Source organism: Cherax quadricarinatus, chromosome 44 (assembly GCF_038502225.1).
Source record: "Cherax quadricarinatus isolate ZL_2023a chromosome 44, ASM3850222v1, whole genome shotgun sequence".
NCBI lineage: Eukaryota > Metazoa > Arthropoda > Malacostraca > Decapoda > Parastacidae > Cherax > Cherax quadricarinatus.
Window position 1 is genome coordinate 18,161,382 of NC_091335.1, and position 72,089 is coordinate 18,233,470.

General features: G+C 39.2%; 2 protein-coding genes across 6 annotated transcripts in view; both read right to left on the minus strand.

The window, feature by feature from the left end:
• Positions 1 to 7,442: 7,442 nt before the first annotated feature.
• RpS21 (ribosomal protein S21) lies at positions 7,443 to 45,901 on the minus strand. Of its 2 annotated transcripts, none has more exons than XM_053789076.1 (5): positions 45,775 to 45,901; positions 30,165 to 30,302; positions 16,855 to 16,926; positions 10,668 to 10,723; positions 7,443 to 7,469 (listed from the first exon to the last, which is right to left on the minus strand). In XM_053789076.1, the coding sequence occupies exons 2-5, from the start codon at positions 30,276 to 30,278 to the stop codon at positions 7,460 to 7,462; spliced, it is 252 nt and encodes an 83-aa protein (XP_053645051.1). In that variant the 5' UTR covers positions 30,279 to 30,302; positions 45,775 to 45,901; the 3' UTR covers positions 7,443 to 7,459. The 2 variants fall into 2 exon arrangements, with proteins under 2 accessions (XP_053645051.1, XP_069950256.1); XM_070094155.1 differs by lacking the exon at positions 45,775 to 45,901 and adding an exon at positions 45,501 to 45,519.
• A 21,442-nt stretch (positions 45,902 to 67,343) lies between these two features.
• The window catches only part of Hem (Nck associated protein 1 Hem), a 111,951-nt gene continuing 107,205 nt past the window's right edge, over positions 67,344 to 72,089 (minus strand). For 3 of the 4 annotated variants that reach the window (XM_053789073.2, XM_053789074.2, XM_053789072.2), the window contains 3 exons: positions 68,817 to 68,954; positions 67,989 to 68,078; positions 67,622 to 67,873 (listed from right to left, as the gene is read on the minus strand). In XM_053789073.2, the coding sequence (XP_053645048.1) occupies positions 67,769 to 67,873; positions 67,989 to 68,078; positions 68,817 to 68,954 (333 nt within the window). In that variant the 3' untranslated portion in view covers positions 67,622 to 67,768. Of the gene's footprint in view, positions 67,874 to 67,988; positions 68,079 to 68,816; positions 68,955 to 72,089 lie in introns of all 4 variants that reach the window. The other variant, XM_053789075.2, reaches the window with a different exon arrangement.

Below are 72,089 nucleotides of genomic sequence, written 5' to 3' on the forward strand. Positions count from 1 at the left end.
AGCGATGGCATGAGAATGAGAGTGGAAGTGATAAAGAAAAAGAGAGCGGGAAGCCACCGTAGGCAGTTGGGCTTTCGAGCAAGGGAGTGAGAAAGAACAGACCCGAACAGCTGGAACTTCCCAGGGGGTAGGGAAAAGTGAGATGCTACATGAACATATAAAGGTGGTAACTGAAGGGAAGACAAGAGCGAATGTAGGCGAAGAGAAAAGGGACGGAGCAAACAGGGACGGTGAACAAATAAAGAATGTCTACTAATATCGGTGACCATTCTATAAATGGAAGGATTGTGGAGATCATGAGAGCATACATAGTAGCGAAGGCAATGGGCATCACCGTGATCAGACAAGGATGGAACATTCGCTTCTGTATAGAGGCTCTCAACAGGGGAAGAGCAAAAAGCACCAAGGCATAAATGTAATCCGTGGTGATGTATGGAGTTAAGGCTAGAGAGAGTAGCAGGAGAGGCAGCTGAATAAATCTGGTCACCATAATCGAGTTTCGATAAAACGAGGGCTGAATGTAGGCGAAGCAGAGTTCGACGATCAGCTCCCCAGGAAAGATGAGAAAGAGTTTTAAGAAGGTTTAGCCGGCTGTGACAAGTTGCCTTCAGAGAGGTAATGTGAGGTTTCCAGGATAACCGACGGTCAAAGAGAAGGCCTAGAAACCTGACTGTATCACGTTTGGGGATACGGGAGCCATAGAGATACAAAGGATGATTGGAGATGACAGAGCGTCTAGTGAAAGTAATCTGGTGAATTTTGGTACTGGAAAATTTAAACCCATGCGTGGTGGCCCAAGTGGAAACACAGTCGACCACATGCTGGAGAGAAACAGCAATGACAGTCAGCGCCTGCACAAGCAATAGGGAAGTCATCAACATAGAGTGATGACCAAATATTGGGTGGAAGAACAGAGGCCAAATCATTTTTAGCAAGGAGAAAAAGTATTGTGCTTAGAACACATCCCTGAGGGACACCTTCAGCTTGGACGAAGTCCGGGGAAAGAACATTATTGACTCGAACACAGAAATGTCTGTCAGTTAAAAAGTTCTTAAGGAAGGATGGTAGATTGCCTCGGAGGCCTAAGGAATGGGCCTGGGCCAAAATATTATACCTCCAAGTTGTGTCATATGCCTTCTCAAGGTCAAAAAATATGGCAATAACTGAGTGATTATTCGCAAAGGCATTACGAACATACGTATCCAAGGGTAGTAAGGGGTTTATGGTAGAACAACCCTTACGAAAGCCATACTGACTAGCAGAGAGACTGTTGTGTGTCTCTAAATACCACATTAAACGTCGATTTACGAGACGTTCCATCACTTTGCAAACTGCACTAGTAAGAGCGATGGGGCAATAGTGGGAGGCATCATGTCCTGTAGTACCCGGTTTGCTCAAAGGGAGAACAATGGCAGATTTCCACAGCTGGGGAAGAAGAACTTGTGCCCAAATAAGATTGAAGAGGTGTAAGAGGACTACAAGGGCTGACCGATGTAAATGTTGTAACATAGGAATATGAATGTCGTCAGGCCCAGCTGCCGATGATCGGCAAGCTGAGAGCGTTGCCTCCAGTTCTTGAAGTGTAAAAGGCACATTATACTGTTCTTCTCTGAGAGAAGAAAAGTCCAATTGTACTAACTCTCTGGCAGACTTTGAGGAAAGAAACGAGGGGCATAGATGGAGCCCCCGGGAAATACGGACAAGATGTGTGCCAAGTTCAATGGCAATGTCCAGAGGGTTTGCTACATCAACACCAGCGACCCGTAGAACAGGAGCCGGGTCAGGAGAGTATTTACCACTCAATTTCCTCACTTTTTTCCAGACTGCACTCATAGAAGAAGCAGAGGTGGTGGTGGAAACATAGTCTCGCCAGCAAGCGCGTTTAGCTTCACGGATGACATGGCGAGCGATCGCACGCTTCTGCTTAAAATCAAGAAGTCTCTCAGCGGTTCTATTGTACCGGTACCTGCTCCATGCAGCGCGTTTCAAACGTACTGCACGAGCACAAGCAGACCACTAAGGCACGCACTTCTGAGAATGCCTGCCTCAGGTTTGGGGTACAGAATGAGAAGCTGGGGTATAGACGTCGAGAAGAGGTGTAGGAGCTCATCAATGGAGGATGAAGAAGGAACCTCACTAAAAGCAGTGAGTTGTGAGTAAAGATCCCAATTTGCCCAATCAAATTGCTAGCGAGGGCTACGGAAAGGTGGTGAATAGGAAGAAGTAAGAATGATTGGAAAATGATCACTGTCATGTAAGTCCGGTAGAACAGACCAGGTGAAGTCTAGTGCAGTGGAGGAAGAGCAGACTGATAGATTGATGCAAGAGAGAGTATGAGTACGAGGATCAAAATGGGTGGGAGTACCCGTATTTAAAACATGGAGGGGGTGAGAGGCGAGAAAAGCCTCCAACTGGATGCCTCTTGAGTCACAATGAGACCCCCCCCAGAGGAAATGGTGGGCATTAAAATCACCAAGTAACAGAAGTGGTGGTGGTAAGGATGAAACTAGAAAGGCAAAATCTGGGATAGAAAATGCTCGAGAAGGAGAGAGATATAAAGAACATATTGTAAACCACTTATTCAAGTGGATACGGGCTGCAGTGTAATGCAGCGAGGTATGGACAAATAGCTAACAGTACGGAATATCATTGCGTAGAAGAAGGGCACTTTCATTAAAGGTCCCATCTGAGAAAGGATCCGAAGAATACAATAAATTATAGCCTGAGATAGGTTAGAAAACATCTGAGTGTAATTTTGGTTCTTGTAAGCAAGCACCAACAGGGGAAAACCTGGAAAGCAACATCTGAAGCTCACCCCGATTACTCGAGGCCGCGGATATTCCACTGTAAATAGGCCATGATTGGCAATGAAGAAAATACCAGGAATCCGTAGGGAAGGGCACCTACGGACTAGAGGGGTTAGAAAAGTCAACGTGTGGTGGCATTGGAAGACGTTCAAGTAGCGATGGAATGGAGCATTGCGAAGAATGGAGTTGTGGAGATGGAGGAGAGGGAGTAGGAGGTGGATCAGTGTCCATTGAAGGTTTAGTCTCTGCAATATATTCTGAAATGGCTTCAAGTGTTTCTGAATTCAAAGATGTATGGGAGACAATATTGGAGGTAGAAGGAGGAGGGTGAGTAAAGACTGGGACAGTAATGGACTGTACCAAAGTAGAGGGGGACGAAAGAGTGTAGGGAACTGAAGAAGAAGTGTGGGAGGGGACAGAAGAGGCAGAAACCTGGGAGGTGGCAGAAGAGGGGGAAACTTGGGAGGGGACGGGGGTGGAAGGTACAGTACGAGGAGGAGGGTGAACCTCCACACGTGTAATAGAGCCAGAGAGAGGGGAAGAACTAGACACAGACCGGAAAGGTAAAGTGCGGAGGTGGAAGAAGGGAAGGAAGGGACAAGGAAGATTTGAGCAACGTGGATTTTTTGGACTTCTGAGAAGTAGAGGGGCGATTGGTATAAGGTGTCGTACGAGGTCTTGTCGATACTGGAGCTTGTGAGGAAGGACGTGAAGATGTGAGAACAGACTGAGTTGTAGTCGGGACGTCAGAGCCAAGGACAGCAAAAGGATTAGATGCCAGAGTGGCTATGGGAGGGGTAACAACAGAGGAGGCTGCAGAAGATGGGACCCCAGAAGTGGGGGGATGTTTTGAAACACGAGAATAAGAAACATGGGGTAGTCTCCCTTGGAGGTGGAGATGAGTAACTGCCATAGCATAAGGGAGACCTTCTGCCTCTTTGAGGCAACGGATTTCACGTTCATTTAAGTAGACCTGGCAACGGCGGGAGTACGAAGGGTGAGCTTCATTACAATTAAGGCAAGATGGAGGTTGACTGCAAGATGTATTAGAATGGTCGTCGGCACCACAGACTGGGCATTCAGCTATAGATCTGCAATATTTCGCTGGGTGACCAAAACGCCAGCAATTTCTACACTGTTGCGGTGTAGGTATCACCTTTCGAACTTGTAACCAATGTCCCACGACATATACAGAGGACGGGAGTTCTCGGCTGTCAAAAGTTAAACGAGCCACATTGCAAGGGTAACGTCTCCGCCCACGGGCAAGAAGGACATAAGTGTCTACTTTGAGGATTGGGAGATCCTGGAGTTCCAGCTGTTCAAGAATGTCATTGCCACATGACTGGAAATTCTGTTGGACTATGGTATGGGGCAGAATGACAGTACCACTACAAGAATTGAAAGACGTTTTTCAATAGTGATAGTAGTAGTATCGATATTCAAAAGGAGAAAGATCATGAGCTTGGGTAGCATTCTGGACAGTGACGATGCACGTACCGCTCTTGAGAGCATGAAATGAAATATCTCTACCATATCTTTGCCAATGCCATGGTCAGAAAGATAGGGAATAGAAGAAGTTGGTCTTAAAGAATTTAGTCCATCGTGTGGTCTGAAACTGAGCGTGGAGAGGGAGTGCATGACGTGTCGGTCTTTTCCGAGTAGAATGGGAAGGTAACGAAGGAGCATCATCGGGAGATTGACATTGGCATTTAGGAGTAGGACCGGAGTTGGTCCGGCCTGAAATGGGCTGGCGATTCGAAAATTCCCGTACCGTAGAGGGAGAGGCCGGAAGCATAGTCAAAGGAGAGCGGAGGTCAGACAAATCGAAGGAGTCAGTCGACGCCCCGGTACCTGAAGCGGGTGAGGAAACAGCACCAGCAAGATGTACAGGGGCATCAGGAGTGTCCGAAGAGTGGTCTAAAAACAAGGCAGGGTCAGAATGGGGTGCGGTATCAAGAAGGGGCCCGGGGATAGTGGGTTCATGGATTGGGTTCTCCATGGTTAGGTTACTCCTTTGCTTTTTGTTTTTAAGAAAAAAAAAAAAGAAAATAAAAATAAAAAAAAAAGAATAAAAAAAGGGCGGAGCAGGGAGGAATAGTTCCCAGGAGGAATGAAAGGGCCGGAAATCTCCCTCCGCGCCCAAGAGGACCTCAGCACCGCTAGTAGCGCAGATGCAGCATGGAACCCGTGCCATACCCTACCCTTCATGCCAGTAAACCAGCAATCCGGGATAGCAACCTCACATCTGCCGAGCTACCTCGGTGGACAAAAGAGAGGGTGGCCGGATATCCGCCACAAAGCATACCTCCTTTGGCCACCACCCCCGGAATCCGAAAGGTGGCTTCCAGAGATACACCCGTTGCCCGAAAGACACCCAAAGCTACTCCGGGATACCGGAGAGGGATCGGGACATCCCCAGGCGATCCAGATTCCACGGCAAACTACGCCACCGCCAAGAACCTCAACGGAATGGGATGGACCCCGGTATCCTTTCCCCTACCTAGGAACTAGCGCGCCTGTGGGAGAAATCCCAAAGGCCAAAAAGAGGAAAGTCAAAAGGGAGGGGTGGGGAGGAGGAGGAGGAAAGGAAAAAGGGGAGGATGGGATAGGGAGGGGGGGATTGGGAGGTAATTAGGTTCGGTCTGAGGAAGGAGACCGACAGGTCTGTTTCCTCAGACCAAGAGCCTCTTCACCACAACAAGGAGCCCCCCCTTGAAGAGGCCTTATAGGTAAGGCTTGGCAAGGAGTGACTTCCAGGATTTTGAATTCTGCTTGGAGAAAACTGTGGCCAGAATGTGTCCTCGACAAGGATTTTGAAGGGTTTGAGGCTGACCCTGACGACCCTAATCCTGTATTTGTATTGTCTTTGGGGAAGTCCCTGGGTTTGGAGGTGAGTGGCAAAGATGTGGAAGAGTTGGTGGAGGACCAAAGTGAAAAGCTAACCAATGAAGAGCTGCAAGACCTTCAAATAGAACAGCAAAAGACTGCAGCTGAGGAAATTGCTTCTGAGGTAGAGAGAGGGGAAAAGGTGCCTTCTTGTGATTAAGGACATTTGTGCAAAGTGGAATGAGGCACAGACTTTTGTTGAAAAATATCACCCTGACAAAGCTGATACAAGCCGTATCTGGAGTATGTTCAGTGACAATACCTTGTCTCATTTTAGGCAAATCTTTGAGATGCCAGAAACAGCTCTCTTAACAGATTTATAGTGCAACAGGGGTCCAGTGCCAGTAAAAGACAAATAAGGGAAGTAATCACAGAGAGGCTTTGATACCTTCAGTCCTTATGGAGGGGGATTCCCCTTCCAAACGACCTCAACTTTCTCTCCCCTCATCGCTTTCTTCAATACCCCAAAAGTGTCTTCAATAATGGTATGTAATGTTCATTTATCATTAAAATTAGTGTTTTATTTTTATTTCTCATTGTTTTCTGCATGTAAAACTATAGCTATTCTTTAAAAAATGAATTCTTTGTGAATATTTTTGGGTGTCTGGAATGGATTAATTGGATTTACATTATTTCTTATGGGAAATATTACTTTGGTTTTCGTACGTTTCGTACGATTAAGTACAAAATCCAGGGTTCCACTGTATAATCAAAGGTTGGCTAACCGCAGCCTGAAGTCATTCATATTAGAAGTGTCTCGTGCTGCCGGTGCTTCATAACAAGAATGTGCAAGGAACATAAAACTATCTCCAATGTCTTCTCCAAACACTTTGTGTGCTTCAAGCGTGGAAAGCAGTGTAAGCATTATATGATTAATAGAAATGCCTAATCCTGTGCACTGTTGTGTTGGCAAGCCTGATTACAGTACAAGGAATACACACCCATTACCACACTGGCCATTTCATGGAAACAAGCTGACATGCAAATACTGCAGCAGGAAAAGGAATGTTGTCAGAACAAACACTGCTAAATGTGGTAGGTGTATCAATGCATGAATAGCAGCAGGAATTACTTCATCGACTGCCACACCAATCCAAATGGATAAATTTCTTTTAACTTCACAGACATCACCCAACAAAGCAGGGTGACCTAATAATCACAATAATAATAATTATAATACCGTGAAATTTGTTGGTTATTCATTGCCTATGTTTATATGGTGTTTGCACGAAGTATAACTAAAATGTTATTTATTTATTTTGGGTAAAACGCAATATCAAAGACTGTAAAAAGTTCCTGTTGTTTATTTTTTATTGTAAATTTAAAATAAAATATATTTGTGTATTATTTAACCTTTTAAATTATTAATTTTACAGAAATGTTACCACCACTGCTGGGCAGGACACACTTTAGTAGCCCTTTACTTTTTGGATTTTGTGGACAAGTTATTGAAAAAAGTAATTAATTAGTCCTTAAAAAATGTTGCAGTACAATAAAACTTTATAAAATCAAAATTTCAACATCTTACCAATTCTGATGATTGCCTGATATTAAGATGCAATGTAGTTGCAATATAGGTATAATTTCTGCTGAAATGAACCCAAATCAGGTTCAAAGGTACTATAATACTAGAGATTAATGTTTCCAATTGCATGTTCATGCAATATTAGGAATAAACCCTAGTAGCCAAAATCAAAATTTTACAATATCTAAAGTATAAAATATTTAAAACAAGGGAAGTGAAAAACATTTTCTATTTATTTTCTTTAATAGTTCCTGTGGAAAAAAAAAAAGTGTTTAGTTTACATTATATTACATTTCTTGAGCATTACCAATAAAAAATTACTTCCCAAGTTAAATCTTACTACAGGTTGACCATCACTAATCCGGTATCATCACGACCTGTAGGGTGACACATTACAGTGGTTAGAATTTACTTAACCCAAAGGCGATATTTACACATCGGCGATTTCACCCACTTTACTCCCTATTTTTAGCCCATTCCATTGTTCCAGTCTACCAAACTCATAGCTATTCTGCCAACTGAGTATGTACAAGAAACCACCTATTTACCTATTTCAACTCAATAAAGTGGTCAGAAATCATTAAGTTGGCCAATTTCACACAAATTTCAAGAGATGCCAATTTCAAAATAGGAGCCAGAATAAATAATCAATTTTCCTCATTGAAATTAATTGAAATGCCATTAATCTGTTCCAGTCCCCAAAAAACAACCTCAGGGGCAGGAGAAAATACTTCAATGTAATGCTAATATCAACTCTAAGGCTTATTTATCTATCAGAATTGACCTAATATGACACAATAAACACTATAAACAACATAGAAACATGACATATACTCTAGAATGAATAAAATAAACCATAATATGGCCAGTGTCCAGGACTAATCCAAGCATATAAAATTATTACTGCTCCTTCCTATAATGTGTTCTTTGGTCCTGGGTAAGAGAAAATGGAGTTTTTGAGAGGCTAACTGCACTAGATCACTAGTGCAGTGATATATGAATATCTCAGAAGTTGACTTACTTCATGAAGTCCACCATTTATTATTGAAGTAAATACAATAATATTGACAGGAATCATAAAAAAATGAGTGTTCTACAATTGGCTTGTGGAATATTGGAAATATTCCAAATATTTTGGGATCTGTGCAGGAGTAAAGGGCAAGATATTTTGCAAATGTCAAAAACTTAGCAACTTTATTTTTTGTAGAATAATTAAAGATAATTACACGATTACCTCCAGTGAGAACATTGCACTAGCATTGTTTTATTAGTACTAAGTCCCAAAACCACCCCTAGTTGTGCCATTTAGGCCGGTGTTCTTGCCAAATGTCATTTTCAGTAAATATTTTTTTTTTCGCTTGTAACTCGAATTTTGTCTCGCAACTCAAAGCAAAAAATTGACTGAGCGACAGCTTGTAACTCAGAAAACTTGTAAGTTGGGGCACTCGAAAGTCAAGGTACCACTGTAACTGTATAAATAACGTCAACCCATTCATGGCTGCACATAAGACCGGCCAGTTGGACACGTATTGGACGGTGACATTTGTTTACCCTTGAACATCAGCAAAAGTCGAGCATTTCCGCTACTATGAGCTCAATTTCAAGGTACGTATGTACTTTCCATCGAGAAACCAATCAAAATCATATCTATTTCTGCATTTCTTCCATTTTATCAAACGAGACCAAAAAAAGCGAGAATACAACCATAAAAAACCACATGAAAATACACTGCAAAGTCACTGTTTTACATCAAAAACATGGTTGCTGTTTTTTCTCATCATGCACTGTGTGCCGCATGATTTTTTTGTATAGTGCACACTTACCATGCAGACCTATTCTCTCACATGTAGGCCCAAATCTACCAGTCACAGTTTATCTGAGTGAGCTGAGCTCATAGCAACTGACAATGGCTTCAAAGCCACCTTATCTTTTATGGACAATGTATGGTGTATGTGCTTTACACAACGAGAAGCATTTCTTTTTATTCATTGGAACCATGGCTAGGGCTAAAGTGAGCAGGTTATAACAATAAATGGAGAAAAAGATATTGGAATGACTTATGCACTAAATAGTGCCACCAAACAGGAGCGGCAGGTTGGTGTGTTGACCCCTGAAATTTGAAATTATGCTAGGCGAAATTAGTGCCAGATTACTGATGGAACCGGATTAGTGATGGCTGACCTGTACTACATACAAATACGTACTGTACACTATCTCTTATCTACAGCTTCCATGAAAATCACAAAACCACCCCTAGTTGTGCCATTTAGGCCGGTGTTCTTGCCAAATGTCATTTTCAGTAAATATTTTTTTTTTCGCTTGTAACTCGAATTTTGTCTCGCAACTCAAAGCAAAAAAATGACTGAGCGACAGCTTGTAACTCAGAAAACTTGTAAGTTGGGGCACTCGAAAGTCAAAGTACCACTGTAACTGTATAAATAACGTCAACCCATTCATGGCTGCACATAAGACCGGCCAGTTGGACACGTATTGGACGGTGACATTTGTTTACCCTTGAACATCAGCAAAAGTCGAGCATTTCCGCTACTATGAGCTCAATTTCAAGGTACGTATGTACTTTCCGTCGAGAAACCAATCAAAATCATATCTATTTCTGCATTTCTTCCATTTTATCAAATGAGACCAAAAAAAGCGAGAATACAACCATAAAAAACCACATGAAAATACACTGCAAAGTCACTGTTTTACATCAAAAACATGGTTGCTGTTTTTTCTCATCATGCACTGCGTGCCGCAGGATTTTTTTTGTATAGTGCACACTTACCATGCAGACCTATTCTCTCAAAAGTAGGCCCAAATCTACCAGTCACAGTTTATCTGAGTGAGCTGAGCTCATAGCAACTGACAATGGCTTCAAAGCCACCTTATCTTTTATGGACAATGTATGGTGTATGTGCTTTACACAACGAGAAGCATTTCTTTTTATTCATTGGAACCATGGCTAGGGCTAAAGTGAGCAGGTTATAACAATAAATGGAGAAAAAGATATTGGAATGACTTATGCACTAAATAGTGCCACCAAACAGGAGCGGCAGGTTGGTGTGTTGACCCCTGAAATTTGAAATTATGCTAGGCGAAATTAGTGCCAGATTACTGATGGAACCGGATTAGTGATGGCTGACCTGTACTACATACAAATACGTACTGTACACTATCTCTTATCTACAGCTTCCATGAAAATCACAAAAAAGTATGAGTGGGCTCACAATTGGGATGACAAAAATACAAAATAATTATAGTGATTGTTAATCACAGTAACAATATTTGTAGGTATAAAAAATTATGTCACTGCTATGGAAATAGTATCATTTGGTAATCGTATCCATTTTGCATAAACAATAGTAGAGAGAGCTCTTGTTAGATACTTTCACCAATATGTTTACATTTGTGACTTACACCTACTGGGCCAAACATGTACGTGTACTCACTTGGGAAGAATACCATCCTTCTTCGCTAGGCGAGCTAGACAATCATCAGACTCACCCTATTTAATAAAATTTTGGAATGTGAGTACTCTATAGAAATGTTTACAGTTTTAAGAATAGCTTATCAGATTAGTAAAACTGGATATAAAAGTTAGCTTAATTTAAAGAAATAGCCAGATTGCTTAAAATCTTATGTCAAGATTCAGAACCCTAAAAATATTCAGTATAAAGGAATCTATCACCATCACCCAGGCACTTAAGTATGGGTTGATAAGACCTACACAGTTGCTGTAACATTAGAATAAGCCTAAGCCCCCCCCTTTTTTTTTTTCAACAAGTCGGCCATCTCCCACAGAGGCAGGGTGACCCAAAAAAGAAAGAAAATCCTCAAAAAGAAAATACTTTCATCATCATTCAACACTTTCACCTCACTCGCACATAATCACTGTTTTTGCAGAGATGCTCAGAACACAACAGTTTAGAAGCATATACGTATAAAGATACACAACATATCCCTCCAAACTGCTAATATCCCGAACCCCCTCCTTTAGAGTGCAGGCATTGTAAGCCCCTGTATAGGATGTGAAATATTATCTATTACTCTGTTAATTCTGGGGACTGGTGTCTCCACAACCTTGTCTCCTAAATTTAGAAAGAAACTTTCAAGGACTAATAACAACAAACATCTTATGCTGCCCATGTCAAAAGCATTAACAAAGAAAGATGAAATAATGAAGGAAACTTCTATTGTGTATAAGCATTCACATGCATGTTGTGCATACTGAATTTTAGCAATGTATCGCTGCAAATGGGATTCATGCTGATACTGTGGAAAATGGCTAATTTGAACCTTATCCACAATGAATTATCCTTATCCTTCAATGAATTTCTGACCAATTCACCTTATCTCAATGTTCAGTAAGCAAACTTATAATCAATAATAGTGGATACATTTAAAAAACCACCTTTGATGAAAAATGGTACATATTTAGTAATACCAACAAGTTGATGAGTAAGATGCATGTGTAACAGTTGGGTATCTTATTGTCTGAAACATTTCACCTACACAGTAGGTTTCTTCATTCAAATACTGGAGGCAGTAATGGCAAGGTAAAAATGATGTTGTCAGTAAATCAACCTCAGAAATACTTTTTGAGGTGGTCAGTCCCTAAGCATGGAGAATAATTCAATTCCGTAATCTGGAACAATGTGAAGTTGAAGCATGAGAATGGAAGGTCTTGAAGATGTTGTAGGAGGAGAGGTCCACTAGTAAAAGCAAAGCGGCAAGAATTGAGGAGCATTACAGTAAGCCTACCGGCCCATGCTAAGCAAATTCCTCTTGAATCAACCATTCTCACTCATAACTAGTGGCTAAACAGTGAAGTTGCAGATGTCCCCTGTACCAAGATAACATTATGTTGCTGTGTCAGACATGAATGATGAAAAGTGGTATATAATACAGCCAAGTTGATGAGTAAGAAATGGGCAACAGTTGGTATTATATACCATTTTTCATCATACACATCTGGCACAGAAACACAACGGTATCTTGGTACAGAGGACAACATCTACAACTTCAATGTTTAACTACTAGTTATGAGTGAAGAGGGTTGATTCAAGAGGGACCTGCTTACTATAGACCAATAAGCTTGTTGTAATACTCCTCAATTCTTGCCTTTTGGCTTCTACAAGTGTACCCCTCCTCTTGCAACGTCTTTGAAACCTTCCATGATTCGTCCTCGATAGTATAAGACCTGATCCTCATGTCTCAGCTTCACACTGTTCCAGACTATGGAGCTGAACTCTTATCCAGGCTGAGGGACTGACCACCTCAAGAACTATTTCTAACCAAGGCTGATGGACTGATTACATCTTTACCTTGCCATTACTCCTGCTGCCTCCAGTTTATTCTATGTATCTGAATGAAAAAGCCTACCATGTAGGTGAAATGTTTCAGTCAACAATAAAGATAGCCATGGGGAAGTGGAATAAGAATCTTTCCTCCGTAAGCCTTGCGTGTTGTAAAAGTCAACTAAAATGCCGGGAACAATGGGCTAGTAACCCCTTTTCCTGTAAAGATTACTAAAAAGAATAAGAAGAAGAAAATTGTCAAAGTGGGAAGTCTGAATGTGCGTGGATGTTGTGCAAATGATAAGAAAGAGATGATTGTGGATGTTATGAATAAGAAGAAACTGGATGTCCTGGCTTTAAGTGAAACAAAGCTGAAGGGGGTGGGAGAGTTTCAATGGAGAGGAATAAATGGGATTAGGTCAGGGGTTTCAAATAGAGTTAGAGCTAAAGAAGGAGTAGCAATAATGTTGAAGGATAAGCTATGGCAGGAAAAGATGGACTACAAATGTATAAATTCAAGGATTATGTAGAGTAAAATAAAGATTGGATGTGAAAAGTGGGTTATAGTAAGCATGTATGCACCTGGAGAAGAGAAAAGTGTAGAGGAGAGAGAGAGATTCTGGGAAATGTTGAGTGAATGCGTGGGGAGTTTTGAATCAAGTGTGAGAGTAATGGTGGTTGGGGATTTCAATGCTAAAGTGGGTAAAAATGTTATGGAGGGAGTAGTAGGTAAATTTGGGGTGCCAGGGGTAAATGTAAATGGGGAGCCTTTAATTGAGCTATGTGTAGAAAGAAATTTGGTAATAAGTAATACATATTTTATGAAAAAGAGGATAAATAAATATACAAGGTATGATGTAGCACGTAATGGAAGTAGTTTGTTAGATTATGTATTGGTGGATAAAAGGTAAGAGTAAGAGGTAGATGGGAAAAGAGGAAGGCGGCAACAACAAGTAAGAGGGAGGTGAAAGTGTACAAACTAAGGGAGGAGGAAGTTCGGGAGAGATACAAGCGACTATTGGCAGAAAGGTAGGCTAGTGCAAAGATGAGTAGTGGGGGGGTTGAAGAGGGTTGGAATAGTTTTAAAAATGCAGTATTAGAATGTGGGGCAGAAGTTTGTGGTTATAGGAGGGTGGGGGCAGGAGGAAAGAGGAGTGATTGGTGGAATGATGAAGTAAAGGGTGTGATAAAAGAGAAAAAGGTAGCTTATGAGAGTTTTTACAAAGCAGAAGTGTTACAAGAAGAGCAGAGTATATGGACAGTAAAAGAAAGGTGAAGAGAGTGGTGAGAGAGTGCAAAAGGAGAGCAGATGATAGAGTGGGAGAGGCACTGTCAAGAAATTTTAATGAAAATAAGAAAAAATTTTGGAGTGAGTTAAACAAGTTAAGAAAGCCTAGGGAAAGTATGGATTTGTCAATTAAAAACAGAGTAGGGAAGTTAGTAGATGGGGAGAGGGAGGTATTAGGTAGATGGCGAGAATATTTTGAGGAACTTTTAAATGTTGAGGAAGAAAGGGAGGCGGTAATTTCATGCACTGGCCAGAGAGGTATACCATCTTTTAGGAGTGAAGAAGAGCAGAATGTAAGTGTGGGGGAGGTACGTGAGGCATTACGTAGAATGAAAGGGGGTAAAGCAGCTGGAACTGTTGGGATCATGACAGAAATGTTAAAAGCAGGGGGGGATATAGTGTTGGAGTGGCTGGTACTTTTATTTAATAAATGTATGAAAGAGGGGAAGGTACCTAGGGATTGGCGGAGAGCATGTATAGTCCCTTTATATAAAGGGAAAGGGGACAAAAGAGAATGTAAAAATTATAGAGGAATAAGTTTACTGAGTATACCAGGAAAATTATACGGTAGGGTTATAATTGAAAAAATTAGAGGTAAGACAGAATGTAGGATTGCGGATGAGCAGGGAGGCTTCAGAGTGGGTAGGGGATGTGTAGATCAAGTGTTTACATTGAAGCATATATGTGAACAGTATTTAGATAAAGGTAGGGAAGTTTTTATTGCATTTATGGATTTAGAAAAGGCATATGATAGAGTGGATAGAGGAGCAATGTGGCAGATGTTGCAAGTATATGGAATAGGTGGTAAGTTACTAAATGCTGTAAAGAGCTTTTATGAGGATAGTGAGGCTCAGGTTAGGGTGTGTAGAAGAGAGGGAGAATACTTCCCGGTAAAAGTAGGTCTTAGACAGGGATGTGTAATGTCACCATGGTTGTTTAACATATTTATAGATGGAGTTGTAAAAGAAGTAAATGCTAGGGTGTTCGGGAGAGGGGTGGGATTAAATTATGAGGAATCAAATTCAAAATGGGAATTGACACAGTTACTTTTTGCTGATGATACTGTGCTTATGGGAGATTCTAAAGAAAAATTACAAAGGCTAGTGGATGAGTTTGAGAATGTGTGTAAAGGTAGAAAGTTGAAAGTGAACATAGAAAAGAGTAAGGTGATGAGGGTATCAAATGATTTAGATAAAGAAAAATTGGATATCAAATTGGGGAGGAGGAGTATGGAAGAAGTGAATGTTTTCAGATACTTGGGAATTGATGTGTCGGCGGATGGATTTATGAAGGATGAGGTTAATCATAGAATTGATGAGGGAAAAAAGGTGAGTGGTGCGTTGAGGTATATGTGGAGTCAAAAAACGTTATCTATGGAGGCAAAGAAGGGAATGTATGAAAGTATAGTAGTACCAACACTCTTATATGGATGTGAAGCTTGGGTGGTAAATGCAGCAGCGAGGAGACGGTTGGAGGCAGTGGAGATGTCCTGTCTAAGGGCAATGTGTGGTGTAAATATTATGCAGAAAATTCGGAGTGTGGAAATTAGGAGAAGGTGTGAAGTTAATAAAAGCATTAGTCAGAGGGCAGAAGAGGGGTTGTTGAGGTGGTTTGGTCATTTAGAGAGAATGGATCGAAGTAGAATGACATGGAAAGCATATAAATCTATAGGGGAAGGAAGGAGGGGTAGGGGTCATCCTCGAAAGGGTTGGAAAGAGGGGGTAAAGGAGGTTTTGTGGGCGAGGGGCTTGGATTTCCAGCAAGCATGCATGAGCGTGTTAGATAGGAGTGAATGGAGACGAATGATACTTGGGACCTGACGATCTGTTGGAGTGTGAGCAGGGTAATATTTAGTGAAGAGATTCAGGGAAACCGGTTATTTTCATATAGTCGGACTTGAGTCCTGGAAATGGGAAGTACAATGCCTGCACTTTAAAGTGTTGAATGATGATGAATGTATTTTCTTTCTTTTTTGGGTCACCCTGCCTCGGTGGGAGACGGCCGACTTGTGGGGGGGGGGGGGGGGACTGATGTATGTGTCTTATGGGTCTTTCTTTGCTAATAAACTGGCTTACTTGTGGTAATGGACCATGATATTGAGTACAATGTTGTTTCCTTGGATTTCAGTAATATTTCTGATAAAAACATGCTTCGTATTAGTTAGCCCATTTTTACTGCAACAAACCAATTTTACTTAAGTCCATTTTCAGGAGTGTAACCTGTGTGTTATGAGAAGCTGTACATAAATGGCATATAATACTGAGAAGATGAAGAATCAGACATGTGAAACATCTGGGTATCTCTGTTTGTAGACATTTCACCAGTAGCTTTGTCAACTGATAAAGCCACTGGATGGCAAAACATCTACAAATAAAGATACCCAGATATGACATGTGTCTAATTCTTTGTTGAGAAGGCTTACTGTACTAGTTTTAAATCTAATATATGTATGTTAAAGTAACATTTTATAATATCCTTTTGTCTGATAAACAGGTATCTCTCCTTAGGGCTTTATGCGATAGATGGCTTCCTGGCCAATGGCGCACAAGGCAAAGTCGCATATAGCCAACCCATTTTTACATGTACAGTGGTCAAATATGAAGTGGTGCTATACCCGAGTGATTGCATAAGAGTGAAAATGCACAGCTACCACCATCTCCAATTGCATAGAATGAATTTTTACCCCAAATAGTAAATTCCTGGTAGAGATAGGGTCACTGCATACAAGCAAAATTACACATAGCAAAAATGCACAAAGCAAGAATAAAACTTGTATACTGCAACTAACTGTACTACAACTAACCTAAAATAATAATAGAAAAAATATGAATAATACTGTCTGTAAAAGGGGGTCATGAAGATCAGAATGCACCTACTCATTACATAAAAGTTCTTTATTGACAAATTTACCCATAGCAAGCTTCTTGTAGAATGCATTCTTTGCAAATGTGGAGGGAGTACAGTACTTTAGAAAACAAACAAAACTTATATTAAATTACTGTGCAATACTGCACAGTAATTTAATGTGTAACAAAATAAAATTCCACAAACCATTTTTCTGATCTCTCCACAAATTGCATAGGTTTTGTACTGGCCAGTCATACGGCCAGTGCTCTCATCAACCTGAAAACAAAGAAAACTAAATTAAAAAAGTCAAGACATTCGATGTATTAAATACATAAAACTGTTTAGTTTTTAAAGCCTTAGAATATGACAGATTAATCTTTTCTGAACTGAAAGATGTCACCCAAGAATAGATGAAAATTTTGCCATTTTATAGCTTTTCCAAACACGTATTTCAGAACACCAGTACATAGGCAGATCTGATGATTCATGGAATGCCTGTGTTCAACACCAAAATTCACACAACCATCTAAACAACTACAAAAATGCAAGATTTATTGCCAGAGAAGACAACACTCGATACCGAAGAATTCTGGAATCATCACTTACAGATAACCCTTGGTTATCGACCATTCTGGATATCAGCCAATTTGGTTTCTGCCCACTTTTTTTGGGCTGAAATTCTATCCCGGTTATTGGCTGTATTGGACGCGTCCACCCGCCACTCTGCTGCGTTCATGAGTTAGTCTGGCTGTGTCTCTGGGTGAGTGAGGAAGCCTCTGCGCATTCATCCAAACATTTCGCTATAATCCATTGTTTTTTGTGGTTACTGATCGAGTGCAACTGTGAAATAAGCAACCATAGGCCCAAAGAAAGTTCCTAGTAAAGTTCCTTTGGTAAAGAAAGTGAGAAACACGATAGAATTCAAGGAACGCAGGTATAGAGGCAAGGAGTGTAGCAGGCATGCAGTGTGTGTAGCAGAAAGGCAGGGAGTGTATTATTATAATCAAAAAGAAGTGCTAAACCACAAGGGCTAGGCAGGGAGTGTAGCAGGCATGCAGGGAGTGTAGCAGGAAGGCAGGGAGTGCAGCAGGAAGGCAGGGAGTGGACAGTTTTTTTTTGCGAGACAGGGGTGCAGTGACTCTCAAGCTGGTCCTAGTGGCAGTAAAAGACAAAGTAGGGAAGTAACCCCTCCTTGCCTTCTTCCATATGCCAACAAGAGTCTTCAATACAGGTATGCAATGTTCATTTATTAGTAAAATTAGTGCTTTATATTTCTTTCTCATTGTTCTGTGTATGTAAAACTATAGTTATCTTTAAAAAATGTTTGGAACAGATTAATTGTATTTACATTAATTCTTATGGGAAATATTTCGATTTTCAGCCATTTCGGTTTTAGGCCGACCTTCTGGAACAGATTACGACCAATAACCGAGGGTTCACTGTATCTGTATATCCAACAACTTCAACCAAAACAACAGCTTCTATAACATAGCTGAATCCCTTGCCAAGAAACTTCTTCATCGCTATCCCACATAAGAACATAAGAATGGAGGAACACTGCAGAAGGTCTACTCATATACTTGTCCAATCTCTTTTTAAAGCTACCCAAGGTCCTAGCCTCTATCACCCTACTCGGAAGATTGTCACATGCAGCATTCTCCATCCTATAAATACTCATGTACCTTTCACCCAGGTAGATCTGTTTGTGACTTGATAAAGCCCAATGTGTTGGGCAAAATTTTGTCAATAAAGGATCACATTATACTGCTTATGTGTTTATTTTTCCATGGGAGGGTAATGAAAAACTTGGAACCTTCATTCATATTATCTCCATCTACGTAGCCTCTTGCTTTTGTAGAAAGTAATTTCAGTCTGTAGATTTTAAACCAATTCCGAGTGTTTTCCAGTTATAGAATGATACACGTATATGGTAACTTACTTTCTTACTTTCCAGCTACCTGCCTGGTACCTCATTAGCCGGTAAAGCATTTCAATCATGTCCATGAGACACCTTCCTTCCTTACCTAAATATTTCCCAAAACTTTAATTACTTACATATTGTTTAAATCTTTCACTATCCCTTACGCAGAACTACGTTACAGATGCCAGGGTCACTTACGCAGATCTATATTTTGAGCTCAGTTAACTCAGATAAGTTGCAAGTAGTAAATTTTGGCCTTGATATGTATGCAGTGAGTGCAAACAGCATAAAAGAAAATCATGCCCCACATGGTGCATGATGAGAAAAGCAAAACTCTAACCTTGTGTTTGATTAAAAATAGCAATTTTGAGGTGTTATCTAAGATGGTTTTCTTTTATGGTTTTATTGGCTATTTCTTAATATGTATTATTTTATAGAATGGTAGACAAATGTACTACTGAAATAGATATACAGTGGACCCTAGGTTTTCGTCGATCTTAGTTATTGCCGATTTTGGTTTTGGTCGACTTTTTTCGCAGATTTTTGGCTTTAGTTTTTGTCTATCATACGGAACCTGTCCAGAGCCCAGAACACCGACAAAGCCGCCTCCCACATGCATTGTCAGCCAGTGTAGCTTTGTTTCTCGGTGAGTGAACATATCCTGCCAGGTCATATGAAACATTTCATAATAATCCATTGTTTTTGCCACTTGTTTATTGTGTGTGACTACTAAATAAGCCACCATGTGCCCAAAGAAAGCTTCTAGTGCCAGCCCTTTGGTAAAGAATGTGAGAAACACGATATAACTCAAGAAAAAGTTTGTAGGAAAAAATACGAAAGTGGTGGTGGTAGAGGGTAACAGTAGCTGTGATGGTGGTAGTGGTTGTGATGGTGGTAGAGGGTGCCTTCTTCAGTGATTCAACAATTTTACTAACTCCTCCAATGTTGTTGGAGTTATATAGGGCTACAGAAAACACTGCCACCTCAGCTGCAGCCTTCACCACCATTATGGACAGCTTATGCTCTCAGTGGCCCTTATACACCCAACACCACCAGTTGTGACATACAAAATGACTTTTATTCATTCTATATTCTATGTTATTAATACATTCCCAAACTCATCCACTAACCTTTGCAATTTTTCTTTAGAATCTCCCATAAGCACAGTATCATCAGCAAAAAGTAACTGTGTCAATTCCCATTTTGAATTTGATTCCCCATAATTTAATCCCACCCCTCTCCCAAACACCCTAGCATTTACTTCCTTTACAACCCCATCTATAAATATATTAAACAACCATGGTGACATTACACATCCCTGTCTAAGACCTACTTTTACCGGGAAGTAGTCTCCCTCTCTTCTACACACCCTAACCTGAGCCTCACTATCCTCATAAAAACTCTTTACAGCATTTAATAACTTACCACCTATTCCATATACTTGCAACATCTGCCACATTGCTCCTCTATCCACTCTATCATATGCCTTTTCTAAATCCATAAATGCAATAAAAACTTCCCTATCTTTATCTAAATACTGTTCACATATATGCTTCAATGTAAACACCTGATCTACACATCCCCTACCCACTCTAAAACCTCCTTGCTCATCCGCAATCCTACATTCTGTCTTACCTCTAATTCTTTCAATTATAACCCTACCGTACACTTTTCCTGGTATACTCAGTAAGCTTATTCCTCTATAATTTTTACAGTCTCTTTTGTCCCCTTTCCCTTTATATAAAGGGACTATACATGCTCTCTGCCAATCCCTAGGTACCTTCCCCTCTTTCATACATTTATTAAACAAAAGTACCAACCACTCCAACACTATATCCCCCCCTGCTTTTAACATTTCTGTCATGATCCCATCAGTTCCAGCTGCTTTACCCCCTTTCATTTTACGTAATGCCTCACGTACCTCCCCCACACTTACATTCTGCTCTTCTTCACTCCTAAAAGATGGTATACCTCCCTGACCAGTGCATGAAATTACTGCCTCTGTTTCTTCCTTAACATTTAAAAGTTCCTCAAAATATTCTCGCCATCTACCCAATACCTCCATCTCCCCATCTACTAACTCCCCTACTCTGTTTTTAACTGACAAATCCATATTTTCCCTAGGCTTTCTTAACTTGTTTAACTCACTCCAAAATTTTTTCTTATTTTCATTAAAATTTCTTGACAGTGCCTCTCCCACTCTATCATCTGCTCTCCTTTTGCACTCTCTCACCACTCTCTTTACCTTTCTTTTACTCTCCATATACTCTGCTCTTCTTATAACACTTCTGCTTTGTAAAAACCTCTCATAAGCTACCTTTTTCTCTTTTATCACACCCTTTACTTCATCATTCCACCAATCACTCCTCTTTCCTCCTGCCCCCACCCTCCTATAACCACAAACTTCTGCCCCACATTCTAATACTGCATTTTTAAAACTATTCCAACCCTCTTCAACCCCCCCACTACTCATCTTTGCACTAGCCCACCTTTCTGCCAATAGTCGCTTATATCTCACCCGAACTTCCTCCTGCCTTAGTTTATACACTTTCACCTCCCTCTTACTTGTTGTTGCCACCTTCCTCTTTTCCCATCTACCTCTTAATATTGTTTATTATGTCATATTAGTTGAATTGTGATAGATAAATAAGCCGTAGATTTGATATTAGTGTCGTATTCTCCAATAAACTCTTCTCCCTCTCCCCTCTGCCTGGTCTGCCATGCACCAACAAGTCTTTTCAATAAAAGTAAGTGTGATGTTAAATGTTCATTTATACATTTTATTAGTGCTTTATATTTATCTGTCATTCTTTTCTGCATGTAAATCTATATTTAAGCTAGGGAAGTGACCCCTTATAAAGACTTGGTACCTAGAGCCCTTATGGAGGGGGATTCCCCTACCAAACAATAACCTCTCTTCCGTCTCCCTTTCTTCCATCCATCAACAGCCTTCAGTCATGTCTAATGTTCATTCTTCTGTGCATGTAAATCTACCTTTAAGGTAGAAAATTTTTTTTTGTTGATACTTTTGGGTGTCTGGAATGGATTAATTCCATTTACATTATTTCTTATGGAGAAAATGGTTTCGGTTTTGGCCGATAGCTCTGGAACAGATTAAACACGAAAACTGAGGGTCCAATGTACAGTGGAACCTCGGTACTCGAACTTAATTCGCTCCAGAAGGCTGTTCGAGTGCTGATCCATTCAAGTATCTAACGAATTCTTCCAAACCAATTTTCTTTTTGGATGGCTGTTATCACTAATCTCTGTAGGCCCCATGGTGACTTATTTATACAAATAACAAACATCAAAAAATGCAAAGAAACACAAAATATGCAGTTTGCAGTGAAGTTCTGGCAGGTCACGTTTGTGAGGTCGAGTGCCGAGCTTTGTTCGGGTAGGGAGCTGTTTGAGTACTGAGGTTCCACTGTAATTTTGTTTCGTTCCAGGACTGGAAGTAGCTTGAAATCAGCTTCATAGTGGAAATATTCAATTTTTTTTTTTCCAGTTTTCCGGAAGGTGGATAAGGCCCCTTTCCCCCTGGTTTGACCAATAATTATAATTCCTGGTTATATTTTATCTGATAAAAATGGTAAATTCTTGAATTCTTGTATGAATTCAAAGTACTGTACAAGCCAAGCATACTACAGGAGAGGTCTGGAGAGGGATGTAATTAGTGAACAGAAAAAATGTTTTAGTGCCTGGAATATCTAGTGTTTATTTTGGACTGTTTTTAAACTGGAATCTTTTTAATTTTGTGTAAAATTGGGCAAATTATGAAATTCTGTGAAGTTAATAGGGTCTTTCTGGATGTCATTCCAGGGGTCAAATGCTCCTGTGACCCAGTACCCGACCAGGCATCCCAGTGATAAGTGCCTGGTTGCACGCAGTGCAACATACGAGCCACAGCCCAGCTAACTGGGCACTGATTTTAGGTATCCGTCTAGTTCCCTCTTGAAGACAGCCATGGGTTTATTGATAATTTCCCTTATGCATGACAGGAAGCTGAAGAACAGTCTTGACCCCCAGACACTTACTGTTTTTTCTCTTAGCATTGTCTTCCGTGTTTTGTTTTTATGGGGAGTGATTTGTGTGTGCAGATTTGGAGGTAGTTTTGACAGTTGAATGAGCATTTTCTTGTGCTTAATTGAAAGGACATAAGACTTACTAGATAAACAGCTAAAAACGTGGTCAAACTGAGCAATGGAACTGGCTTAAAATAGGACTCAAATGGGGCAAAATTGCCGATGAGTAAACTGCACCCTAACCATAAACTTTGCTCCTGCACAATTCCCTAAGTTCTCCATCAAATTTCATGCCATTCACATCGAGATGTTTACTCTGGCTGTAATTCTATAGCTGTTGTACATGCTGGTGGCTGATAGAGAAAAAGCATGAGTAAAGATCTTGGCAGCAGTGTCACTGCTGAGGCACCAGTTAGCTGACTGCCATTACACATTCTTGTAAAGAACAGTCGAAGTGCTTGTACTCTAAAAAAGGCAAGGACCTCGAAGTTCACAGGGTCATCTGGACTGTGAAGTGAGCACATTTCTGGCAAGACGGTGATAGGGTAGGGTAGGAAAGCCTAGGATGACATAGGATAGGGTAGGGTAAGATAGCCTAGGATTGTGGGATAGGCTAGGATAGGGTAGGATAGCCTAGGATAGTAAATGGATTTCCTCCTTTTTTCCCCAGCTTACTTCAGTAGGAGACAGCTGGTGTTAAAAAAAAAAAAAACGAACCACCCAGCAACTTACAGTTTAAGAAAAGATTTCATTTGGACTTTTAACCCCAGAGGGTTAGCCACCCAGGATAACCCAAGAAAGGCAGTGCATCATTGAGGACTGTTTGTATTATTTCCAGTGGGGTCCTCAATCTTGTCCCCCAGGATGTGGCCCACGCCAGTTGACCAACACCCAGGTGAAGCGAGAGCTTTGCCAGCCAGGCCACGGTTATGGTCATGTCTGTATGAGAGGAACGCTACCAATGGTGATATATTATTAAAGCATATACAGTACCTACCTTCACATTACTCCTCCCTCCTTTTCCTTATATTAGCTAAAAATTTTTGAATACAGAAATTAAGAAGTGGACCCTCAGTTATTGGCCGTTCCTGTTATCGGCCAACTTGGTGATCAACCGTTTCAGACGCGTCCATCCACCAGCTGGGACCGCTTGCTCGTCAATTTGGCTGTGCCTCTCAGTGCATGAGGAAGCTTCTGCTCATACATCCAAACATTTTGCTTGTTTTCCATTGTTTTTTGTGGATTTTTTGCAGTGCAACTGCAAAATAAGTAACCATGGCTCCAAAGAAAGTTCCTAGTGAAGTTCCTGTGGTAAAGAAAGTGAGAAACACCATGGAATTTAAGCGTGAAATGAAGCAGGCATGTAGAGAGTGTAGCAGGCATGCTGGGAGTGTAGCAGGCATGCAGGGAGTGTAGCAGGCATGCAGGAAGTGTTGCAGGTATGCAGGAAGTGATGCAGGAAGTGTTGCAGGCATGCAGGGAGTGTAACAGGCATGCAGGGAGTGTAACTGGCATGCAGGGAGTGTAACAGGCATGCAGGGAGTGTAACAGGCATGCAGGGAGTGTAACAGGCATGCAGGGAGTGTAACAGGCATGCAGGGAGTGTAACAGGCATGCAGGGAGTGTAACAGGCATGCAGGGAGTGTAACAGGCATGCAGAGAGTGTAACAGGCATGCAGGGAGTGTAACAGGCATGCAGGGAGTGTAGCAAGCATGCAGAAAGTCTAACAGGCATTCCAGAAGCCAGCATTAGTCTTCAATAAAGGTATGTAATACTGATTTGTTAAAAAAAAAAAAATTTTGGAATATTTTTGTCTGGAATGGATTAATTGTATTTACATTAATTCTTATGGGAAATATTATTTCGGCTTTAGGCCAATTTTCTGGAACGAATTATGGCCGATACCCAAAGGTCCACTGTATTTTACAGTACTTTAGCAGAATTTTGTGAAAAATCTTAACAGAATCTTCTATCCTACAGCAGTTGTATATTTTTAGGCTGAAGGTTTGAGACATCTCAGAGAGTTGTGATTAATGTTGGGATGAAAGAGTGCGTTGGCTCAGGAAGTTGTGGTCTAGGGGACATTACAACCTTTTAACCCAACAATAACAAAAATGCAAAGTGATGTATCCTGACCACCTCCCTCAATATTTTTTTTATTATTTTTTTCAAGTGTGTATGTTATGTACTCAAAACTGGAGATATAACACCACTGTTTCTCTATTAAACAATGGACCCATCTCTGGCGAGTATAACTTTTTATTTAATTACATCAAAAAATTATTACAGGACTAATTACGTATGGATTATTATACCAATTTTCATCTCAAATAAAAGAAAGGGGGATCTATGGGAAAATGCAATTGTTTTCCTGCCTTTTCCTTTAACTAGCTTTATCAAATGTATTTATCTTTATTTTATGTTCACGGCATAAGTGATGAGTACCAATTTCTTTGGTGCAACTCAGTCAAGAAATGTGAATTTTAATACAGTATGTATTACGACTGTGTTTACACGTAATGAGGGCCTATGAAATTCATACCTTGGTAAACATACTACACTTCTCAAAGGCATAGCATAGCTGTCCTGGGTCATTATTAATCTAGCCTTTATCTTTCATCTGATGTCAACTAGAGCATTGTACATCTTCCCAATTTAGTAGAAAGTGGAAAGTCCTAGGACCCATAAAATTGTGCAAAAATAATTTTTTTCTAACTTGAAGGCTAACAGTCAAAACAAACACAGCCTATACGTTTTTTTTAAGCTGCTTAATCCACTGTCACAATCCCATTGAAATCTGATAAAAGGCACTGTTAGTGTACAGCAATATTCTAGCCCAGAGAGGACAATTGACTTAAAAGGACCATCATTGGCTTGGTATATCATTTGTGTAATTTTGAAAGTTTCGTTATCCATCCTATCATTTTTATCACGGTTCCCTACCACTCTTGTGATTCTTGAAAGATACAGTGGACCCTCAACTAATGGCAGCATCGTCTAACACCAAAATAGACTAACGGCTCTCTCTGGCATCAAAATATTGGCTCTACCAACGCCGAAAAACTCGTCTAAAGGCTTTCATCCTGAGCAGGCCCAGCCACTCCAAAACTCTGTGTATAGCCAGTGTCCCATTGTTTACAAGCCGTTGTGGTCGATTCCATGCGTACATGTGATATATATTGTATTATTCCATTTTTTTTGTGCTTGTAACTGCTAAATAAGCCATCATAGGCCCAAGGAAAGTTTCTAGTGCCAGCCCTGTGATAAAGAAGGAAAGAAACACATAAAATTCAAGAAAAAACTCGTAGCAAAGTACCTAAGTGGAGAAGGAAGAGAGAGGGGAGAATGTGCCTTCTGCAGTGATTCAGCGATATGTACGATACTAGAGCAGCAGGTATCGATAAAGGCTATAGTGCCAGCCAGCGATAGTGTAGAATTAACAGTGTAGCAAGTAAGTTAAGCGTGTAAGCGATAGAAAAACGACATGAAAGTAACTAACTCTCCAATGTTCTTGGATGTTTACCTGGAGTTTACCTGGAGAGAGTTCCTGGGGTCAACGCCCCCGCGGCCCGGTCTGTGACCAGGCCTCCTGGTGGATCAGAGCCTGATCAACCAGGCTCTTGCTGCTGGCTGCACGCAAACCAACGTACGAGCCACAGCCCGGCTGGTCAGGAACCGACTTTAGGTGCTTGTCCAGTGCCAGCTTGAAGACTGCCAGGGGTCTGTTGGTAATCCCCCTTATGTATGCTGGGAGGCAGTTGAACAGTCTCGGGCCCCTGACACTTATTGTATGGTCTCTTAACGCGGATGTGTGTACATCCGCTGAACATACGGCAGCCTGCTATCTTCCACTACCCTAAACCTATGTCATCATCTCCTCCATCAGACTAACTAATTAAACTAACATCTCCTCCAAGGTAAGTGTAAATATAAAAGTGTAAGCATAAAAATAAATATATTAAGTGTAAATATAAAAGGACCCCAATAGAGATATATAAGTCACTCTGACTCTTTTGGGTTATCCTAGGTACTTTACACATATGCTGCTATGTATGATAATCTATGTAACTGTATTTGTGTATACTTGAATCAACTTACTTATTTATAAATTACATACAATGTTTAAGTGTGATGGTGGTGCTGGCAAAATCCTCCACTGCCACCAACACAGCTTGTCTCAGTGGCAGCCCTTAAACCCAACAATAACACTTAAACCATTTACTCCTCTCATACATTATGACATTTTATTCATTCTAGAGTATATATCATGTTTCTATGTTATTAATATTGTTTATAATGTCATATTAGATGAATTGTGATAAATAAATAAGCCGAAGAGACGATATTAGCTTCATATTGAAGCATAATAAATTTGCCTCCTACGTGTCTATCATACACCAACAAGTCAAGTGAAGTCAATAAAGGTAAGTGTGATGTTAACCCTTTCAGGGTCCAAGGCCAAAATCTGAAGTGGTGCCCCAGTGTCCAAGAATTTAAAAAAAAAAAAATTGTTATTTTTTCTTATGAAATGGTAGAGAATCTTTTTGTGAATGTAATAAAACAAAAAGTACGAAATTTGATGGAAAACTGACGAAATTATGCTCTCGTGAATTTTGATGTGTCAGCAATATTTACGAATCGGCGATTTGGCCGACTTTGACTCCCATTTTAGGCCAATTACATTATTCCAGTCGACCAAATTCTTAGCTATTTCACTAGTATTACTTCTATTCTATCGATTGAGCACAAGAAATCGCCAAGTCAACTGTTTCAACTACAAAATAAAGTGACCGGAAATTGGTAATTTGGCCAATTTAACACGAAGTTCAAAATATTCCAATTTCAAAATAGGGTCCAGAATAAACAATGTAGGTATTCCTGGCACTAAACTAACATTAACTCTGTTCATTAGTTACGTTTTGAGGCTTTACAAATAAATTCCGTTTTGATTTTTTATTCACATAATTAATTTTTATTCACACCAAAAAATAGAAGATTTACTGTTATGCAATATTGTAATAATTGTATAAATATCATCACCACATTTGTGAATGTATATTAGACCCACCAGCTGGCGTGTATTAGACGTGTGAGGTCGTTTGTTTACTCTTGAACATCAGCAAAAATTTAACATTTCCGCCACTTTGAGCTCAGTTTCAAGCCATTTCCAGTGCTAACACCAATCAAAATTATCTCTATTTCTGTAATATGTCTTCCATTCTATCAAATGAAACCAAGAAATCACAAATACAACTATAAAAAACATACGAAAAAACACTGCAAGTCGCTGTTTTAATCGAAAATAATGGTCTCAGTTTTTTTTTCTCATTATACACAGTGTGCTGCAGGATTTGTTTTATGTGGTGCACACATACCACATAGATGTATTCTCTCATATCTAGGCCCAAATTTACCACTCACAGTTTATCTGAGTGAGCTGAGCTCATGACGTAGATCTACGGTTTGGACCCTGAACGTAAAGCCGTGGATCTACGGGACGGACCCTGAAAGGGTTAAATGTTCATTTATTCATTTTATTAGTGCTTTATATTTATTTGTCCTTGTTTTCTGTATGTATATTCATTTTTTTTTTTTTTAACAAGTCGGCTGTCTCCCACCGAGGCAGGGTGACCCAAAAAAAAAAAAAGAAAATCCCCCAAAAGAAAATACTTTCACCATCATTCAACTCTTTCACCACACTCACACATAATCACTGTTTTTGCAGAGGTGCTCAGAACACAACAGTTTAGAAGCATATACGTATAAAGATACACAACATATCCCTCCAAACTGCCAATATTGCAAACCCCTCCTTTAAAGTGCAGGCATTGTACATACAGTACTTCCCATTTCAAGGACTCAAGTTCGGCTATATAAAAATAACCAGTTCCCCTGAATCCCTTCACTAAATATTACCCTGCTCAAACTCCAACAGATCATCAGGTCCCAAATACCATTTGTCTCCATTCACTCCTATCGAACACGCTCACGCACACCTGCTGGAAGTCCAAGCCCCTCACCCACAAAACCTCCCTTACCCCTTCCTTCCAACCTTTTCGAGGAAGACCCCTGCCCTGCCTTCCTTCCCCTATAGATTTAAATGCTCTCCATGTCATTCTACTTTGATCCATTCTCTCTAAATGACCAAACCACCTCAACAACCCCTCTTCTGCCCTCTGACTAATACTTTTATAAACTCCACACCTTCTCCTAATTTCCACACTCCAAATTTTTTGCATATTTACACCACACATTGCCCTTAGACAGGACATCTCCACTGCCTCCAACCGCCTCCTCGCTGCTGCATTCACAACCCAAGCTTCACACCCATATAAGTGTTGGTACTGCTATACTTTCATACATTCCCTTCTTTGCCTCCATAGATAATGTTTTTTTGTCTCCACATATACCTCAACGCACCACTCACCTTTTTTCCCTCATCAATTCTATGATTAACCTCATCCTTCATATATTCATCCGCCGACACGTCAACTCCCAAGTATCTGAAAACATTCACTTCTTCCATACTCCTCCTCCCCAATTTGATATCCAATTTTTCTTTATCTAAGTCATTTGATACCCTAATCACCTTACTCTTTTCTATGTTCACTTTCAACTTTCTACCTTTACACACCCTCCTAAACTCGTCCACTAACCTTAGCAACTTTTCTTTAGAATCTCCCATAAGCACAGTATCATCAGCAAAAAGCAACTGTGTCAATTCCCATTTTGTATTTGATTCCCCATAATTTAATCCCACCCCTCTCCCAAACACCCCAGCATTTACTTCTTTTACAACCCCATCTATAAATATATTAAACTTTAAAAAAAAATATTTTTTGTTAATACTTTTGGCTGTCTGAAATGGATTAATTGGATTTCCATTATTTCTTATGGGGAATATTAATTCCACTGAAGGCTAGCTCTCTGGAACGGATTAAAGCTGTTGGTTGAGGGTCCACTGTACTTTGACATTATTCTTAGGTCCTTATTGCTAGTTTTAGTTCTACCGAGTGTTTCAAGCTAGTTTTATACTTTATTCTCGTTTTTATTTCCTCATTTTTTCGAAAACAGAGACAGCAAAATTTGTACTCAATGATCATCACATAGTTTTCAGTGGCCCACTGGATGACTTAGTTTATGCCTTCCTGAAGATTTGTAGTGTCCTCAATTTATGCCACTTCCACACAAATTCTAATATCGTGTGCAAAGGATGATATAGTGCTATGATTAATAACTATGTTGGACATGAGGATGAGGAAAAGGATGCAGGGTGAGTATTGTGTCCTAGGGAACAGAGCTTTCCACTGTAGCAATCTGACACAAGAGCTTGCTCCACAGAAGATACTTTATAACTGAAAAACTAAAACTGAAAAAATTACCATAGTAAAATAAATATATCCTCTCCTGAATGCTGTGTAAAAAATCAACTAAACTGATGACAGGTTTAAGGTGTATTAAAAATGCACATTTAAAGACAAATCCACTTGCTCTGTCAAAACATTAAATTTCTACCAATACCATTTATAATGAACACTATACAATTTATTCATGAAAAATAGCAAACCTCAGCTAAGTTTATTTGGATGGAGGCATGGTCTTTGGCATAGATGATGCGATTAGATGCTGAACACTTGCGTGGCACATAAAGATCCACGTATTCTCCAACATCGTTCTGCATGGTGATGGTTGAAGTAGAATTTGTCTGTGGGAAAAAAAAAATTGTAATGAAATTGACTGACTACACACTGATAAAATGAAAACAAAACCATTATTAAGCTGCCTCATGCAGACCTTCACACATTATAGTACATATCTAAATTTTTATTTAACATGGCTATCACAATATAGTATACTGCAAACAGGAAATGGCTGTGAAAATTGTTACTACAGTGTATTATTATCAGAAGCACTAAATCTGTGGGTCATTCAGCCCAAGTAGAGGCGGCCTGATCCTCCATCTACTAATTGCGAGACAGACGAGCTACTCTTGCAGGGAACCTGGCCATGGAAGGTATGATGTGTGAAGAAAGTCAAAGAATAGCAAAATATTATTACAATAGTACAACTTTCAGCAACTGTACTAACAACAGTGCTCTCAAGAAAGGAGACATGAAAACTACTGTAAATCACCCAGTCCAACAAACTGCATTCCAGGGTTCTTAAGGGCCCTATAATATACATACAGTGGAACCTCTACTTGTGAGTTTAATCCGTTCCATGACCTTGCTCGCAACTGGATTTGCTCGTTTGCAGAATCAATTTTTCTCATTTAAATTAATCCGTTCCAGTGGAATTCTGTACTTCAATAATTTCACTAATATCAACTTCACAGCTTATTTATCTATCTCACTTGATCTAATATGACATAATAAACAATATAAATAACATAGAAACCTGATATATACTCTAAATTGAATAAAACATGTAATTCATGTAGTGGTATGGGCTGTGTCGGCAGTGGATGACAGTTTGTCTGGAGACCGGACAAAATACTACTTGAAAAATTTTGCTATCATCTATACGGCTTATTTATCTATCACAGTTCATCTAATATGACAAACAACATAAATAACATATAAACCTGATATATACTCTAGAATGAATAAAATATGTCATTATATGTGTAGCGGCAGCAGCGGCTGACGAGAATTTGTCTGGAGACAGGACAAAATACTCCTTGAATATTTCGCTATCATCAACTCTACGGCTTATCTATCTATCTATCACAGTTCATCTAATATGAAATAATAAACAATGTAAATAACATAGAAACCTGATATATATACTCTAGAATGAATAAAGTATGTCATTATGTAACAGGTGGAGGCAGCCACACTCGCTCCCTCTTTGTTGTGGTAAACACTGCCATCTAGTGACGGCCTTTTGAAGCCATCTATTATAATTATTATTACATAGTACATTATTATTATGTATGTATTATTATCATATGTATTATATTATCATTATTGTATTATACTATTATTATTATACATATTATTATTATTGTTGTTATTATTATTATTACAATATACTAAATACTAATTTGTAATTTTTATTCATACAAAAAATATAAGATTTACTGTTATGCCTTATTGCAATAATTGTATAAATAATGTCAACCCCTTCACGACTGCATATTGGAATGGACAGTGATGTAATTTGTTTACTCTTGAACATAGTTAAGCAAATGAGCATTTCTCCCTCGTTGAGCTCAATTTCAAGATACTTTTCGTCGTGAAAGCAATCAAAATCATATCTATTTCTGTGATATATCTTCCATTCTATCAAATGAGAAAAAAAAAAAAAAAAAAAAAGAGAATACAACCATAAAACCATACGAAAATACCGCCAAGGGGTGGCTAATTGCCGAGAAGTGAACCCCATTATTTATGCTCCAATTTCTTTCATTTTTGGTGTACATTAAGCAGCATCTTTCCATCATACATTGCCCAAGTTTCAATAAGATAGTCCAACAAACAAATGAGATACAATTCCCTAGATCAAGAGCAAGAGCCCCTCACCAGCGTCAAAGAACCTCCCTTGAGGTCTGCTCGCTTATGGAAATTTTGCTCGCATATGGAAGCAAAAAATCAACCCATCAACGGCCCGTATTTGGAAACACTCACACGTGGATGCGCTCGCAAGTAGAGGTTCCACTGTACATATGCACATATAACATAAAAATTGGGATAATTCAGGTTGTTCTTCAACTCTATATTTCATTGGTTAGGCCTCATTTAGATTATACTGCATAGTTCTGGTCAATGTATTACAGAATGGATATAAATGCGCTGGAAAACAACGAGGATGACACAGTTGATTCCATGTATCAGAAATCTTTCCTGTGAAGATAGACTGAGGGCCCTAAATCTGAACTCTCTGGAAAGGCATAGAATTAGAGGAAATATAACTGAGGTGTATAAATGGAAAACAGGAATAATGGAAATGTAAATATCATGCTAAAAATATCTATTCAAGACAGTACTTGCAGCAATGGTTTCAAGCTGGAAAAAAATTAGGTTCAGAGAGAATATAGCAAAGCACTGGTTTGGTAATACAGCAGAGTTGTGGATGAGTGGAACAAACTCCTGAGTATCATCACTGAAGTTAAAACATTAAGTAGTTTTAAAAATAGGTTAGACAAATACACGAGTGGGTGTGGGTGGGTATGAGTTGGACCTGAGTAGCTGATGCAGTGCTCCTTCCTTCTTAAGTGAATGTAACTTGGCCCTGACTGGCTTTGGCCAGTAGGTGACTTGAGCCTGCCTAGCATGGGCCAGTAGGCCTACTGCAGTGCTCCTTCCTTCTTGAGTTCTTACTCATGTATCAAATGTACTTTTAAAATCTATCCAAAGGGTTTGCTTCAGTGATGCTATTCTAAAGTCTGCTCCCATTATCTATAACATTCTTGCCAAATCTATACTTTTTCATTTTACAATACTGGCAGTTTCCCACCAAGTTAGGGTGACCTATAATATAATAATAATATCTTTATTTACTACAAGTACATGTACATGGTATACAGGCCTAGCTGACAACAATGACGTAATACTATATAGAACGCCCCTTGTTATGCTCAGCATGTCGGGCAAATTAGGTCAGTGTCCCAGGATGCGACCCACACCAGTCGACTGACACCCAGGTACCCATTTTACTGATGGGGAACATAGACAACAGGTGGAAAGAAACACGCCCAATGTTTCTACTCTGGCTGGGAATCGAACCCAGGCCCTTGCCGTGTGAAACGAGAGCGTTAGCCACCAGAGCCCAAAAGAAAGAAAGAAAAATTTTTTAAACCACCATATATTCAATGACTGTCTTGCCAGAAGAACAAGACATAGCAATTTGATTTTCCTCCATTGGGAGCCAATACTGGGTCCCTTGTTCACATTTTACATAAATAACAAAGATAAGGAAATAATTAGCCACATAAATAAGTCTGCCAATCTCAGGATGACAACAAGGAGCTACAAGATGATTTGGGGAAGTTGATGTTACGGTTGGAAAAGTAGCAGCAGCAGCAGTTAAATGTCAAGAAATGAAATGCTCCGATCCTGAGAAAAAGAAAGACAGCATCTATACACTAATGGAAAAAACTTAGGATTTCTGTTTAAAAGAAATCTAAAGACAAGACATCTGTGCATTAAGTGATTACAATAAAGCTAATAGAATTCTTGTTGTCTTATCGATAAATATAAGTAACCAAGGTTTTGCTTCAATTTTATACTCAATTTTATACATACATCACTGCCAAGATCTCACCTAGATTATGTAGCTTAATTCTAGTTGGACATATTGTAAATATACTGAAAAATGGCAAATAATGATGATAAAGTTAATTCCCTGTATCAGGACCTTTCCCCCAAAGACACTTAAATTGCTCTCTCTCTCTCTCTCTCTCTCTATCTATCTCTCTCTGGAAAGCAACAGAATCAGTAAGAACTGAAGTGTGCGTGTGTGTGTGTGTAACATACATACATACATACATACATACATACATACACACACACACACACACACACACACACACACACACACAAAACTGAATAACATACATCTCAATCACTGAATACAAAAAGATTTAAGAGGTCTGGTTAGTGGTAATTTAAAGGCAAGACAAAAGTGCACAAGCATTCACAAAAATTCTAATGGAATTTTTGGCTTCATATTACAAAAAATATATAATAAACCTCAAGTTATACTTCAACTTTATATATTATTGCTGTTGGGCCCCCTGTTGTTCACAATCTACATAAACGACACAGATGAGGGCTTAAAGAGCAACATAAGCAAATTTGCTAATGACACCAAAATAGGCCGTCCAATTCATTCTGACGAGGACATTAGAGCATTCCAGGAAGATTTGAATAGACTGATGCAGTGGTCGGAGAAGTGGTAGATGCAGTTTAATACATGTATAGACAAATGCAAAGTTCTAAACATTGGACAGGAAAATAACCATGCCACATATAAACTAAATAATGTAGATCGTAATACTACTGATTGCAAAAAGGATTTGAGAGTTCTGGTTAGCAGTAATCTGAAACCAAGACAACAATGCGTAAGTGTTCGCAATAAAGCTAACAGAATCCTTGGCTTCACATCAAGAAGCATAAATAATAGGAGTCCTCAGGTTGTTCTTCAACTCTATATATCCTTGGTTAGGCCTCATTTAGCTTAAGCTGCAGTTTTGGTTACCGTATTACAGAATGGATATAAATGCTCTGGAAAACGTACAAAGAAGGATGGCAAAGTTGATCCCATGTATTAGAAATCTTCCCTATGAACGGCATAGAATTAGGGGGATATGATTGAGGTGTATAAATGGAAGACAAGAATAAATAAAGGGGATGTAAATAGCGTGCTGAAAATATCTAGCCTCGACAGGACTTGCAGCAATGGTCTGAAGTTAGAAAAATTCAGATTCAGGAAAGATAAGATTTCGTTTGGATTTTTAACCCCAGAGGGTTAGCCACCCAGGATAACCCAAGAAAGTCAGAGCATCACCAAGGACTAATTTATTTTTCATTGGGGTCCTCAATCTTGTCCCCCAGGATGCGACCCACACCAGTCGACTAACACCCAGGTACCTATTTGCTGCTAGGTGAACAGGACAACAGGTGTAAGGAAACGTGTCGAAATGTTTCCACCCGCCAGGACTCGAAACCGGGCCCTCCGAGTGTGAAGCGGGAGCTTTAGCCACCAGGCCTGGTTTGGTAATAGTTGTGGATGAGTGGAACAAACTCCCGAGTACAGTTATAGAGGCTAAAACGTTGTGTAGTTTTAAAAATAGGTTAGATAAATACATGAGTGGGTGTGGGTGGGTGTGAGTTGGACCTGATTAACTTGTGCTACTAGGTCAGTTGCAGTGTTCCTTCCTTAAGTGAATGTGACCTGACCTGACTAGGGTGGGGCATTGACTTAAGCCGGTAGGAGAGTTGGACCTCCCTCGCATGGGCCAGTAGGCCTGCTGCAGTGTTCCTTCTTTCTTATGTTCTAAGCTACATTTAGATTTTACTGCACAAATCTGGTCACCTTATTACAGAATGGATATAAAAGTACTGGGATATATCTTTCCTGAGTTTAAACTGAGGCACTGAATCTACACTCTTTATATAAAAAGGTGTTAAATTAGGAGGGATATGACAGGTGGATACACTGTACTAAAGTACACATGAAAAACAGAAAACACACCTTATGTAAAATGTGTAAGGGGTGGGTGCATGATGGATGTATGTACAATTATAGTATCGGTGCCAGAATTCATTTTGTGTGTAATAAATGCACTTTGGCACAGTTACCCTTTAACAATGATGACACTGATTTACCTAATTTTAATACAAATGACCCATTGCCATATACTGACGATTATAATTGTTTTATGAAAACAGGCCTTCACTTTATTCATGTCAACGCAAGATCACTTCTTCCTAAATTGGCAGAGATTAGGATTCTAGCTAACAAAATTAGGGCGGCAGTTATAACCATCTCTGAATCCTGGTTGGATGATACGGCGACTGACAACGAGGTCAAAATAGAAGGTTACAATATAAAACGCTTAGATAGGAACAGAAAGGGTGGTGGATATGTGCCTACATTAGAAATGACTTAGCTTACAACCCAAGACCTGATTTAAATAATATTAAACTGGAGATTCTATGGTTTGAAGTGCTGCTTCCCAAGACCAAACTCATCTTAGTAGGAACTAGTTACCGCCCTCCCACCCAGGACCAGTTCTTAGAAGACTTTTCCAGAGTATTGTCCGGACTTAAAAACAATTGCGAGACAATAATACTGGGCGACTTCAATATCTGTTTTCAGCAGCAAAATAACGGGCTATGCAAAAGGTATAAGCAAATTCTAGGTTTAAATAGTTACACTCAACTAATTAATACACCAACCCGGATCACACAGTTCTCAGCCACCCTAATTGACCACATACTTTGTAACCGCTCTGAGAACATTAGTCAGTCAGGCGTCATTACCACAGGTCTTAGTGATCATTTCATCATTTACTGCACCAGGAAAATCACTAGGGATAGGATAGGCCTACACAGGACAATAAAAATGAGGTCAACTAGAAACTACAGTAAAGAAACACTGGTAAATAGGCTACACAATTGTGACTGGACAGAGATAACAAGTTGCACGGACGTAAACGATGCCTGGGAAAAACTCAAAACAATGTTCACTACCATCCTTGATAATATTGCACCAGTTAAAGAGGTTAGGATTAAACGAAGAACTGAACCCTGGATGACTACTGAGATATTAGATAATATGAAATTCAGAGACCAGCTGCTAAAAAGATTTAAAGCAAACAGACAGGATATTGCAGCACTAAATGAATTCCAAAGGGTGAGGAACAGAGTACAGAGACTTATAAAAGGAGCAAAGGCAAAGTACTATTGTTCAAAAATTGAAGAGTATAAGCATAACCCCAGAAAGCTCTGGCAACAACTAAAACAGTTGGGGTATAGCCATAAGCCAGTAGATAGGTCTAACATAGTACTCACTATCGATAATGAGGTATGCCACGAAACATCTAAGGTGGCAAATTGCTTTAATTTCTACTACACATCTGTTGCATCAACACTAGTAAGTAAACTACCAGCTGCATCAAATACCTTTAACACAGACTCTGGTAAGTTTCAAACATACTATACCAATAGAGGGGTAACCCCAAACAGATGTCAACTATTAAGTGTATCTCATGACTTTATTAAAAAAGAACTAAGTAGGTTAAACCCAACTAAGAGCACAGGCCCTGATAACATCCCATCTAAGTTCCTAAAAGATGGTGCTTCTGAACTGTCAATCCCTATTGCTCACATAATAAATCTATCAATCACCACTAATACCGTACCGGAGGGGTTCAAGGAGGCCAGAGTTACTCCTATCTTCAAGAAAAATAGTAGGTCTGATGTCAGCAACTATAGGCCTGTTAGTATACTCAGTATAATATCCAAAATTCTAGAGAGGGCGGTGTACTCTCAAGTAGTTAAGTACCTTAATGACAACAACATTCTCCATAGCTATCAATCGGGCTTTAGAAGATCTTACTCAACCGACACCTCCCTAATTAATCTGATGGATTACCTGAGAACTGAAATGTCAAAGGGGAACCTTAGACCTGCAAAAGGCCTTTGATACTGTCAACCACAATATATTATGTAAGAAACTTCAAGCTATCGGTATAGGTTCTGTAGACTGGTTTAAGTCCTACCTTAGCAACGGGAGACAAATTGTCAAAATCAACAAAATGGAATCAGAGCCCCTGCCGATAGCATGTGGAGTTCCCCAAGGTAGTATTCTGGGTCCCTTATTATTCTTATGTTATGTCAGTGACATGCCTGTCACTGTCAAGTGCAAACTCCTACTGTATGCAGATGACAGTGCTCTGTTAGTGTCAGGTAAAGACCCACAAGATATAGCTAATGTTTTAACACTGGAACTGGAGTCCTGCAGCAAATGGTTAGTAGACAACAAACTATCATTACACCTCGGGAAAACTGAAGCCATTCTCTTTGGCATGAAACATAAACTAAGAAGAGTAAATAATTTTAATGCCCAGTGTAATGGGGAGCCCATCACTTTGGTTTCATCAGTAAAATATCTGGGAATCCCATTTGACCCATGCATGTCAGGAGAATTGATAGGGAACAGTGTAGTAAAGAAAGTGAATGCCAGACTGAAATTCCTGTATAGACAAGCACAGTGTCTACCTACTGAGGCTCACAGGACCCTTTGTCTAGCCCTTATACAATGCCATATGGATTACGCTTGCTCTTCATAGTACTCTGCATTGACAAAAAAACTGAAAGATAGACTGCAAATCACCCAGAACAAAATTATAAGATTCATCCTGGGGCTGGGACCAAGAGAGCATATAGGCCAGAATGAACTACAGCAGTTGGATATGCTGAATGTTGAAGGCAGAGTAAAACAACTGAAGCTAAATCATGTTTATAAAATTGGTAGGTTGGTAGACAGCAACCACCCAGGGAAGTACTACCGTCCTGCCAGATGACTGTGAAACAGAAACCTGTAACTGTTTTACATGATGGTAGGATTGCTGGTTTCCTTTTTCTGTCTCATAAACACGCTAAGATAACAGGGATATCTTGCTACTCCTACTTACACTTTGGTCACACTTCACAGACACGCACATGCATATATATATATACATACATCTAGGTTTTTCTCCTTTTTCTAAATAGCTCTTGTTCTTTTTTATTTCTTCTGTTGTCCATGGGGAAGTGGAAAAGAATCTTTCCTCCGTAAGCCATGCGTGTCGTATGAGGCGACTAAAATGCCGGGAGCAATGGGCTGGTAACCCCTTCTCCTGTATACATTTACTAAAAAAGAGAAGAAGAAAAACTTTATAAAACTGGGTTGCTTAAATGTGCGTGGATGTAGTGCGGATGACAAGAAACAGATGATTGCTGATGTTATGAATGAAAAGAAGTTGGATGTCCTGGCCCTAAGCGAAACAAAGCTGAAGGGGGTAGGAGAGTTTCAGTGGGGGGAAATAAATGGGATTAAATCTGGAGTATCTGAGAGAGTTAGAGCAAAGGAAGGGGTAGCAGTAATGTTAAATGATCAGTTATGGAAGGAGAAAAGAGAATATGAATGTGTAAATTCAAGAATTATGTGGATTAAAGTAAAGGTTGGATGCGAGAAGTGGGTCATAATAAGCGTGTATGCACCTGGAGAAGAGAGAAATGCAGAGGAGAGAGAGAGATTTTGGGAGATGTTAAGTGAATGTATAGGAGCCTTTGAACCAAATGAGAGAGTAATTGTGGTAGGGGACCTGAATGCTAAAGTAGGAGAAACCTTTAGAGAGGGTGTGGTAGGTAAGTTTGGGGTGCCAGGTGTAAATGATAATGGGAGCCCTTTGATTGAACTTTGTATAGAAAGGGGTTTAGTTATAGGTAATACATATTTTAAGAAAAAGAGGATAAATAAGTATACACGATATGATGTAGGGCGAAATGACAGTAGTTTGTTGGATTATGTATTGGTAGATAAAAGACTGTTGAGTAGACTTCAGGATGTACATGTTTATAGAGGGGCCACAGATATATCAGATCACTTTCTAGTTGTAGCTACACTGAGAGTAAAAGGTAGATGGGATACAAGGAGAATAGAAGCATCAGGGAAGAGAGAGGTGAAGGTTTATAAACTAAAAGAGGAGGCAGTTAGGGTAAGATATAAACAGCTATTGGAGGATAGATGGGCTAATGAGAGCATAGGCAATGGGGTCGAAGAGGTATGGGCTAGGTTTAAAAATGTAGTGTTAGAGTGTTCAGCAGAAGTTTGTGGTTACAGGAAAGTGGGTGCAGGAGGGAAGAGGAGCGATTGGTGGAATGATGATGTAAAGAGAGTAGTAAGGGAGAAAAAGTTAGCATATGAGAAGTTTTTACAAAGTAGAAGTGATGCAAGGAGGGAAGAGTATATGGAGAAAAAGAGAGAAGTAAAGAGAGTGGTGAAGCAATGTAAAAAGAGAGCAAATGAGAGAGTGGGTGAGATGTTATCAACAAATTTTGTTGAAAATAAGAAAAAGTTTTGGAGTGAGATTAACAAGTTAAGAAAGCCTAGAGAACAAATGGATTTTTTTTATTTTTTTATTTTTATTATCACACCGGCCGATTCCCACCAAGGCAGGGTGGCCCGAAAAAGAAAAACTTTCACCATCATTCACTCCATCACTGTCTTGCCAGAAGGGTGCTTTACACTACAGTTTTTAAACTGCAACATTAACACCCCTCCTTCAGAGTGCAGGCACTGTACTTCCCATCTCCAGGACTCAAGTCCGGCCTGCCGGTTTCCCTGAATCCCTTCATAAATGTTACTTTGCTCACACTCCAACAGCACGTCAAGTATTAAAAACCATTTGTCTCCATTCACTCCTATCAAACACGCTCACGCATGCCTGCTGGAAGTCCAAGCCCCTCGCACACAAAACCTCCTTTACCCCCTCCCTCCAACCCTTCCTAGGCCGACCCCTACCCCGCCTTCCTTCCACTACAGACTGATACACTCTTGAAGTCATTCTGTTTCGCTCCATTCTCTCTACATGTCCGAACCACCTCAACAACCCTTCCTCAGCCCTCTGGACAACAGTTTTGGTAATCCCGCACCTCCTCCTAACTTCCAAACTACGAATTCTCTGCATTATATTCACACCACACATTGCCCTCAGACATGACATCTCCACTGCCTCCAGCTTTCTCCTCGCTGCAACATTCATCACCCACGCTTCACACCCATATAAGAGCGTTGGTAAAACTATACTCTCATACATTCCCCTCTTTGCCTCCAAGGACAAAGTTCTTTGTCTCCACAGACTCCTAAGTGCACCACTCACTCTTTTTCCCTCATCAATTCTATGATTCACCTCATCTTTCATAGACCCATCCGCTGACACGTCCACTCCCAAATATCTGAATACGTTCACCTCCTCCATACTCTCTCCCTCCAATCTGATATTCAATCTTTCATCACCTAATCTTTTTGTTATCCTCATAACCTTACTCTTTCCTGTATTCACCTTTAATTTTCTTCTTTTGCACACCCTACCAAATTCATCCACCAATCTCTGCAACTTCTCTTCAGAATCTCCCAAGAGCACAGTGTCATCAGCAAAGAGCAGCTGTGACAACTCCCACTTTGTGTGTGATTCTTTATCTTTTAACTCCACGCCTCTTGCCAAGACCCTCGCATTTACTTCTCTTACAACCCCATCTATAAATATATTAAACAACCACGGTGACATCACACATCCTTGTCTAAGGCCTACTTTTACTGGGAAAAAATTTCCCTCTTTCCTACATACTCTAACTTGAGCCTCACTATCCTCGTAAAAACTCTTCACTGCTTTCAGTAACCTACCTCCTACACCATACACTTGCAACATCTGCCACATTGCCCCCCTATCCACCCTGTCATACGCCTTTTCCAAATCCATAAATGCCACAAAGACCTCTTTAGCCTTATCTAAATACTGTTCACTTATATGTTTCACTGTAAACAGCTGGTCCACACACCCCCTACCTTTCCTAAAGCCTCCTTGTTCATCTGCTATCCTATTCTCCGTCTTACTCTTAATTCTTTCAATTATAACTCTACCATACACTTTACCAGGTACACTCAACAGACTTATCCCCCTATAATTTTTGCACTCTCTTTTATCCCCTTTGCCTTTATACAAAGGAACTATGCATGCTCTCTGCCAATCCCTAGGTACCTTACCCTCTTCCATACATTTATTAAATAATTGCACCAACCACTCCAAAACTATATCCCCACCTGCTTTTAACATTTCTATCTTTATCCCATCAATCCCGGCTGCCTTACCCCCTTTCATTTTACCTACTGCCTCACGAACTTCCCCCACACTCACAACTGGCTCTTCCTCACTCCTACAAGATGTTATTCCTCCTTGCCCTATACACGAAATCACAGCTTCCCTATCTTCATCAACATTTAACAATTCCTCAAAATATTCCTTCCATCTTCCCAATACCTCTAACTCTCCATTTAATAACTCTCCTCTCCTATTTTTAACTGACAAATCCATTTGTTCTCTAGGCTTTCTTAACTTGTTAATCTCACTCCAAAACTTTTTCTTATTTTCAACAAAATTTGTTGATAACATCTCACCCACTCTCTCATTTGCTCTCTTTTTACATTGCTTCACCACTCTCTTAACTTCTCTCTTTTTCTCCATATACTCTTCCCTCCTTGCATCACTTCTACTTTGTAAAAACTTCTCATATGCTAACTTTTTCTCCCTTACTACTCTCTTTACATCATCATTCCACCAATCGCTCCTCTTCCCTCCTGCACCCACTTTCCTGTAACCACAAACTTCTGCTGAACACTCTAACACTACATTTTTAAACCTACCCCATACCTCTTCGACCCCATTGCCTATGCTCTCATTAGCCCATCTATCCTCCAATAGCTGTTTATATCTTACCCTAACTGCCTGGAGAGTTAGAGGTATTGGGAAGATGGAGGGAATATTTTGAGGAATTGTTAAATGTTGATGAAGATAGGGAAGCTGTGATTTCGTGTATAGGGCAAGGAGGAATAACATCTTGTAGGAGTGAGGAAGAGCCAGTTGTGAGTGTGGGGGAAGTTCGTGAGGCAGTAGGTAAAATGAAAGGGGGTAAGGCAGCCGGGATTGATGGGATAAAGATAGAAATGTTAAAAGCAGGTGGGGATATAGTTTTGGAGTGGTTGGTGCAATTATTTAATAAATGTATGGAAGAGGGTAAGGTACCTAGGGATTGGCAGAGAGCATGCATAGTTCCTTTGTATAAAGGCAAAGGGGATAAAAGAGAGTGCAAAAATTATAGGGGGATAAGTCTGTTGAGTGTACCTGGTAAGGTGTATGGTAGAGTTATAATTGAAAGAATTAAGAGTAAGACGGAGAATAGGATAGCAGATGAACAAGGAGGCTTTAGGAAAGGTAGGGGGTGTGTGGACCAGCTGTTTACAGTGAAACATATAAGTGAACAGTATTTAGATAAGGCTAAAGAGGTCTTTGTGGCATTTATGGATTTGGAAAAGGCGTATGACAGGGTGGATAGGGGGGCAATGTGGCAGATGTTGCAAGTGTATGGTGTAGGAGGTAGGTTACTGAAAGCAGTGAAGAGTTTTTACGAGGATAGTGAGGCTCAAGTTAGAGTATGTAGGAAAGAGGGAAATTTTTTCCCAGTAAAGGTAGGCCTTAGACAAGGATGTGTGATGTCACCGTGGTTGTTTAATATATTTATAGATGGGGTTGTAAGAGAAGTAAATGCGAGGGTCTTGGCAAGAGGCGTGGAGTTAAAAGATAAAGAATCACACACAAAATGGGAGTTGTCACAGCTGCTCTTTGCTGATGACACTGTGCTCTTGGGAGATTCTGAAGAGAAGTTGCAGAGATTGGTGGATGAATTTGGTAGGGTGTGCAAAAGAAGAAAATTAAAGGTGAATACAGGAAAGAGTAAGGTTATGAGGATAACAAAAAGATTAGGTGATGAAAGATTGAATATCAGATTGGAGGGAGAGAGTATGGAGGAGGTGAACGTATTCAGATATTTGGGAGTGGACGTGTCAGCGGATGGGTCTATGAAAGATGAGGTGAATCATAGAATTGATGAGGGAAAAAGAGTGAGTGGTGCACTTAGGAGTCTGTGGAGACAAAGAACTTTGTCCTTGGAGGCAAAGAGGGGAATGTATGAGAGTATAGTTTTACCAACGCTCTTATATGGGTGTGAAGCGTGGGTGATGAATGTTGCAGCGAGGAGAAGGCTGGAGGCAGTGGAGATGTCATGTCTGAGGGCAATGTGTGGTGTGAATATAATGCAGAGAATTCGTAGTTTGGAAGTTAGGAGGAGGTGCGGGATTACCAAAACTGTTGTCCAGAGGGCTGAGGAAGGGTTGTTGAGGTGGTTCGGACATGTAGAGAGAATGGAGCGAAACAGAATGACTTCAAGAGTGTATCAGTCTGTAGTGGAAGGAAGGCGGGGTAGGGGTCGGCCTAGGAAGGGTTGGAGGGAGGGGGTAAAGGAGGTTTTGTGTGCGAGGGGCTTGGACTTCCAGCAGGCATGCGTGAGCGTGTTTGATAGGAGTGAATGGAGACAAATGGTTTTTAATACTTGACGTGCTGTTGGAGTGTGAGCAAAGTAACATTTATGAAGGGATTCAGGGAAACCGGCAGGCCGGACTTGAGTCCTGGAGATGGGAAGTACAGTGCCTGCACTCTGAAGGAGGGGTGTTAATGTTGCAGTTTAAAAACTGTAGTGTAAAGCACCCTTCTGGCAAGACAGTGATGGAGTGAATGATGGTGAAAGTTTTTCTTTTTCGGGCCACCCTGCCTTGGTGGGAATCGGCCAGTGTGATAATAAAAAAAAAAAAAAAAAATAATTTTGTCAAGGTTGGGAACCAAAGCAATCATAGTACTAGGGGGAGAGAGCACAACTCTGTAGTACCCACAGTCAGTGGCCAGGCTTCAAACACCTTTTATTGTACAGCAATAAAAGAATGGAAGACTACCCACACATGTCAAAGCCAGTCATAACATGAACCAGTTCAAGAAGAGTGCCAAAAGGTGTCTGATGAATGTAGCTACAGAAAGGGAGGGGAATGATTTTCTATTTTTTAGCTAACATACGTGTAAATTTTACCTTTTCCTAGTAATGACCCTCGTATTGTAGATAGTCTTAATGACCCTCGTGTAGTAGATAGTCTTTTTAGTATGATATTAAGATGTTATCTTCATTGTAGAATAATAAGAAAATATTATAACCTTTATATTATAATAATAAGGTAAAAAGACCCCAATGGAAATAAGTCACTCTGTCTGACTTTTTGGGTTATCCTAGGTTCTCTACACATATGCTGCTATGTATGATAATTCTATGTAACTGTATTTGTGTATACCTGAATAAACTTACTTACTTACTAGGAATAAAGGGGATATAAAATAATGCGTTAGAAATATCTGGCCTAGAGATGACTTACAGCAGTGGGTTTAAGATGGAAAAATTTAGATTTAGAAAGGATATAGAAAACCGTTGGCTTGGTAACAGAGTTGTGGATGAATGGAACAAACTATGGAGTAGCGTCACTGAAACAAACCTTGTGTAGTTTTAAAAACAGTTTAGACAAGTACATGAGTGGGTGTTAGACCTCCCTAGAATGAGCCAGTAGGCCTACACCAGTGATGCTTTTTCTTTTGTTTATAGGCCCCCTCCCCCAACCCGTCCATGAAGGCTACAGTAAACGCAAAACGTGAGACTCATAATATATATCAATATACACATGCTGCGTGACTAATACTTTATTACTGCTACGTCTTGCTACCTGATGCTTTAACAAACTTCCCAGTACCCAACACACATACCTCTCTATGTAGTGGGTGAACTAGGTGTGTTGGAAGTGTATAAACTGCAGGTGGTGGTTGTAGAGTGTCAGATATTGACGAGTGATGGAGAGTATTAAGGTAGTGTTGGGGTGCCACCCAACACTTCTCACCCCAACACTACATTAATCTCCACCACTCATCAATATCTGACACTCTACACCCACCACCTGCAGTTCCTACACTCCCACCATACCTACATCACCCACTACATACCTCTAAATAACACCCACAACACAATAATGGTCAAACTTACACTTCACGTGGTTCACCTTCACTTGCTGCAGCCAAGAGGAACATCAGGGATCATAATTATATCTTCATCACATATATAACATACTTGTATATACTTACTGCATCATTATAACAAGAAGAAGAAAAATAAAAAAACAGTACAAAATAACTTATTTGCAATTGTTTCATTTAGTTTTAAGTTAACTAAAACTTTATATACACATTTCATTGTAGTCTTAGTTTTTTTTTTTTTTACATTTTTTCTACGTAAGTTACAATATATGATTATTTTAAAAATAACTTCTATACGAAATTTAAATAATAATTATCATGGAGAGCGCTAAACCCGTAGGGATTATACAGCTACTGTATTCGATTCAATTCAAAGTTTATTCTCTATAAGGATTACAATTCTGAGTTTACAGAATTTGGTTATTGTGTGGTTTACATGCAATAAAATAATGATTACAGAGTGTACCACTAGAACACCTAGCATGGCTAGGCATTTCGGGCAGACTTAGTTTAATTCTTAATTTTAAAATATTACAAATTATAAGGTTAGGTTAGGTTAGGTAAGGTTCGTCAGGAAACAGGACAAATGTTTCCTGACGCGGGTCTTAGTCAGATGATGACCCGCCTTTGGAGCTTTTGGTCATCTGACCGAGGCCTTCCGCTGGCTTACCGGTCCACCCCTTTAAAAATTATGGTCATTTATAACCATTGTTATTTTTATATAGAAATTAATTATAAGGTAAGTTGGTATTATGGCTAAGTGACTAAATACTAGATTGTGAGTTTAGCAATGTGAATGCTTTTGTTTTGGCACAGTATATAGTTTCAGTATTGGAGTATCACAGGATTCATTATTTTAAGATTGAGATTAATGTTTCTGTTTATGGTCAAATGGGTGAGTGAGTGTAAGTGTGAACCACCAGGTGGTATTCGTGTAGTTAGTTGACGGGGTGTATCAGGGAGATAAGATGTTTTCTAATGGTAGTTTTGAAGGTGATGAATGTGTCTGCAGTTCTAGAGTTCTCAGGTAGGGTATTCCAGATTTTAGGGCCTTTGACATACATTGAATTTTTGTAAAGGTTTAGTCGGACACAGGGAATGTCGTAGAGATGTTTGTGTCTGGTGTTATGCCTGTGGGTTCTGTCACAACTACCAAGAAAGCGTTTTAGGTCAAGGTTGATATTGGAGTTTAAGGTCCTGTAGATGTAGATCGCACAGTAGTAAGTGTGGATGTACTGAACAGGGAGTAAGTTTAGATCTATGAAAAGTGGGGGGAGGGGGTGTTGCCAGGGATGGGATTTAGTGATTATTCTTACTGCAGCTTTTTGTTGGGTTATTATTGGCTTTAGGTGTGTTGCTGCAGTTGATCCCCAAGCACAAATAGCATAGGTGAGGTATGGGTAAATAAGTGAGTGGTATAGTGTGAGAAGGGCATTTTGCGGCATGTAGTATCGTATCTTGGAGAGGATCCCAACCGTTTTGGACACTTTTTTGGTTATGTGTTGGATATGGGTGCTGAAATTCAGGTTGTTGTCAAGGTATATGCCTAGGAATTTGCCCTCATTATGTCTGTTAATTAGAGTGTTGTCGATCTTAATGATAATTTGTGCATCTCCTGCTCTGCTACCAAACATAATATAGTAGGTTTTGTCAGTGTTAAGCTTAAGTTTATTGGCTGTCATCCAAGTCGATATTTTGATCAGCTCCTCATTAACAATGGTGTTGAGGGTGGCAAGATTAGGGTGAGAGATGACATAAGTCGTGTCGTCAGCAAAGAGAATGGGTTTCAGGTGTTGGGATACGTATGGAAGATCATTGATGTATATGAGGAAGAGCAGGGGACCAAGGACGCTTCCCTGCGGAAATCCAGTATCAAGTGGCCGTGTTGTTGATGCTGTGTCTTTAATGGTCACCCCGATCCACAAAGGAGGAGACCAAACAGAGTTGAATAACTATAGGCCAATATCCAACTTACACCCTCTCTCAAAAATCTTCGAAAAATTAATTCATAAACGAATCTACTCCTACCTTATCTCCCAAAACATACTCAACCCCTGCCAATTTGGATTCAGGCCTAATAAAAATACTAATGATGCTATTATACACATGCTAGAACATATATACACTGCAATAGAGAAAAAAGAAGTCCCACTGGGGATCTTCATTGACTTACGTAAAGCTTTTGATACAGTTGACCATGACTTGCCCCACGTAAAATTGTCACACTATGGTATAAGAGGGCACTCCCTCAACTACCTCAAGTCATACCTCAGCAACAGAAGCCAATATGTGTATGCAAATGGGGCAAACTCCTCTGCACAACCAATTACAGTTGGTGTCCCACAGGGAAGTGTCCTTGGCCCTCTTCTCTTTCTCCTATACATAAATGACCTACCAAATGCTTCGCAATTACTCAAACCCACACTATTTGCAGATGACACTACATACGTCTTCTCCCACCCGAGCCCAGTCACGCTAGCCAATACTGTAAATACCGAATTACAGAAAATATCTACCTGGATGAGAACTAACAAACTTACACTAAACATTGACAAAACCTACTTCATTCAGTTTGGTAACAGAGCTACAGATGTCCCTCTTAACATAATGATAAACGGATCACCTATCACAAAGCTAACAGAGGGAAAATTCTTAGGAATCCACCTTGATAATAGACTCAAATTTCATACACATATACAACAAATTTCTAAGAAAATTTCCAAGACTGTAGGCATACTATCGAAGATACGGTACTATGCTCCACAGTCAGCCCTCCTGGCCCTATATCACTCTCTTATTTACCCCTATCTCACCTATGGAATTTGTGCATGGGGCTCAACAACAAGTAACCATCTCAGACCACTAATTACCCAACAAAAGGCTGCAGTTAGAATGATAACAAATTCTCACTATAGGCAGCACACTCCACCAATATTCAATACACTAAACCTCCTCACCATACAAAACATCCATACTTACTACTGCACCTATTACATACATAGAACACTTAACTCTGATATTAACCCTCCCCTCAAACATCTCCTTGCCAACCTCAACAGAACACATGACCATAACACAAGGCACAGATCACTCTTTGATGTTCCTCGTGTCCATCTCACACTATGTAAAAACTCAATGCACATAAAAGGCCCTAAAATCTGGAATTCATTACCTGTAAATATAAAAGAAACACTACCTGTTTATAAATTCAAGTCTCTTCTCAAAGATCACTTACTCACCCAAAACCAAATAAATACTGAATAACTGAACCTTATAAATTGTATATCTTAAATGTTTCTCACAATTATATCACATAAATGTTAAACCTAAAACCCAATCTAACTTTATTATTTTTTAAATACACTACCTAACAGAATACTCCATTCTACTGAATGTACAACAATGCATACAACCATATGACCTGTCTTTGTAATACTCACTTGTGCTTTATAGTAACCTGTTTACATAAATGTTTTATCACTGATTTCATCATTGCTTAGTTAATCTTAAGTTAATTTTAAGCCAGCCCGTAATGCTATGCATAGTATAAGTGGCTTTGGCATACTGCTCTTACCTGTATTTGTTGTACCTCTGTATGTGTGCTCAAATTTTTAAATAAATAAATAAATAAATAAATGGTGACATACTGATACCTATTAGTAAGGTAAGATTTGAAATAAGCAAGCGCATGGCCTCTTATACCGTAATGGTCAAGTTTGTGGAGCAGGATGTCGTGGTCTACTGTGTCAAAAGCTTTTCTTAGGTCAATAAAAATTCCTAGTGGATATTCCTTATTTTCCAATGCTGTGTAAAGCAGATCTAGCATTTTTATGATTGCATCATTAGTGCTTTTATTTTTCCTGAATCCAAATTGGCAGGGGTTGAGTATGTTTTGTGTCATTATAAATGAATATAGTCTCCTGTGCACGAGTTTCTCGAAGATTTTGGATAGCAATGGTAAGTTTGATATTGGCCTATAGTTGTTTAAGTCTGTAGGGTCACCACCTTTATGTATTGGTGTAACCCTTGCCATCTTGAGTAGTTTCGGGAAGGTGCTAGTTTCTAGTGACTTGTTAAAAAGTAATGAAATAGCATGCGAAAGGACATGGGCCGCTCGCTTGTACAGTAATGGTGGGACATGAGACAGATTCCCTGAGTTATTTTTAAGTGACTTTATAATCTCGGTGACTTCCGTGGGCTCAGTTGGTGCAAGATAGAAGGAATTTGGGAAATTCCCATCTAGGTAGTCCCCGGCATGGGCATTGGTATGTGGGATTTTATTGGCGAGATTAGATCCTATGGTTGAGAAGAAGTCGTTCATCTTGTTAGCTGTGTCAGTGGGATGTAGTGGTGTTTCATTAGGTTTAGTTAGGACAATATTCTTGTTTTTTTTCAGTTTGTGAGTCCCTAGAATCTGAGAGAGTGTTTTCCAGGTCTTTTTTATATCTCCTCTAGTGTCTGTGAATCTACTGTAGTATAGTTGTTTGGCTTTTTTTATTACTTTGGTGAGAACTGATGAATAGTGTTTAAGAATATCTTTGTGTATTAAGCCCTGTCTATATTGCTTTTCATATTGGTGTTTCTTGTCAGTGGATTTCAGAATGGTGCTGGTTAGCCATGGGCAACCAAGCCGTTTGTTTGTGATCTGTTTCGTTTTTATAGGACAATGTTTGTTGTATAGTCTAAGTAATTTGTTAAGAAAAATGTCTGTCCAGCCATCAATACCATTGGCCTTGGAGAATTCTGTAGACCAGTCAACAGTCTCTAGGTCAGCTGTGAACTTCCTTATTGAGGCCTCATCATGGAGTCTAAATGAGACTTTGTTGTATTCAAGTGGTGGTTTACTAATGTTTGTCAGGAGGAAGGTAGGGTAGTGGTCTGTAGTGCTATCTGTGATTATCCCTGATTTAAGGGGAGCTAGTATATTGGCCCATATGTGGTCTATTATGGTTGCACTTGTCTCAGTGAGCCTGGTTGGTTTAGTTATTGTTGGTATGAGAAGTGTGTTGTTCATATTGTTGATGAAATCAGTTACAGGCTGATCATCTAGTAAGCCAAGGTTGATGTTGAAGTCTCCAGCTAAGAGAAGGTGGTGCTTATTCATTTGTCTGTTTGTTATTAGTGACTTTAATTTCTCACTGAAATTTGGGATGTTTGTGTGAGGTATCCGGTAAATGGCACCGATTGTTATAGGTGTCTTAAGGTTTTTTACAGTAAAATTAGCAAAAATGTATTCCCCATATTCATCACTAAAGCAAGTGGTGCTAATACAAGATAATTGGTTAGAGTAATAGATTGCAATACCACCCCCAACTTGGTTTGGTCTGCAGTTGTGAATTGCTGTGTATCCTGGTAGAGGGTAGATATCTATTGTGTCCTGCTTAAGCCAGGTCTCAGTAAGAATAATGCAGGAGAAGGGTGTCTTTAGTGATTCAAGGAGTGCCAGGAGGTCATCATAGTGTTTGCTTAAGGACCTGATGTTGTAGTTAAGTACTGAAAGACTTTTAGCATTGTTTAGGATAGTGCTGGCTTGTGATGCTGTGTAATAAAGGCAGTTACTTTCCAATAGGTTTTGATTGGGTGTCAGATTATGGAGGTTTAGATTAGGGGGATGTACTCACCTAGTTGTGGCTGCAGGGGTCGATTCACAGCTCCTGGCCCCCTATCTTCACTGGTCGCTACTAGAAAGGCATTCAGGCTTATTTCAGGGAATTAGGGCAGATCCAATTCCCTAGATCAAGAGCCCCTCACCAGCGTCAAGAGGAATAGTAATAAAAAGAATAATAATACTTACTAATACTAATAATAATGTGGGTAATATCATTTTTAAATCACAAGTAAGTGCTAAGTCTGTACGGGTCATACAGCGGCTGAGAGGCTTCCAGGTTTGATCCAAGGAAGACGAAGACAAATCCAATTCCCTGGATCAAGAGCCTCTCATGGGCATCAAGGAACCTCCCTCCCTGGAGGTGTATTTTTTTTATACAAAAACACTATATGTATATATATAAGATTTCGTTCGGATTTTTAACCCCGGAGGGTTAGCCACCCAGGATAACCCAAGAAAGTCAGTGCATCATCGAGGACTGTCTAACTTATTTCCATTGGGGTCCTTAATCTTGTCCCCCAGGATGCGACCCACACCAGTCGACTAACACCCAGGTACCTATTTGCTGCTAGGTGAAGAGGACAACAGGTGTAAGGAAACGTGTCGAAATGTTTCCACCCGCCGGGAATCGAACCCGGGCCCTCAGTGTGTGAAGCGGGAGCTTTAGCCACCAGGCCACCGGGCCATACATACATACATACATACATACATACATACATACATACATACATACATATATATATATATATATATATATATATATATATATATATATATATATATATATATATAGATATAGATATATATATATAGATATATATATATATATATATATATATATATATATATATACTAATGCCGGAAAAAAAAATCCCCCCCCAGTACCAACAATACCACCAGTCCGATGACATTCTTCTTTGCAAATATACAGGGTCTAAAGCCAGCAACAAACAACAAAATACCTTTCATCCGTGGACTGCTTGCAGAGGCAAAGGCAATGTTCGCGGCTTTCACTGAGACCCACGTAAAGGATCACTTGGACAACGAAATATGGATCCCAGGTTACAACCTATACAGATGTGACAGAGTGAACAGGCAAAAGGGGGGGGGGGTGGCCTGTACATTGCAGAGTCACTTGTTTGCACAGAAATGCTTAATGCCTCAAATGATGTAGTGGAAGTTTTAGCAGTAAAGGTCGAGAACCAAAACCTAGTCATTATTATTATTATTATTATTATTATTATTATTATTAAAGATTAGCCGGTATTCTCCCGGCCCGGGCCTTTTCCAAGTGGTGGCCCGGCCTTGGCTCCCTCTTTAGTGAGTGTCTGAGACCTAAGTCTCCCATGGGAGGAGGCACAAGTACCTCCTCATCTTTGGGACCAACTGTCCCCAGGCCTAGCCACAAGCTAGGCCTCTCTGGTCTGCCATCCCCGCCCCAAGGGGGCTAATGGGAATGACAGTCTTGTGAGCTAAAGGCTCGGGCTCAGGCACCTACCCTACAACATCCAGTATTGGGCCCCTACTTAAACAAGATGGGTCCTACACAGATGACAGCAAGGAAATGAGTGAGCTACTTAAGTCCTAATATGACTCAGTTTTTAGCAAGCCGCTAACCAGACTGAGAGTCGAAGATCAAAACGAATTTTTTATGAGAGAGCCACAAAATTTGGTTAACACAAGCCTATCCGATGTTATCCTGACGCCAATTGACTTCGAACAGGCGATAAATGACATGCCCATGCACTCTGCCCCAGGGCCAGACTCATGGAACTCCGTGTTCATCAAGAACTGCAAGAAGCCCCTATCACGAGCCTTTTCCATCCTATGGAGAGGGAGCATGGACACGGGGGTCGTCCCACAGTTACTAAAAACAACAGACATAGCCCCACTCCACAAAGGGGGCAGTAAAGCAACAGCAAAGAACTACAGACCGATAGCACTAACATCCCATATCATAAAAATCTTTGAAAGGGTCCTAAGAAGCAAGATCACCACCCATCTAGAAACCCATCAGTTACACAACCCAGGGCAACATGGGTTTAGAACAGGTCGCTCCTGTCTGTCTCAACTATTGGATAAGATAAGATAAGATAAGATAAGATTTCGTTCGGATTTTTAACCCTGTAGGGTTAGCCACCCAGGATAACCCAAGAAAGTCAGTGCGTCATCGAGGACTGTCTAACTTATTTCCATTGGGGTCCTTAATCTTGTCCCCCAGGATGCGACCCACACCAGTCGACTAACACCCAGGTACCTATTTGCTGCTAGGTGAACAGGACAACAGGTGTAAGGAAACGTGTCGAAATGTTTCCAAGGTCCTAAATGCACTAGAAGATAAAAAGAATGCAGATGTAATATATACAGACTTTGCAAAAGCCTTCGACAAGTGTGACCATGGCGTAATAGCGCACAAAATGCGTGCTAAAGGGATAACAGGAAAAGTCGGTCGATGGATCTATAATTTCCTCACTAACAGAACACAGAGAGTAGTCGTCAACAGAGTAAAGTCCCAGGCAGCTACGGTGAAAAGCTCTGTTCCACAAGGCACAGTACTCGCTCCCATCTTGTTCCTCATCCTCATATCCGACATAGACAAGGATGTCAGCCACAGCACCGTGTCTTCCTTTGCAGATGACACCCGAATCTGCATGACAGTGTCTTCCATTGCAGACACTGCAAGGCTCCAGGCGGACATCAACCGAATCTTTCAGTGGGCTGCAGAAAACAATATGAAGTTCAACGATGAGAAATTTCAATTACTCAGATATGGTGAACACGAGGAAATTAAATCTTCATCAGAGTACAAAACAAATTCTGGCCACAAAATAGAGCAAAACACCAACGTCAAAGACCTGGGAGTGATCATGTCGGAGGATCTCACCTTCAAGGACCATAACATTGTATCAATCGCATCTGCTAGAAAAATGACAGGATGGATAATGAGAACCTTCAAAACTAGGGAGGCCAAGCCCATGATGACACTCTTCAGGTCACTTGTTCTATCTAGGCTGGAATATTCCTGCACACTAACAGCACCTTTCAAGGCAGGTGAAATTGCTGACCTAGAAAATGTAGAGAACCTTCACGGCGCGCATAACGGAGATAAAACACCTCAATTACTGGGAGCACTAGAGGTTCCTGAACCTGTATTCCCTGGAATGCAGGCGGGAGAGATACATGATTATATACACCTGGAAAATCCTAGAGGGACTAGTACCGAACTTGCACACGAAAATCACTAACTACGAAAGCAAAAGACTTGGCAGACGATGCAACATCCCCCCAATGAAAAGCAGGGGTGTCACTAGCACGTTAAGAGACCATACAATAAATGTCAGGGGCCCGAGACTGTTCAACTGCCTCCCAGCATACATAAGGGGGATTACCAACAGACCCCTGGCAGTCTTCAAGCTGGCACTGGACAAGCACCTAAAGTCGGTTCCTGACCAGCCGGGCTGTGGCTCGTACGTTGGTTTGCGTGCAGCCAGCAGCAACAGCCTGGTTGATCAGGCTCTGATCCACCAGGAGGCCTGGTCACAGACCGGGCCGCGGGGGCATTGCCCAGGTATATATATATATATATATATATATATATATATATATATATATATATATATATATATATATATATATATATATATATATGTCCCGGAACTCTCTCCAGGTAAACTCCAGGTATATATATATATATATATATATATATATATATATATATATATATATATATATATATATATATATATATGCAAAACAACCACTCTGAAAGAATAGAGAAATTCCAAGCGCTTTCGTGACTACTCACATTATCAAGGAACTATGAAAGTAAAGCATCCAAGGAAGCTATATAAGGGGTCCGGCCAGCACCTCACTATCAGATCCCACAACGGTTAAACACATGACGCGCGGCGAGCCAACTTGGATAGGTCCCTTGCACAACTCACCCCCAAGCTATTCTACCCAAGAAAATTTAAAAATTATTATTTGTCCAGTGTATTATTAAATTCTTCCCAAATTCTATTAATTATAAATGGATCTAATTTATATAACCCAAAGGAAATATTCATATTATTGTCAAAACTGCTTTTTATGAAACAAGATTCAATTATATTCCTGTCGACCATGGACTTGCTAGATACTACTTTCTCAACTTTTTGAAAATCAATTGGATGGTTAAAATCTCTTACATGAATAAATAGAGCATTGGAATCTTGTCCAGTTCTAATGCTATATTTATGTTGTTTGACCGTAATAAACTTTATCGCAAATTTTACAAGGAATCTTATAGACACATCCATCAGCATTTTGGGGGGAATTCTTTATCAAAAGTTTTTTCACTGTATCAAGATTTTTGAATACAACTTTAATATTAAAAGTCTTAAGAAGAGAAGGCATATCAACCAAGTTTTCATGGAAAGGGAGAACCAACATATTTTTAGTTGAATAAGGCTGGTTGTCCCTTTTTGTTGTTTTGCATATTTTGAAATCACCTGTTTACTGTGATCTTATTGCATATATATATATATATATATATATATATATATATATATATATATATATATATATATATATATATGTCGTGCCGAATAGGCAGAACTTGCGATCTTGGCTTAAATAGCAACGCTCATCTTGCCATATAGGACAAGTGAATATTTGTGTATGTAATAATTTCGCCAAAATCATTCTGAACCTAAAGATAAAAATATATTTCACTGTGTTTGTTTAGTATAAAATTATTGTAAACAAATCTAAAATATATTTTGTTGGGTTAGGTTAAATAAATTGTTCTTCTTATAATAAGGTTAGGTAAGTTTTCTAAGTTCCTTTTGGTGCAAAATTATAAATTTTTGCATCAACATTAACGAAAAAAATATATCTATAAACGTATAAGAGACAATTTTATAAAGGACTTAATTTTAAATGAGTTCTTGCTAATTGACCAGTTTTACATATTCGGCACGACATATATATATATATATATATATATATATATATAATATATATATATGTATATATATGTATATGTATATATATATATATATATATATATATATATATATATATATATATATATGTATATATATGTATATGTAAACCATACCCTCGGCCGGGAATGAACCCGCGGTCATAGTCTCAAAACTCCAGCCCGTCGCGTTAGCCACTAGACCAGCTAGCCACAATAAGATTCATCCAACTAGGTATATTTCTACACCATAGGAAAGTTAGCACAGGCACCTCTGTGACCACAAATGCAAGTTTTTACAGACGAATCTCCAGCTAGCGTGGCCATGACGAACTCTAGTTCAAGTCCCTTCACTGCCGTCAACATGACTTATTTGCAATCGTGTCATTACGATTTCTTAAGTTATGTATATGTATATATAATTATAGGGAGTAGGTTGGTAGAGAGCAACCACCCAGGAAGATACTACCTTACTGACAAGTGTAAAAAGGAAGCCTGTATTTGTTTTACATAATGGTAGAATTGCTGGTGTCTTTTCTGTCTCATAAATATGCAAAATTTCAGGTACGTCTTGCTACTTCTACTTACACTTAGGTCACACTACACATGCATGTACACGTTGATGTATACACATTACACATTCATCTGCGTTTTCTTTGATTTTATCTTAATAGTTCTTGTTTTTATTGTTTTTCCTTTCATATCCATGAGTAAGTGGAATAAGGATCTTTCCTCCATATGCCATGTGTGTTGTAAAAGTCAACTAAAATGCTGGAGGCAATGGGCTAGTAATCCCTTTTCCCATATAACTTACTAAAAAGAAAAAGAAGAAAACCATCAGAGTGGGATGTTTGAATGTGCATGGATGTTGTGTGAATGATAAGAAAGAGATGATTGTGGATGTTATGAATGAAAAGAAGCTGGATGACCTGGCTTTAAGTGAAACAAAGCTGAAGGGGGTAGGAAAGTTGCAGTAGGGTTTCTAATAAAGTTAGAGCTAATGAAGGAGTAGAAATAATGTTGAAGGATAAGTTGTGACAGGAGAAAAGGGAATATAAATGTATAAATTCAAGGATTATGTGGAGTAAAATAAGGGTTGGATGTGAAAAGTGGGTTATAATAAGTGTTTATGCACCTGGGGAAGAGAGAAGTGTGGGAGAGGGAGAGAGAGAATTTGGGAAATGTTGAGTGAATGCATGGGGAGTTTTGAATCAAGTGTGAGAGTACTTGTGGTTGGGAATCTTAATGCTAAAGTGGGTAAAAATGTTGTGGAAGGAGTAGTAGGTAAATTTGAGGTGCTAAGGGTAAATGAAAATGGGGAGCCTTTAATTGAACTATGTGTAGAAAGAGGTTTGGTAACAAGTAATACATATTTTATGAAAAAGAGGATAAATAAGTATACAAAGTATGATATAGCACACAATTAAAGTATATTTTGTTAGATATACATAGGTGGATAAAAGGTTGATGGGTAGGCTTCAGGATGTACAGGTTTATAGAGGGGCAATGGATATATCGGATCATTATTAAGTTGTAGCTACAGTTGGAGTAAGAGGTAGATGAGACAAAAGGAAAATGGCAACAGCAAGTAAGAGAGACATGAAAGTGTATAAACTAAGGGAGGAGGAAGTTAGGGTGAGATATAAGCAACTATTGGTAGAAGAGTGGGCTAGTGCAAATATGGGTAGCTGGGTGGTTGAAGAGGGATGAGATAGTTTTAAAAATGAAGTACGTATTAGAATGTAGGGCAGATTTGTGGCTATAGGAGGGTGGGTGCAAGAAGAAAGAGGAGTGATTGGTGGAATGATGAAGTAAAGGGTGTGATAAAGAGAAAAAGGTAGCTTATGAGAGGTTTTTACAAAGCAGAAGTGATATATGAAGGAAAGAATATATGGTACTCTGCCTTGACAAAAAAACTGAAAGATAGACTGCAGATCACTCAGAACAAAATGGTAAGATTCATCCAGGACGTGGGTCCAAGAGAACATATAGGCCAGGATGAATTACAACAATTGGATATGCTGAATGTTGAAGACAGAGTAAAACAACTGAAGCTAAATCACGTTTATAAAATTGCTCACAAACCATGTCCAGAATATCTTGCTGCCAATTTTGTCAAGGTTGGGAACCAAAGCAATCATAGCACTAGGGGGAAAGAGCACAACTTTGTAGTACCCACAGTTAGTGGCCAGGCTTCAAACAGCAATAAAGGAATGGAACAGACTGCCTGCACATGTCAAAGCCAGTCATAGCATGAACCAGTTCAAGAAGAGAGCCAAAAGGTGCCTGATGAATGTAGCTACAGAAAGGTAGAGGAATGATTTTTTATTTTTTTTTTTAGCGAACATGTGTAATTTTACCTTATTCCTAGTAATGACCCATATTGTAGATAGTCTTAATGATCCTCATGTAGTAGTCTTAATGACTCTCGTGTAGTAGATAGTCTTAATAGTATGATAATAAGATGTTATCTCCTTTACAGAATAATAATAAGTTATTATAACCTTTATATTATAATAATAAGGTAAAAAGACCCAAGTGGAAATAAGTCACTCTGTCTGACTTTTTTTGGGTTATCCTAGGTACTTTACACATATGCTGCTATTTATGATAATCTATTTAACTGTATTTGTGTATACCTGAATAAACTTACTTACTTACTAGTGGATAAGGAGTGCAAATGATAGAGTGGGAGAGACATTGTCAAAAAATTTTACTGAAAATAAGTAAAAAATTTGGAGTGAGATAAACAAGTTAAGAAAGCCTACAGAATGCATGGATTTGTCAGTTAAAAACAGAGTAGGGGAGTTAGTTGATGGGGAAACTGGAGGTATTGGGTAGATAGCGGGAACATTTTGAGGAATTTTTAAATGTCGATGAAGAAAGGGAGGCAGTAATTTCATGCACTGGCCTGGGAAGTATAACATCTTTAAGGAGTGAAGAAGAGCAGGATGTGAGTATGGGGGAGGTGCATGAGGCATTATGTAGAATGAAAGGGGGTAAAGCAGCTGGAACTGACGGGAGTATGACAGTAATGTTAAAGCAGGGGGATGGGTATAGTATTGGAGTGGTTGGTGTTTTTGTTTAATAAATGTAAGAAAGAGGGAAAGGTACCTAGGGACTGGCAGAGAGCATTCATAGTTCCCTTATATAAAGGGAAGAGGGACAAAACAGATTGTACAAAATACGTGTATAGGGGAATAAGTTTACTGAGTATACAATGGACCCCCGGATAATGTAATTAGTCCATTCCAGAGAGTGTCTTATACCGAATCTGACTCGATTCAAATTAATTTTCCCCATGAGAAATAACGGAAATCCAATTAATCCGTCCCAGACACCCAAAAGTATTAAACAAAATAATTTTTTTACATGAAATATGCATTTCCCTGCACAGAAAGCAATGAGACGTGCAGAGTAAAACATTACTAAAATGACATTTACCTTTATTGAAGACTTATTGATGACTGATGAGATGGGAGGAGGGGAGAGGATGGAGGTGTACTATTGTTTGGAAGGGCAATCCCCTTCCATAAAGACTTCAGGTACCAAGTCCTTTTCTGGGGTTACTTCTTTTTATTATTTTTTAATGCCACTAGGACCAGCTTGAGTCACTGCATACCTGTGGCACTAAATATCTGTCCAGAGACCTCTGTTTCTGGTCTCTTAAGATTTCCCTAAAATGGGACACAACATTGTCATTGTAGATGTTGCCAGTACGGCCTGCAGCAGCTGTGTCAGGGTGATATTCATCCATAAATGTTTACACATAAGAAAGCAGGAACACTGCAGCAGGCATGTTGGCCCATACTAGGCAGGTACCTCACAAACCATCCCACTAACAGAATTATATTTGCCCCTCAATTTTCAATGCTTCCCAAGCAATAAGCTTTGATAATTCTATTCACTCATGCGCAAGTCCCGCTCAAATCAAATCATGTGTGTGGGGAAGTATCCTGGCTGGTATGTGGAGAGTACCCTGGCTGGTGTGTGGGGGAAGTACCCTGGCTGGTGTGTGGGGAATTACCCTGGCTGGTGTGTCGGGAAGTACCCTGGCTGGTGTGTGGGGAAAGACCTTGGCTGGTATGTGGGGAAATACCTTGGCTGGTATGTGGGGAAGTACCCTGGCTGGTGTACCACCACCACTTTCGTATCTTTCTACAAACTTTTTTTTAAATTCTATAGTGTTTCTCACCCTCTTTACCAAAGGGCTGGCACTAGAAGCTTTCTTTGGGCTCATGGTGGCTTATTTAGCAGTTACAAGCACTAAAAAAATGGAATAATACAACATTCATTGCATGTATGCAAGGAATCGTCCTCACTGGCTGGTAATTATTATTATTATTATTATAATCAAGGGGGAAGCGCTAAACCCGGAGGATTATACAGCGCCTGGGGGGGGGGGATGTGGAAGGCATTCAGGCTTAATTCGGGGAACTGGAGCACAGATCCAATTCCCTAAATCATGAGCCCCTCACCAACATCAAGGAACCTTCCTTGAGGGGACTGGCTGGTAAACAATGGCACAATGGTTGTACGTGGAGTGTCTGGGTCGCTCATGGTGCACGGACACGTTCAGGACAAATGACATTAAACGAGTTCAGTGTTGTTAACCGAGCCAACATTTTGATGCAGAAACGTTACTTAATCTGATTACTACTTAATCTGATGACGTGTGAGGGTCCACTGTACCAGGTAAAGTGTATGGTAGGGTTATTATTGAAAGAATTAGAGGTAAGACAGAGAGTAAGATGAGCAAGGAGGCATTAGAGTGGGTAGGGGATGTGTAGATCAAGTGTTTACATTGAAACATATATGTGAACAGTATTTAGATAAAGGTAGCGAAGTTTTCATTGCATTTATGGATTTAGAAAAGGCATATGATAGAGTGGATAGGGGAGCAATGTGGAAGATGTTGCAAGTGTATGGAATAGGTAGTAAGCTACTAAATGCTCTAAAGAGTTTTTATGAGGATAGTGAGGCTCAGGTTTGGGTGTGTAGGAGAGAGGGAGATTACTTTTCAGTAAAAGGTCCTTAGACAGGGATGTGTAATGTCACCATGGCTATTTAACATATTCATAGATGGGGTTGTAAAAGAAGTAAATGCTAGGGTGTTGGGGAGAGGGGTGGGATTAAATTATGGGGAATCAAATACAAAATGGGAGTTGACACAGTTACTTTTTGCTGATTATACTGTGCTCTTGGGAGATTCTAAAGAAAAGTTGCAGAGGTTAGTGCATGAGTTTCAGATGGGGTGTAAAGGGAGAAAGTTGAAAGTGACCATAGATATGAGTAAGGTGATGAGGGTATCAAATGATTTAGATAAAGAAAAATTGGATATCACATTGGAGAGTGTGAGTATGGAAGAAGTGGATGTTTTCAGATATTTGGGAGTTGACTTGTCAGTGGATGCAAAGGCAGTGATTATGTATGAGCAATGGTGAAAGTGTTGAGTGATAATGAAAGTTTTTTCTTTATTTTTGGGTCACCCTGCCTCAGTGGGACACGGCCGGATTGTTAAAAAAAATACCATGGAGACAAAACAAGGATGCCATTAAGTGGAGAAAATGAGAAGAGTTTATCACTTGATAAAGAATTTTCCCAAGAACAATAGCAGTTACTAAAATACTTCAGCTTAATGACAGGATGAAGGAAATACAATAAGAAAGAGAATTATTATTATTACAATCTGTTTGCAGACAAAACTCTTGGGACACACACAGAAAGAGGGTCTTGTGCAGTCTATACAAGAAAAATCAAATAAATGATTGCCAAAATTAAAAGCACATTATTATTATGATAACCATGCATTAAGCCTGTAAGGGTCAGCTCAAAGTACAGTAATGAGAAACTAGTCTCATTTTACTCTGTTTTTTTAAGGCTCCTCAACATCATTTTTTAAACAACCCTGAAATTAGGTTTTTTTTTGTTACAAATTACAGTAAAAAAAAGGTATATTTAACCACAGGCAAACAAATTAAGATTGGTTGATTTATAATGCTTAAAGCTTCTTCACTGCACAACGGTCATTATGGCTGCTTGTAACCTATACACCATTAATCAAAGGTTCTTTAATTTCTAAAATGGGGACTAAACTCTCAGCATATACGTACAGGGACAAACAACTGTGTATTAAATCTCCAAAATGAAAAACAGCTGCAAAATATCTGGAAGTGAGATGTGGGCAAGTCCAGGCTACATTCAAATTGGTACACATGATATGATTACTACAGTATCAAGTATTTTATTCAGGGGAAAGCACCTAACCTGTATGGGTCATGCAGTGCCTGAGGAATAAGAAGCAATCAGGCTTGATCCAAGGCAGCAGAGGGATAACTCCAATTCCTTTGATCAAGAGCCTTTCAGCAGTATTCAGGAACCCTCCTTGAATGGATGTATGGTAAGAGGACGGGAGAGAAAAGGAAACCATTAAGCCGTATAACATCTAAATGGGAGGTAACTTATCTGAGTCAAAAAGAAAGAATAGCCTAAGGATAGTCATTTTGCCGAATCTGTCGCTAGAGGCCCACATAAAATGATTGGTCCTATATAATATACACCAATGACAATAAGAAAAGACTTCAGGAATACACAAATAACCCACATGTAGGAGACTGAAGCTCATGACAACATTTTGGACTGACTTGGACCACTGAATAGTCACACAGAAAGGTGATGTTGGATTTTCTGCATAGCTATATTAAAGTTTATTTTTGAAAACAATAATATATCTGTATTTAATGAAGAATACAGTTTAGAATTTTTTTTTTAACATGTCGGCCATCTCCCACCAAGGCAGGGTGACCCAAAAAGAAAAAACTTTCATCATCACTCATACATTATCATTGTCTTTGCAGAGACACCCAGATACGACAGTTCAGATGTCCCTCCAAACTGCCAATATCCCAAACCCCTCCTTTAGAGTGCAGGCATTATACTTCCCATTTCCAGGACTCAAGTCTGTCTAACCAGTGTTCCTGAATCCCTTCAGAAAATATTACCCTGCTCACACTCCAACAGCTCGTCAGGTCCTGAAAACCATTCATCTCTATTCACTCCTATCTAACATGCTCACACACGCTTGCTGGAAGTCCAAGCCCCTCACCCACAAACCTCCTTTACCCCCTCCCCCCAACGTTTTTGGGGCCGACCCCTACCCCACCTTCCTTCCCCCACAGATTTATATGCTCTCCAAGTCATTCTTTGTTCCAGTCTCTTTAAATGACCAAACCATTTCAACAGCCCCTCTTCAGCCCTCTGACTAATACTCTTAGTAACTCCACACCTCCTAATTTCCACACTGCAAATTCTCTGTATAATATTTACACCACACATTGCCCTTAGACAGGACATCTCCACTGCCTCTAGCCACCTCCTTGCTGCAGCATTTACAACCCAAGCTTCACACCCATATAAGTGTGTTGGTACCACTATTGTACATTCCCTTCTTTGCCTACATGGATAACGATTTTTGTCTCCACAGATACCTCAACACACAACTCACCATAAAATAAACAAGTTGGATACAAATACATGTAAATTATAATGGGTACTTATAAAACCTTTTATATAACTGAGAATTTATTTGTTCATTCTTTGGTTACATTTATATACCTTCTTTGAAACACTGCATAGATGGAGTAAATTAAATTTCACAAATTTTATTCTAATGTATTACAAAGAAAAACAAGTATTAACATTTCATTTCATAAATCTTCAGATGAAATGCAAGCAGTTAATGGTTAACAAGTAGAAAGAAATTTAGTAGAAAGAAATTTAGGTTATCTCTATTATTAATAAATCATTCCAAGTCATAGTTGAGTATTTATTCCTTCAAGGGAACTTGATGCCAGTGAAGGGCTCTTAACCCAGGAAATTAGAGCTACCCCCCAGTTCCTTGGATCAAACTTGGTTGTCTCAAATTCTGCATTTCCCAGGCACTGAATGACCCCTATGGATTTAGTGCCTACCATATAATGAAAATAATAATAATAATAATAATAATAAAAATAACAATAAAGAGTTTATGTATAGTGATTTTAGGCTTCAGCAGAGGCAGTGCTAAAGGGGGGGGGGGAAGCACTGGGTAGTTTAAGCCTCCCAAATTCAATCAGCTCCCCTAAAGCCAAAGTAATAATAATAATAATGCTTCAAGACAAGATCTCGAGCCCTGCTCTTCCAACCAGTTTGCTACCCCTAAGCCTCTCCTATATAAAACTTGGAGAGCTGTCCCTGGGCTTCAGGGAATTCTACATTTGACTTCCATAGTGTTTTTAAATGGTACAAGAATATGCCTCAAAAAATCACCATGATAGCCTCTCAATCAGTGATAGCAGTAACATTGCATTACTATTCAACTAAGAATATTGTATATAAGCAGATTTATATTGTACATTATTAAAAGACAAACTTTTCAAAGGCATATAACTCCTCAATTTTCCTAGCAACTACTTGGGATTGAACACTTAAACGTATCTATAAAAAAAGGCAATTTCAATGTTCTTTGTTAAATGACAACATTAAAAGATCTAAAAAGAACTGAAGTAAAAAAATGAAACAATCACTCCCATAAATATGAAGATTAGAGTTTTACACATATAAGATGAACATTCCTCATTCAATCCACTGACTCGATACAAAAATGTTATAGGCCTCCATACCTGCAAGGATTAGCAAGTGGACACACATATACATAATATAAAAACTGAACAATGCAGTAGTCACTTTATTCAAAATAATTTGTGCCCAATCATCTCCTAGTTATATAAAATTCAAAATACCATAATAGAAAGTGGACTTGTCTCTTCTATTCAGACTGACAAAGAAAATCCAAATTTGAATTTTACAAATTTTTTTATTTGGAAAGCTCACAGTTTCAGAGATCATTCCAAATTTTTTGAATTTGGAAGAATTCTGAATAGCAGTGTCCCAAATAAGACCTTACTGTACATATCCAGTACACTTAAAGCTAGGCTGATGATTCAAAAACCATCTTGCAGAATTTAAACTTTTGATCTTTTCACTGAAATCCTATAAAATAATATTTAATAATTACGATATAATATTTCATTTAGTAACTTCTATTGTCACATTTTTTTAAAGGTTAGATTTTTTGTGAAAGCTAATCAAACCAAATTTGTTGACAAAATTTTTATGAATTTAAAAAAGTATTATCACTGGATATACTTAAAAGACTTTAATGTTGTTACTGCATTTAGGAATATACTGTATGAAAATTGTTTTTACCTTCATATTACTTGTCCCATGCCAGCCACTATATGGATGGTAATTCATTTAAAAATGGAAACACGGGCATATTTTGGGAAAGACTTAAATTTTTTTTTTCATGCTGTAAAAGAAATGCCTTCTGAGAATACAGTGATATACTTTATTCATAAACAAATAAATTTTCTGTAAAATTAAAATAAACTGCATCTAAAAATAATGACCCAACATATACAAAAGTTTGTCAGTAAAAGAAGAATACATGAAAGGCAAAACAAGTTACATGTGTGTTCATTAAAAACTACTGTACTTATTATAACCAGCTAGAAACCAATATGTTCAAATGTTTTCCTTCAAGTAAAGACCAAAACAAGCATTGGATAAGTGGGCTCAACTGAGAGTCCTACAATAAACTTAAAGCCAATGTAATCACACTGAATATATTTCAAAGTTTCTATTAATCAGTTACAATTTCAATACACAAATAATAACTATGCTTTCTATACAAAGAATATTGTCTCAAATTTACAATAAGAATATTCTGCTCTCAACTTAAAAATTAATTCTCACATAGTGCTACTATATACAAATAATGAACAGTATTAGAATGCTCAATTCAATGATGAGTTATTTCATCTTGTGAAAATTTCACTCTAAGTGTAATTCAGTCTTCAGTATACATACTATAAATATTCCTCCACTTATACAGTACATGTACTTTCCAGTTACTCTTTCATATTCAAGGAAAAAAATATTGTGCATTTTCCTCAAGAGATGTTTAGTATATCCCTGCAGGGAATTATTATTATATTCATGAAAAGTGCTAAACTTGGGAGTTACTTAGCACTGCACAGCAAGAGCAAAACTGATGGCAGCCCTATGAGGAAGGAAGCTACAAAGCTTTCCTTATAAGTTGTGTCTTAGAGAGATAGTAGAAGTAGACATAAATGCATTAAGGGAAGATCATCATCAGGAGCAAAAAACTGGGTGGTAACAGTTAATGTAGTAAATCAATATCAATTAAGGAATCATAAAAGTTTGCATTAAAGGTGCGAACCATCAGAGAGGAGGATGAACAGTCATCAAGGTTGGGACATGAAAATGTTTGAAATGAAGGTTTTATGCTCTGAAGAATAAGACATTTCTTGGAGAATGGCACTTAGAAAGCATATGTAGTCTACATATGCATCCATATGTACAGCATGAAAGTAAAAATTTATGTATTCACAATCATACAAAACAAAGTTGGGGAAATGTATTGCCAATATCTTTGGCAGAATTCAGTTACCTTGGAACAGTTAATCATACAAATATATGCATGTGTGTGTGTGGGGGGGGAAGGATATAGTACAGTTCCTGCATTCGAAAGGTGAGAATATTTGCAGTTTGGAGGGGTATCTGAACTATAGCATTGGTGTGCCTCTGGCAAGACAATGATGGGATGAATGATGGTGAAAGTGTATCTTTTTCAGGTTACCCTACCTTGGTGGGAGACAGCCAGTGTGTTTAAAAAAAAGAAATTACACATACACACACATCTGTTTGTTTATATTTTAACACTGGCTGTCTCCCACCGGGGAAGAGTAACCCAAAAGAGAAACACTTTCACCATCATTCGTTTCATTACTGTTTTGCCAGAGGCATGCAGATACTACAGCACTACTACAGTGCATGTGCACCAAGAGAGAGAGACAGACAAAGACACAGACCAACAGACAGACACAGACACACATACAGACCAACAGACACAGACAGACAGATGCAAGCAAGGATGTGCACACACACACACACACACACACACACACACACACACACACACACACACACACACACACACACACACACACACACACACACACACACACAGTTGGATAGGAACCATGTAAAAATATTATAAACAGCTACTACTGTAACTATGATACAGGTATTTAGATAATAATGACTACATTCAATATACAAGATCAATTTATTAACAGATTGTGCAGGTACAAATGAAAAAAATGATGCATATTGATAATCCAATTTAATTCTGTACTAGAATTCTGATAAAGGAATGTTTCTAAACCTCAGTTCTCAAAACAAATCTACTCAATATTTATTGAGCATTCTAGTAATCAAAAAATCTGCATATATACTGTGTATTATATGACTAAAGAAGTGACCATTAACTCAAGCCATATATGATGTTTCAGGTGAGTAGGGTTAGGTTCAATGTTCAGCTTTATGTACAGTATGATAGGCATTACGAATGAGGGCATAAGGAAAACATGCCTCCAAAAGGTCCATTGTCAGGAATGGAGATTGTACCACAATCTGAAAAAAACAACATATGTAATTATCTTTTTATAAATTTACAAACATTTTTGTATTTTAAAATGTTCATTAGAATGAGATATGATCATACATCTTAAACTTTAAAGAAACTCACTTGGTGTAGCAAGATATAAGTAGCATCTCGATTTTTAATCACATCTTTATCATTTTCACGACCCAAGCGGAGAAGACTTGATGATGCAAGCTGAAAATATGCATGAAATTCACGTATCTGGCTGAGACTACAATTGCTAAAATGAATTTTCAAACGTAATATAAACAAGCTGTCCAGTAATTTTAATAACTGTCTCTTCCACATTAAAGTCTATTTCTTTAAATAAAACGTGAAATATATATATATTGTATAGTGATGTCTATATTTCTAGAGGTTACATTTCCAGAGACTTGCAATTATGGAAAAACTGCAAAAGAATTTTAAAACAGTGAATTGGCATGTTGGTGTGTGTGTGGAGAAGTATTTGCATCAGTCTTCACCACCAGAAATGCACCAGTGACAAAAGTTTGTCACTGAAAATAGTGAGAAACTCCTATGACATATTAACTTTAGCTCAGCATTTAGATATGGATAGGGAAAGGCTGAAAAAGTTGTTCATAACATACATTAGATCAAAACTGATGTATGTAGTAGCAGTGTGGTGTCTACACCACACTACTACTACTGAATAGATGCAATTATACATAGGGTTTATAGCAGTGCCTATTTTTGGGAAGGCATTGCAAATAAACCCTAAACTAAAAACAAACCATAAGATGTTACTCAAAATACTCTCAATGGTTTTTTTTCATGTTAAGATTTTGAAGCCAATCAGAAAAGGCAATCTTAAGTTGTTGTGCATAAACCAATATTCCAATTTTAAGCAGACACACACACTTAACTTTATTACTGAAACAAAGAACAGCTTAATGAAACTGGATATATTACCGCCAAAAACTCCTTTAATCTTTCTTCAATATCTTGACCCCGTCCACAATATGTGAAGAGTGCTGCAAACAATGTGTTAACAGCCTGAGCTAAGCAATGTGAATTGTTTGCATGAGCAGCATATGCTGTTTTGTACACCTGCCAAAGAAAAAAGTATTAGATCATTCTCACACTGCAACAACACTTGGCTTTCAGCCACAATCACTATATTGCCCTAACAGTAACTACCTCTTTCCTATCTCCTTTCTATTTCCCTTTATTTTATCTTCACATTTTATTAACCTGTAAACGGTCCAAACGTATATATACGTTTTTTCAACATTTGAAAGTATGTAAAAAAAGTAGATCTTCTTTTTGTTTTTTTACATTTGAAAATGTGTAAAAAAAACTTTGTTCTACTTTTTTTGTTATATTTGAAAATATGTAAAAAAACATAGATCTACTTTTGTAGCACTACACATGTGAATGTAGATCTGCTTGGACCGTTTACGGGTTAATCTTTTCCTTTCACATTTGTATATACAATATATGCTGAAGCAATCCTCATCCTTACCACACATTCTCATTTTTCAATGTCTGCACTGACGGTGGTTACCGTTACAGCAAGTGACTTAAACATGTAGAAAGTATGCTACATACACCTCCTTTAAAGTGCAGGCACTGTACTTCCCACCTCTAGGGCTCAAGTCCGACTAACAGGTTTCCCTAAATCCCTTCACAAAATAGTACCCTGCTCACACTACAACAGCTCATCAAGTTCCAAAAACCATTTGTCTCCACTCACTCCAAACATGCTCACACATGCCTTCTGTATGTCCATGCTCTTACTTGTGTTTGTCTGCACACCTGAGAAAGCTTCAATAGGTAAATATTATCTGTGACATACCCTATATTTATAATTAAGTAATTTCCCTCAGGAGTTATAGGAGTTATTACTTAATAGAATGATTTCAAGAGTGTATAAATCTGTAGTGGAGAGAAGGTGGGGTACGGGTTGGCCTAGGAAAAGTTGGAGGGAGGGGGTAAAGGAGGTTTTGTGTGCGAGGGACTTGAACTTCCAGCAAGCATGCATGAGCATGTTAGATAACAGAGAATGGAGACAAATGGTTTTTAGGACTTAACATGCTGCTGGAGTGTGAGCAAAGTAACATTTATGAAGGGATTCAGGGAAACCGGCAGGCCGGACTTGAGTCCTGGAAATGGAAAGTAAAGTGCCGGCACTCTGAAGGAGGGGTGTTAATGCTGCATTTTTATAACTGTAGTGTGAGCATGCCTCTGGCAAGACAATGATGGAGTGAATAATGATGAAAGCTTTCCTTTTCTGGGCCACCCTGCCTTGGTGGGAAGCAGCTGATGAGTCATTAAAAAAAATAACTCTCAAACTGTTTTGCATAAAAATCATTAAGGAATGTAATCAGTTAAATCAGCTGATATATGCAGTGGCATGATTTCAAATATAAATAAAAATAATTAACAAAATTTAATCAATTTCTTGTTTTACTGCCCTAAGAAATTTTTGGAAAAAATTCTATTTTCTATATGTAATTAACTCTGACTAAACTTTATTATTTGGCACAAAAACTGGGTGAAAGATTACATACCAAGCTGAGACACTATCAAGTTAGCGCTCCTGAGGTTACAAATAGGTACAGTAATGACAAACAGGCTGCTCTAAATATTTTTTGTAGTTTTCATCAACACATCAGCCGTTTCCCACCCAGGCAGGGTGATCAAAAAATAAAAAAAAAGTAAGATTTTCACCGTCATCATTCACTCCATCACTGTCTTACCAGAGGTGTGCTAACACTACAGTTAAAAAACTAACATATGAACAACCCTGCTTTGGAGCACAGGCAATGTACTTCCCACCTCCAGGACTCAAATCCGACTGACCGATTTCACTGAGTCCATTCATAAATGTTACTGCTCACACTCCAACAGCACATCAAGGCATAAAAGCCATTTGTCTCCACTTGCTCCTATTTAACTCACTCATGCATGCCTTCTGGAAGTCCAAGCCCCTCACGCACAAAATGTCCTTTATTTATATTACACAAATTTCTTAACATCAGCAATTCCAAAGTTATTTAAAGGTGATGCATGGTGTGAAATATATGCAGAGAATGCAGAAAGTGAAGATTATTAGAATATGTGAAGCTACAAAAATTGTAATTCAGAGGGTTGAGGGAGGGTTGTTAGTGGTTTGGACATTTAGAGAGTAAGCAGCAGAAGCGGATGAAGAGGGTATTTAAATCTGGGGTGGAAAGGAGGGGTTGGAAGGAGGAAGTAAATGGAGTCTGGAGTGCCAGGGTCTGTAACATCCATCAGGTTTGTAAGAGTACATTAAACTGGAATTAGTGGAGACATGACTTGACATCCTGTTAGAATGTGTATAAGGTTATATTTATGAAATGATTCAGGGAAAACAAGTTGGGTAACGATGATGCATTTTGGAAGTTCATTTGAATTATGTCAGCATACTTCTAGCAAGACAGAGATTGAATAAATGATGGTGAATGAGTTTCCTCTTTTTGTTTTTTTGGTTCACTCTGCTTAGGTGGGGGGTGGGCAGTGTTAAAAAAAAGTTCCTGAGGCTCAGTTTATATAGAATCTTCCACTATAGGATCATGAAATGTGTTCATGTTCTCAACATAAGGATTTCAGTTTAATATTATGATAGATAAAAACAAAAAGAAGCAAATGAATCATCTGGTTTACAGAAAATTCCAGTTTAACCCTTAAACTGTCTACACGTAGATATACGTGCACGTGCGCAGCACTCTGAACGTATATCAACGTTTTATTTTTCATTCCTTCAAATTTGGTGCAATAGGCCTGATTCGCCTAGACATTAAAGAACAGGTCTGTGCAGTCAGTGTGTGCACTATGAAAAAAATTGGGGACCACTTAGTACCTTGTGGGAGCACCAGTTCAATTGAACGCCAGCTAGAGCAAATAGCATGGCAAACACCAGTGATTCACTGATGCCATATCATATTAACACTCACATTTTAAGAGGAAAATAAAAATACGTTAGATAAATACATGAGTGGGTGTGGGTGCGTGTGAGTTAGACCTGACTAGCTTGTGCTACTAGGTCAGATGCCGTGCTCCTTCCTTCAGTGGATGTGACCTGACTAGGTGGGTCATTGGTCTAAGCAGGGGAGAGGGGTGGCATGGACCTGCCTTGCATTGGTTAGTAGGCCTGCTGCAGTGTTCCTTCTTTCTTATGTTCTTATGCATTTGGCTGGGTGACTTTGGCTGTCTGTCTGT

Excerpts from the sequence above, each read along its gene's own strand:
- RpS21 (XM_053789076.1), bottom strand. The coding sequence starts at position 30,278 with ATGCAGAACGATGTTGGAGAATACGTGGATCTTTATGTGCCACGCAAG. Across the intron at positions 16,927-30,164 it reads TCCAAATAAACTTAGCTGAG|GTTGATGAGAGCACTGGCCG; the intron begins GTTTGCTATTTT and ends CTTTGTTTTCAG. Across the intron at positions 10,724-16,854 it reads GTGGAGAGATCAGAAAAATG|GGTGAGTCTGATGATTGTCT; the intron begins GTTTGTGGAATT and ends TTTATTAAATAG.